The 72089-nt window shown below is 45.0% G+C and overlaps 1 protein-coding gene across 1 annotated transcript; it reads right to left on the reverse strand.

The window, feature by feature from the left end:
- Positions 1 to 35315: 35315 nt before the first annotated feature.
- Positions 35316 to 56539, reverse strand: LOC309553001 (zona pellucida sperm-binding protein 3-like; the record flags this gene model as incomplete). The annotated part of the gene is made up of 8 exons (XM_082253904.1): positions 35316 to 35542; positions 42171 to 42307; positions 45169 to 45260; positions 45550 to 45670; positions 46910 to 47087; positions 48142 to 48245; positions 48344 to 48462; positions 56039 to 56539. 8 exons carry the CDS (start codon positions 56537 to 56539, stop codon positions 35316 to 35318), a joined length of 1479 nt encoding a protein of 492 aa, XP_082110030.1.
- Positions 56540 to 72089: the final 15550 nt, after the last annotated feature.

The following is a 72089-nucleotide window of genomic DNA, read 5'->3' on the forward strand; positions in this document are numbered from 1 at the left end:
TTGATTTGTTACTCCATCATTAAGGATGCTCATAATTAACATCCTATGGGACTCAGAGGAGGGAGTCATACATGGGTGGTGGCGACACCTATGTTAGGAGGTTTTTGTCAGATGGGGGCGGTACCGTCACAGTTTGTGCCCAATCGGGGTGATGGTCCGTCTACCATATAATGTATTCCTATCCCTTCTATGACCCAAATCTTAGAAGAACTCACTTTATATGTTTCCAGTTTATACTTTTATAATGGTTTGTGCATGTCTATATTATTGAGTCATCTATATGATCCTTTTCTCTTTTGACTTGTACTATGTTGGCCATACATGTGCACAGTTTAATATCCTCTGCATTTTGTTATTGTTCATGTATACTATTTCCTCAATAAAAATTTATTTTCAAAAAAAAAAAAAAAAAAACATGGCAGTAGGAGCAGTTCTCTCCCAACGACCAACAAATACTTCACCACTCCACCCAGTTGCTTTCTTCTCTAAATCACTAAGCAGCCCAGAGGTGAATTACCCAGTGGGTGAAAAGGAGTTGCTTGCCATAAAACTGGCACTGGAGAATTGGCGACATCTACTTGAAGGTACCCGATTACCAATACCCATATATACAGATCATAAAAACCTTCAATACCTGCAGACTAACAAAACTCTTTCCAACCGGCAGGTACGATGGTCATTATTCTTCCTAAGATTTAACTTCCTAGTGACCTACACGCCTGCAGACAAAAATAAAAAAGCGGATGCGCTATCACGATTAACCGAAGATAACTGCGCCGAAATCCCTTCTATTCCTATAATACCCTATGAACGTATTATTGGTGTTGTTCGCTCCCTGAAGGAAAAGATTTTGCACAGTATAGGATTGGATTCACCTCCACCACAACTAAGTACTGATGCAGAAGGCTTCCTCTATTACAACGACAAACTCTACATACCCCCTACTATGCGCACCAAGATCTTGGAATTATCACATGATGTGCCTATGACAGGACATATGGGTATGACGAAAACCCTTAATTTGCTTACCAGGCAGTTTTGGTGGCCTGATATGAAGACGTCTGTACAAAAATTTGTTTCTTCATGTGACATCTGTGCAAGGTCCAAGATTGACACTACAAAACCATCCGGTCTACTCTGCAGTCTACCAATACCCCAGGTTCCATGGGAAGTTGTGTCCTTAGACTTTATAGTAGAACTACCACCTTCCAAAGGATTTAATACCATTCTAGTGTCAGTGGACCATCTGACAAAGATGGCACATTTCATTTCTATTCGCAGACTACCTTCATCTAAACAAACAGCGGAACTACTAATGAAACATGTGTTCAAGTTAGATGGAATTCCAAAGACTCTTTTATCCGACCGTGGTTCACAGTTCATCTCCAAATTTTGGCAAGCTCTATGTCAAATACTACGGATTGAGCGAAAGCTCACTTCTCCCTACCACCCTCAGACCAACGGACAGACTGAAAGAGTCAACCAGTGTATAGAAAAATATCTGCGTTGCTACACATCATACCTACAGGATGATTGGGTGGACCTCCTCCCTCTGGCGGAATTTGCTTATAACAACGCAACCCACAGTACTACTAAGCAAAGTCCGTTCTACTTGAACTATGAGTTTCATCCCACACTCCTTCCACCACGCATCCTACCATCAAGTAACCCAGTAGCCTCGGATTATCTTACCCAAATAAAAGACTCTCTGGGTTTACTTAATACCACCATTTCACACGCTCATAGTCAGCAAAAAAGGTACTACGACCTTCGTAGAAGACCTTCTCCGCAATATGCTATTGGGGACCTCGTTTGGCTATCGACAAAAATTTTAAGGTTAAAGATCCCTAGCAAAAAGCTTGGACCTTTATTTCTGGGACCTTTCCCAATTAAGAAACTCATTGGAAAAGCTGCAGTGCAACTCACCTTACCGGCAGATCTCAAAATACATCCCATCTTTCATGTGTCGCTACTGAAACCACATGTTCCTAACCAAGGAATAAGGCCTACCATCTTGCCTCCACCTCCAGTACAAGTTGAAGGCGGAGAAGAATATGAGATTAAGGAGATTTTGGATTCTCGTATCCACAGAGGAAGACTCCAATATCTCATAAGATGGAAGAACTATGGACCCCAAGACGACACCTGGTTGGATACTTCTGATGTTCACGCACCTAGGCTTATACGAAGGTTTCACTCGAAATACCCGGAGAAACCAGTGCTATAGGCCTTCCGGAGCCGGCCTTAAGGGGGGGGGGGTACTGTAAGATTCTGGTACCTTTGGTACCCTTATTTGCCATTTTCCTTTTAATATTGCGTCCCACCTTCTTAGTTAGGTGGAACGCATATACCTTTAAGTCGGATGACGTCATCGCTGAGCGCCGCTCAGTGGTTATTTCAATCGCCGGCTTTCTCTCTCACATTGTTCGTTCATTTGTTACCACATGCTCACAAGCCTTGTCTCGCTGCCGGAGCCTCCAGCTATTTGCCTTTACCTGGAACAGACCGGAACCTCGCTACTGATCCCGTATCTCGCTACCGGATCACTCCCTCACTACTGGACCCCTCTACTTACTAACCTTACTAGTGATAAGTACCCCACAGGGGAAACCTCCATAACTAACTTACGCTATCTACTTCTGCACATTAAGGACTGTTACTATCTATGCATACTAATTCTATCATCTGCACTGTTACATAGATTGCTAGCTCTTGAGTCTACTACCATCTATCCTTGCACTGGGTTAGTCTATCCTGTATATGTCATCTGCTGTCCTTACCACCTGTTACCATACATGATTACTAACCTATCTGCATTCTACCTATTACCATCTACTACTCTCCTGAACATTACTATCAAGTGCTTACCATTACTGTCACTGTTCACACCTGTCCCTTCAGCACATCACCTCCATACTGTCATATACATCCCATCACTCCAGGAACATCTTATTGAGTGTGTGTATATCTGTATGCTGAAGCAGACAGGCCCACAGTGATGAGTCTGGAGAGTTGGATCTGGTATTCCAACACATCTCTACATGACTACTGAGTGGAGATTCTGCAGCTGCAAATCCAGCTTACTATAAAAACGCAGGAGCGTTACACAAGTACACCCTGATTGCCCGAACCACATCCAAGGAGTGTAACGCAAACTCCCGAGGATGACTGGGCTTAGGACACAGGGAAGGTAACACAATATCCTCATTCAAGTGAAAGTCAGAAACCATCTTAGGAAAAAAGGACGGATTCGGACGAAGAACCACCTTATCCTTATGAACCACCAGATATGGGGAACGACAGGACAACGCAGCCAGTTCCGACACCCTGCATGCAGAAGTGATAGCCACCAAAAAGGCCACCTTCTGGGATAAGGTAAGCAAGGGAATCTCCCTAATATTTTCAAAGGGAGGTTTCTGGAGAACCGACAACACCAAATTAAGATCCCAGGGCGGCAAGGGCGCGTGCACCGGAGGAACCAGGTGCCGCACCCCCTGGATGAAATTCCGCACCAAAGAATGAGTAGCCAGTGGCCTCTGGAAGAAGATCGCCAATGCTGAAACCTGACCCTTGATAGTGCTCAAGGCCAGATTCCGCTCAACCCCCCGTTGCAGGAAGGCCAATATCCGAGCCACCGAGTAAGAACGTGGAGGAACCCAGAGGGACTCACACCACGCGATATAAGACTTCCATGTGCGATGATAGATCTTTCTGGAAGTCGCTTTCCTCTCTTTAATCAGAGTAGGAATAACTGAAGCAGACAAACCCCTGTCCTTCAGCACCTGGCTCTCAACAGCCAAGCCGTCAAAGCCAGCGATCATAAAGCAGGATGGAAGATCAGTCCCTGAGACAGCAGATCCTCCCTCAGAGGAAGTCGCCAAGGAGCGTCCGTGACCAGCCTGACCAAGTCGGCGTACCAGTCGCGACAAAGCCAGTCCGGAGCCACAAGGATGACTGGAATTCCCTCCGCCTCTATCCTGCGAAGAAGTTTCGGCAGCAACTTGAGAGGAGGAAAGGCATACAGCAGCTGATACTGCCCCCACGGAACAACCAGTGCGTCTGCGGCGTCCGCCAGAGGATCGCAGGAGCGGGCTACAAACCTCGACACCTTCCTGTTGAGCCGAGATGCCAACAGATCAAGGTCCGGGGTGCCCCAACGAAGGCACAGCTGGTGAAACACCTCTGGATGAAGAGACCATTCCCCTTGATCCAAGGTCTGACGGCTGAGAAAGTCCGCATGCCAATTTTCCACGCCCGGAATGTGAACTGCGGAAAGAGCCGGAACAAACCGTTCCGCCCAACGAAGAATGCCGACCACTTCTACAGCCGCCAGAATACTCTTGGTGCCCCCCTGGTGATTGACATAAGCCACGGCCGTGGCATTGTCCGACTGAATCCGAACCGGGCAGCCCCAAAGATGCTCAGTCCAGTGAACCAGGCAAAACCTGATCGCTCTCAGTTCCAACACATTTATTGGCAACCTGGATTCTTCCAGGGACCAGAGCCCCTGAGCAGACAGCCCCAGAGACTCCCTGGTCCGCTCGCTCAGCCGGATCCGATTGTCCAGGGAATCGGGATTCCGGTTCCATTTGAGAAGAATCTCCTTTTGGAGAGTCCGCGTATGAAACTGAGCAAAAGGTACTGCCTCGAAAGACGCCACCATCAGCCCCAGAACCCTCATGCAAGTCCGAAGAGACGGCCAGTTGGCGGACAGTAACAACTGAGTCGTCGACCGAATCTTCTGGAGTTTCTCCGCAGGGAGAAACACTTTGGCCAAGGAGGCATCCAAAGTCAAGCCTAGATAGTCCAGCCTCCTGGAGGGAACCAGGGATGACTTCTGCAGGTTCACCAGCCACCCGAACTCTTCCAAAGAGGTCATGGTGATCTCCAAGTTTGACAACAGAGCCTGCGAAGACTCCGCACGGAGGAAGAGGTCGTCCAGGTAGCCCAGAACCGATATGCCCCGCTGCCGCAACAGCGCCAGAACAGGGGCCAAAACCAAGACCCAGGGAGCAGAGGCGAGACCAAAGGGTAACGCCACAAACTGATAATGGTCCTCTCCCACAGCAAAGCGCAGAAACCGCTGGTGTCCTGCGTAAATGGAAACGTGAAGATAGGCATCCTTGATATCTATGGACGCCAGAAAATCCCCCTGATGCAGGGAGGCCACCACTGTGCGAACGGACTCCATCTTGAATTTTTGCACCCGGACAAAACAATTGAGCGCCTTTAAGTCCAGAATTGGACGCACCTTGCCCTCTTTCCTGGGCACTGTGAACAGGTTTGAGTAAAAACCCTGAAAATGTTCCGCACAGGGAACCGGAACCACCACTCCTTGTTGCATCAAGTCCCGCACTGCCCCCAACAGAGCCTTTAGTTGCTCCAGGGACAGTCGCATATTGGAAGGGAAGAATCGCACCGGTGGAAGCAATTCGAAACTCGATCTTGTATCCCGACCGTATGACCTTGTGAACCCTGGAATCCTGGAGAGCCACGGGTCCGGGACCCGGCGAAGACGCCCCCCACCCCTGATATGGGTGGGGGTGCACCTTCAGGCTGAAGTGGTCTTATCCTCAGGTCTGGAAGGACCGGATTTTTGCTTACCAGACCAGGGTCTCTTGAAACCCCCTGGGGGGCCTTTGGAGGGCTTCACCTTGTCACCCGCCCCGGAAGAGTGAAAAAACTTCTTGTGAGCTGAAAAGGAAGGTCCCCGTCGGCGATGAGGTTCCTTACCCTTAGTAGCCTGTGGTAGAAAGGTGCTCTTGCCCCCAGTGAAACCATTGATAATCTCATCCAAGGTAGCACCAAACAGGCGATCGCCCTGAAAAGGGAGATCAGTCAAGGCTTTCTTGGAGGCCTGATCTGCCGACCAGCACTTCAACCAGAGCATGTGCCGGAGGACCACCGCCGAGATCGACACACGCCCCAGTAATGGAGCAGCGTCCAGCGCGGCGTCACAAACAAACTGTAGCCCCTGCACCATCTGCTCCAGCAAATCTGCCACGGCAGGGGGGAGACTTCTCCCCTCCAGGTCATGGCATAACAGCTTGGCCCATTCCGTCAACGTCTGCGAAACCAGAGCAATGGTAAACACTGGCCTCAAGGCCGACCCTGCCAGGGAGAATATGGAACGGGACACAGATTCCGCCCTGCGATCAACCGGATCCCGGAAGGACGGGGAATCCTCCAACGGGATAACAGTAGCTTTATTTAGTCTGGAAACCGGCGGATCCACCGAAGGTGGCACCGTCCATTTCTTAAGGAGGGACTCTTCAAACGGGTAGGGCCTAGCAATCCGTTTGGGCATCCCAGATGTTCGTTTTGGACGGACCCACTCCTTTTTAATGATATCATCAAAGCATTTGGGAAAGGGAAACACCTTTGCCACCCTGGAGGGCTTGCGAGTGCCAAAGGCAACTTCCGTATCAGCTGCATCCGCAGGTGCAACCTCCAGTTTTAGGGTGAGCGAGACAGCAGCCCCAGAGGAGGAGCCTGCAGCAGCAGCGACTGGCTCAGAATCAGAATCTGAGGCATCAGATGAGACAGGGGTACGCGGGGGTCGTTTTTTAGCCCCCCGTCCCTGACAGGCCACCTCCACCCGGGACACAAATGACTCCAGGACCGCCGAAAGTGCATCAATGGTGAGCGGAGAATTGGAGGGCCCTGCGGCCACCTCGAGGGGATCAGGTGGGGACAAATGTGCAGCAGGGTCCATGGCAAAACCAGGGTAACCCGTCCGCAAAATATGACAAAATTGAAAAAAAAATTTTTTTTGCAAAATTTCACCCAGCGCTACAATGCCCCTTAGTGGTCGGACAGCGTGCCTCGAGACCCCCGCAGAGAGATAAGAGAGACCCCCAAAAGGCTCACCACTCGATGCACCAGAGTTCAAAAGGACTGCTCTCAGCGCTGTCTACATGACAAGGAAGTCCTGTGGAGTGATCTACCCGGGTCTAGGGAGGGTCTCCGCCCCCTCACACGCCCTCAGTAACTCCCACAGCTGCCCAGCTCTGCAAACAAATGAGCTGGGTGTACCAAGATGGCCGCCGCCATGAGCCACACGAGGGCCTACAAGAAAATGGCGGCCCCGCGCGCTGCGGCGGAAAGGGGGGTCCCCACATCACTAACAGACGATCGATCGGCAGGTAGGCCCTGGGAAGCCAGGGAGGAAGCCCCCCACACAACAGCCGTCTGCCACGAACAGCCAGCCACCCCACACACACACACACAAACCCCCCCCCCAGGGGGGGGTGTCGGCCAAAGGAGACGCTGCGACTCGGCCATCGACCGGTCGTATGCGACTCGGCAGGACGTTTAACCCGCGGGCCAGTCCCAGTCCAGCGGGACTATGTCGCGGCCAACCCAGCGCGGAGCTGGGCCTGCACGAGCTCGTAGGCCGGCTGGGGTGGCCACTGGATCTCAGCATCCAGCCCGTCGCCCCAGATCTGGCATAATTGCTTGAAGATCTCACAGGAACAACTGGAGAAAAAGCTAACTAAAAAAAGATTTATCTAAAAAAACTTGCCAGGACCAGAGATCCCAGCAAGGAACTTAGGTCCTTACTCCTGACTAGGCAGAAAAAAACTGACATCCTATAGCAGGGATAGCGGGTATACCCCCTGGGACTGCCCATGGGTGTGGCCAGAACTTTTTTTCTGCCTAGTGTCCTACTCCTGTAGGGGGCAGTATAACCCTATGGATATCAAGATATGGATTCTGCGTCTGTCAATGAGCGACATAGAAAACACGATTTAGTACTTAGTGGCAAAACTCTTGTTGGCAATCACAGAGGTCAGACGGTTCTTGTAGTTGGCCACCAGGTTTGCACACATCTCAGGAGGTATTTTGTCCCACTCCTCTTTGCAGATCCTCTCCAAGTCATTAAGGTTTCAAGGCTGATGTTTGGTAACTCGAACCATTAGCCCCCTCCACATATTTTCTATGGGATTAAGGTCTGGAAAGTCTCCAGGACCGTAATGTGTTTCTTCTTGAGCCACTCCTTTGTTGCCTTGGCCATGTGTTTTGGGTCATTGGGTCATTGTCATGCTGGAATACCCATTTTCAATGCTCTGGCTGCAGGAACGAGGTTCTCATCCAAGATTTGACAGTAAATGGCCCTGTCCATTGTCCCTTTGATGCGGTGAAGTTGTCCTGCCCCTTTAACAGAAAAACACCCCCACAGCATAATGTTTCTAACCCCATTTTTGACAGTGGGGTGGTGTTCTTGGGGTCATAGACAGCAATTAATGGAGGTAAGGACCAATGCGCTACCTAAGGTAAGTGATGAAAAAAATAGTGAAGTGTATGTAAATGAAAAGGGTACCACAAAAGGAAAAGCAGCCAATTCTAATCGGTGTCTCCACCGTATAAGAGTATGTGAAAAAGAACAAAATTGGCGCAGATTCTGGGTACAGATCGATAAATAGTAAATAAATGTGGGTGAGTGAAAGAATATCCAATCAAATAAGCATATATATTGATCAGTGTCCTCCCCGTGTGATGAAGAAAAATGAAGATAAAGATACAGTGATAATGTAAGGTACAGATGGATAAATGCACAAGAATAAATCCAATGATATTCTTATAAAAATGCAATAATATTCATTACACTGGTGAAGTGAAAAAGTAAATGACATTTGGAAAAAATGAAATGGCTATAAAGACGTGCACATAATATTACCAAAGTGGCTAAGTGCAAGAGTGGAAGTGACGATGATTATACAGTGAATCATCCAATTGCTGATATGAGCTCAGTGATGAAGACAAAAGTAAATATAACCAAAAAACAATCCACAAAATGAATTAGTCCATAAGGTGAGCAATGTGGATGGTGATGACTCCAAATGAATAGTGACTTGCAAAAGTGAATACAAATCAATATATAACAAGTGACTTAAGCCCCATACACACGTACCGATCGTCGGCCGTTCCGAGGGCTGTCTTGTCTGTTGAAAAGTGCAAAAGACTGCACACGAATTTTGTCGGCCAACAACAGCCGACTGCAGAAGTGATGTCATGTGATGGTTAACTTTCCTTGTCTTTTTTCTTTTCTGAGCATGCCCAGTCTTGCAAATCTGCTGTCTGTCGGCCGAAATCTGTACTGACTGGCGAACAATCGGCCGTTCTGGTGTCGGCATACAAAAATTTTAATGCTTGCACGACAGATTCTGTTCGGCCGAAAGTGCTCTGTCGGCTGTCGGAAGCATCATACTAACAAGCCGAAAATCGGCCGATCGTTCGGCGGCCGAACAGTTTCGGCCGACAATCGGTACGTGTGTACGGGGCTTTAATGTGAGTGATAAAACACGTGTTGTCTGAAGAAGTAGCGTGTCACTCCAGTGAGCTAAATAAACCAATAGGTGCAATGGCCGCTCACCTCCATGCACACTCAAAAGAGCGTGTTGTGATGTAAATTACTCAAACTGGTGGCAGCCTCTCTTTCTGGGATGGATGGATGGATCCAGTTAGCAGGGAGCCTCTATCTTCTTACATCAATTTTGAAGTGAAAAAGTAAAAGACATCCAGAAAAAATGAAATGGCTATAAAGACGTGCACATAATATTACCAAAGTGGCTAAGTGCAAAAGTGGAAGTGTCTCAAGGGAAAGTCACGTGTTTAGTGACGCAACGCGTCGGAAGAAGCCGGGTGACGTCACTTCCGGTTCACGGCCGTAACCCGAAGTATCGGAGAGTACCGCATCGGCAGTGTATGCAATTTTATCTTCTTAACTGTAAGTGCTTGCTACTATTTGAATAAATATATTTTGGCATACTGCACCATGAGATACTGTCTGTGATTGCCCCTCCATCTGTGTGAGGATTACCCCGGATGGGCCAGAAATACCGGTGACATACCCTGATGCATACCATTTCCTGTGTGTGAATATCCCCCAATATTGATGTAAGAAGATAGAGACTCCCTGCTAACTGGATCCATCCATCCATCCCAGAAAGAGAGGCTGCCACAATTTTGAGTGATTTACATCACAACACGCTCTTTTGAGTGTGCATGGAGGTGAGCGGCCATTGCACCTATTGGTTTATTTAGCTCACTGGAGTGACACGCTACTTCTTCAGACAACACGTGTTTTATCACTCACATTAAGTCACTTGTTATATATTGATTTGTATTCACTTTTGCAAGTCACTATTCATTTGGAGTCATCACCATCCACATTGCTCACCTTATGGACTAATTCATTTTGTGGATTGTTTTTTGGTTATATTTACTTTGTCCATGTGTCTTCATCACTGAGCTCATATCAGCAATTGGCTGATTCACTGTATAATCATTGTCACTTCCACTCTTGCACTTAGCCACTTTGGTAATATTATGTGCACGTCTTTATAGCCATTTCATTTTTTCTGAATGTCATTTACTTTTTCACTTCACCAGTGTAATGAATATTATTGCATTTTTATAAGAATATCATTGGATTTATTCTTGTGCATTTATCCATCTGTACCTTACATTATCACTGTATCTTTATCTTCATTTTTTTTCATCACACGGGGAGGACACTGATCAATATATATGCTTATTTGATTGGATATTCTGTCACTCACGCATATTTATTTACTATTTATCCATCTGTACCCGGAATCTGCGCCGATTTTGTTCTTTTTCACATAGACAGCAATTCTCCTGAAAACATGGCAAGTTGAGTTGATGCCATAGAGCTTGATTTTGGTCTCATCTGACCACAACACTTTCACCCAGTTCTCCTCTGAATCATTCAGACGTTCATTAGCAAACTTCAGACGGGCCTGTACATGTGCTTTCTTAAGCAGGGGAACCCTGAGGGCGCTGAAGGTTTTCACCCTTCACGGCATAGCATGTTACCAATTGTTTTCTTGGTGACTATGGTCCCAGCTGCCTTGAGGTCATTGACAAGATTCTCCAGTGTAGTTCTGGGCCGATTCCCTACTGTTCTCATGATCATTGAAACTCCATGAGGTGAGATCTTGCATGGAGCCCCAGACAGAGGGAGATTGACAGTTATTTTGTGTTTCTTCCATTTGCGAAAAATCATACCAACTGTTGTCACCCTCTCGCAAAGCTGCTTGGCGATGGTCTTGTAGCCCATTCCAGCCTTGTGTAGGTCTACAATCTTGTCACTGACATCCTTAGACATGGCTCTTTGGTCTTGGCCATGGTGGAGAGATTAGAATCCGATTGACTGATTGCTTCTGTGGACAGGTGTCTTTTATACAGGTAACAAGCTGAGATTAGGAGCACTCCCTTTCTCTCATCTTGTTACCTGTATAGAAGACACCTGAGAGCCAGAAATCTTGCTGATCGATAGGGGTTAAAATACCTATTTCACGTAATTTAAAATGCAAATCAATTTATAACCTTTTTTGGAATGTGTTTTTCTGGATATTTTTGTTGTTATTCTGTCTCTCACTGGTAAAATAAACCTACCATTCAAATTATAGACTGATCATTTCTTTGTCAGTGGGCAAGCGTACAAAATCAGCAAGGGATCAAATACTTTTTTCCCTCACTGTAGTAGACAAGTGGAATAGAGGAAACTGGGACGTTTCTCTCAAAAGATGCCAATAGGACAACCTTGGTTCATTTTGGACATATAACTTTGAAAGAAAGGTTCCAATTCCTTTCATTCTTGTAAACTGCACTTTTTGCATCTGGCTGTAACTGCAACATGTACACCAGTGGTCGGCAACCTACGACCTGCTGCCGCTAATGTCCGGCCTGTTAGTGCACGTGGTGAATTCACGTGCACTCGGCCCACGGACATTTTAAAGGGGTTGTTAAGCCACTTTGTTATGTTTACACAAACATCCCTGTTTGCTAATGACAAGTGTCCCAGTCCCTGTGCTTTATTAAAAAAAAATTCCGGTATACACCTGATTTTCGAGTGGCGCCCGGCACTCACCTGACCAGCCAGATTTCCTCTCTCCCAATCTGACAGCTAGAGTGGGAGGGGCTGAGAGTCCCCCGCTGATGTCAGCAGGGAGGGGAGGAGGAGAGGCAGCCGGGTACGGGAGCGCTGAGCAGCCCTCACAAATCAGGTATATAGCAGCATTTTATTAATAAAGCACAGGCACTGAGACTCTTGTCATTAGCAAACAAGCCACTTTGTTATGTTTACATAAATTTCCCTAAGTAGTAGCTTAAGTAGCTGTGGGGGGGGCTGTGTAATATGCAGGGGGTGTGTGTAGGGGGGCTGCGTAATATGCAGGGGGGGCTGGGTAGAGGGGAGATGTGTAATGTGAAGGGGTCCAGAGGTACGGGGGCTGTGTAATGTAAAGGGATCCAGAGGTGCAGGGGGCTGTGTAATGCAAAGGGGTCCAGAGGTGCAGGGGGCTGTGTAATGCAAAGGGGTCCAGAGGTGCAGGGGGCTGTGTAATGTAAAGGGATCCAGAGGTGCAGGGTCTGTGTAATGTAAAGGGGTCCAGAGGTGCAGGGGCTTTGTAATGTAAAGGGCTCCAGAGGTGCAGGGGGCTGTGTAATGTAAAGGGGGGCCAGAGGTGCGGAGGCTGTGTAATGCTATCTTCATTTATTAGCAGGTGAATGTGGCCCTCCATGCATTCACATACATTGAATCTGGCCCTTAAGTAGAAAAAGGTTGCTGACCCCTGATTTGCACTTCTATGGACAATTACTATTGACTGTGGATTGAGCACCCGTGACCTCTACTAATGGTGGATTGACATGGGTAGTAGCACTGAACTCTTTACGTACAATATTAGTATGCACTTTTAGACAGTTGTCACTGGAACAGGAGAGTCAAGTGTCAGAACTTGACTGCCTTCCATGGAAATGGAAGATTCCCATTCATTTATGTTCCAGTGTCAACTGTAAAACGTTGGGTTTCACCAACTTACTTTAAAAGAGTTGACCAAAATACTGGCACTCTCATACCATTCATCCAGCAGTAGCAAATACCAGAAATCTGGACACAATTTTTTTTTACCTCCTGGCATTGCACATCTGCCATATTAAACAATGTATACCCTTCTATATCTAAAATCTGTAGTGTAAAACCTTTAGACATTTTAGGCGTGAGGACTCTTCATAACATCTGTGTGACGAAACACATTTTGACCGTACCGAAAGTGACTCCATCACGCAGAGTACACCTGGAAGTGACGCCTAGTACACCTGGAGGGCACGAGGAACAGGAGATTGAGAGTGGTATGGTTACTGCACAGTCAGGACTTGGGGGCATAGTGGATGCCCAACTCATAGCACAATGGCAGCATACTGGCGAGTGGACACGCTGGATGCCTTTGCTGTCATGAGCTGGGCGTTCACTATGCCCCCAAGTGCCTTTAAGGAGGGCTGGGTTACCTCCAGGCTCACCTGCCCCCTATCTATCCATTAGAGTGCATATGCTTCCACTGTGGAGACTCTCATAAATTTACAGGAGTTAGGAGTGCGGGTAATACAGGGTGCCGTGAAGTGGCCCTGCAGCTTACACCTGCATTTGCAAAGGTGTGCTAACTAAACCCCTGATTTTAACGCATACTGTTAGACAGATTAATTTGGTTGGTAAGCAAACTGGTTGGTGAATTGAGCTGGGAATTTTTTCTGTTTTTCGTCTTATGATCATGTGACCACAGTGATTGGCGGTCACATAATCAGAAAGCTTGGAAGCTTTCCGTTAGCCACCAGTAACTATGTGGGGAGCACGCACGCTTTGAACAGCTGTGTTTGCCATGTGGTATGCAAATATGTGGCCATTCGGCCCAAAAGGTCCACCTGCCGAGAGGCTGCCGGTGTCAAAGAGGCTAACCTTGCCCTATCACCTCCCTTTATACAGGAGTTATGTGAGTACCCCCATCTGGCCTGCTCCCCTCTTCCACAATAACACTCTCACTTTTACGAACTGGAGAGGGGGTTTCCACTCCCCTGGAAAAGGTTTGGGGACACAGAGTGGCACAATAATGGCCGGAGTAATGGGCAGCACCAGCTGGTGTTTGCAGGATGCAGATGACCATAAATCACCAGGCAGAAACGAGGAACTGGAATATGGTGACACTTGACCGGCAGACAGGAATGTAGCCAGGACATAAGCTAACCCACCTTGTTCATATTATATTAATCTCTTCCCTTGCGTTCTATTCTACTTTCCCTATTCCTCTCCTCCCAGTTCAATTCCTGGTTCCCTCTCCTTGCAATATAAACTAGAAATACGGTGTCGGACAATGCTGCAATCCATTTCATTCCACCCTGGGTAACTATTTCACTCTAAAATATATATTTACATGTTGCTCATACTGGACACTAAATAACAGAGAATCTTCACATATTTATCTGTGATTTACCACTTGCAGATTGTTATAACAGAGATTCTTATAATATCTTACGGTAATATTACATTGCAACTATGGCGGATAGTGATTTAATAAAAATAAAAATAAGGAGCATAAAAAAAAAGTTGGATTTCACATCACTTTGTCTCAGAGACCATGATTACTAGGACAAGTATTGACGGGGATTCTCCCTGGTGGGGACATGGATGGCTATGAAAAAGGAGACTTTAACCCTGCACTCAATCCAAATCTAAACAAAAAACTGTAGGGGTGAACATATATTTTAAATCATTATGAGAATTGATAAAATAAATATATTGCAAATATTCTATTTTTTGTTTTTACCTTTAATGTGCAACCTTTTATTTATCAATAACTTATTATTCATCAGATAAATATAAATTATTGAATATACAGTAAACTATTTATATTTTTAAAAATGCAGACAGAAAATTCTTTGTTGAAAAAAGTATGCTATTTACACAGGTCAATAGCTCAAGCTGAATTTTATATGCGCAAATGAGGTCTGTGTAAAACAAGTTTTAAAGACATCAAATTCAAATATCAATACAATAGACGTTAAAACGTAATAGGAAGCCTGCCATGAGGGAAACATGGAAGCTGCAATTGTAGACATTTTTCTGAAAATTCAGGTTGTCTGGTTCCCATGATGACCTACTTTTCGGTTTACCGACCTTAAACAATTATGCAGATAAGGCGTGGCGCAATCAAAGCGCTACACCCTGATATACAGTATGTCTAGCAGGATTTGCATTATAAATAGGGATTCTTTATCCAGTTACGGACCGCCCACCATGTATTTACATCGGTACTTTGACGTTAAATACCAGGGTTATAGCAGCAGATAGCTAAAAGATTTTTTTTTAAATAGCGGGCGGTCCACTTTATTATAAGGGTGGTCCCAGCGGCAGAGTCGCCACAGGATCACCTTTATGGGCGGCGGGAGAGGTCCCCCCCGCCGTTTCCCGATGGTTTTGCACGCTTACCGAACCCATCAGTAGCGGGGAAAACTATCCGGTCCACTCTCCTCTTAGGCAGGAAGTCGAGTTAGGGCAAGATGGCCCCCATTCAACTCTATGGCCTTGGAGGACTGGAGCAACGTCATACGTCTTTTCCTAGCTACGGATTTAAAGAGCCCTTTTTTTCCATCATGAAAAAAAAAATATGACTTTTGTTGTTCTTTTTTAGTGTAGATGTGAGGTTTTTTTTTTTTTGACCCCCCCCCAGATCTCACATTAAAGAGGACCTGTCATGCTTATTTCTATTACAAGGGATGTTACATTCCTTGTAATAGTAATGAAAGTGATCATTTTTTTTTTTAATAACAGTGTAAAAATAAGAAATAAATGATAAAATAAATAAGAAAAAAAAAAATTAAACTGCTCCGTCCCCATTAGCTTGCGCACAGAAGCGAATGCATACGCAAGTCGCGACCCACATATGTTAACAGTGTTCAAACCACACATGGGAGGTATCGCCGCGATCATTAGAGTGGGAGCATGGGAGCTCATCGAACTCTTAAACTGGTAACCTGTAGAAATTTTTAAAACGTCACCTATGGGGATTCGCAGCACGGCGATAGTGGGTGAGGCTCGTCCCTCGGACTGAGCCCAACCCCGATCAAGGTAAACAGCCAATGAAATTGGCTGTTTACCACGTGATCGGCTGTGTCCAATCACAGCCGGTCACAAATGTCAACAGAGAACACAGTAACTAGCTGTCACCGTGTTCTCCTCCTCACATACTGATCCTGTATGAGGAGGAGATTGTGGTAACAGCTAGTTACCAAATACAGTGCACCCCAAACACACTGCCCCCCCAATAAAGAGCACCTGATCACAACTGATCACATGAGGGGCTCCAGCGCGAGCCACTCGTTCCCTCCTCAATGCGCCCCCCCCCCCCCCCGGGAGCTCATCGAACTCTTAAACTGGTAACCTGTAGAAATTTTTAAAGCGTCACCTATGGGGATTCGCAGCACGGCGATAGTGGGTGAGGCTCGTCCCTCGGACAGAGCCGATCCCCGATCTAGGTAAAGAGCCAAAGAAATTGGCTTTTTACCACGTGACTGGCTGTGTCCAATCACAGCCGGTCACAAATGTCAACAGAGAACACAGTAACTAGCTGTCACCGTGTTCTCCTCCTCACATACTGATCCTGTATGAGGAGGAGATTGTGGTAACAGCTAGTTACCAAATACAGTGCACCCCAAACACACTGCCCCCCCAATAAAGAGCACCTGTCACTAGCCCATCATAGTACCTGTCACTAGCCCATCAAAGTACCTGTCACTAGCCCATCAAAGCACCTGTCACTAGCCCATCAAAGTACCCGAGTACCTGTCACCAGCCCATCAGGTACTCTGATGACAGGTACTAGGGTACTCTGATGACAGGTACTCGGGTACTCTTATGATGGGTAATCGGGTACTCTGATGACGGGTACTCGGGTACTCTGAGTACCTGTCACCGGAGTACCCGAGTACCCGTCATCGGAGTACCCGAGTACCTGTCACCTTTCCATCAGAGTACCCGAGTACCTGTCACCTACCCATCAGAGTACCTGAGTACCTGTCACCTACCCATCAGAGTACCCGAGTACCTTCCACCTGCTCATCAGAGTACTTGACAGTACTGATCATTCGTACCCATCAGTACAGTATCAGTATCACCTATCAGTATCAGTACTACTCATCAGTACCCATCAGTACCTATCACCTGCCCATCATAGTACTGGAGTACCTGTCACCTGCCTATCGGAGTACTCGAGTACCTGCCACCTGCTCATCAGTACCAGAGTACCTGTCACCTGCCTGTCACCTGCCCAGCAAAGTACCCTAGTACCTGTCACCCTTCATACAGCCACCATGTCCAAGTCCAAAAAGGTTTATATACATCCTCCGTTTAAACCTAAATACCAGTGTTCTGGCAGCAGATAGCTGCCATAACCCTGGTATCTTTTTAAACGGTGGACGGTTGGCTTTCCGATAAGGGTGGTCCCAGCGGCAGATTCGATGCGTGATCACCCTTCCGGGATGGCAGAAGAGGTGCCGCCGCTTTCCTGTCCTTTTGCCCGCTTACCAGACCCAGATCTGTACTTGTGATATCTGAGGACTCTTTGACCCCAGATCTTTAAAAAAACAGAGGTCCTGTTGCGCCTTTTTCTATTACAAGGAATGTTTACATTCCTTATAATAGAAATAAAAATGATCAATTTTTTTTTTTTTTAAACGGTGTAAAAAGAAAAAATAATAAATAAAATAAATAGTAAAAAAAAAAATTAAAGAGCCCTGTCCCCGTTAGCTCGCGCGCAGAAGCAAACGCATATGGAAACCCCGTCCACATATGTAAACGGCGTTCAAACCACATATGTGAGGTATCGCCGCAATCGTTACAGCAAGAGCAATAATTTGAGCCCTAGACCTCCTCTGTAACTCTAAGATGGCAACCTGTAGAAAAGTGTCGCCTATGGGGATTTTTAAGTACCAAAGTTTGTCGCCATTCTATGAGCGTGCGCAATTTTGAAGCATGACATGTTGGGTATCTATTTACTCGGCGTAACATTATCTTTCACATTATGGGAAAAAATTGGGCTAACTTTACTGGTTTATTATTTTCTAATTAAAAAAAGTGAATTTATTTCAAAAAATTTGTGTTTGGAAGACCGCTGCGCAAATGCGGTGTAATAAAAAATATTGCAATAATCTCCATTTTATTCTCTAGGGTCTCTGCTAAAAAAAATATATAATGTTTGGGGGTTCTAAGTAGTTTTCTAGCAAAAACAACTGATTTTAGCTTGTAAACACCAAATGTCAAAAATAGTCCTAGGCAAGTGGCTAGGATGCATGATGGTGCTCCTTGGATGTTGGGCCCCTCTATATGGCTAGGCTGTGAAAAAGTCTCACACATGTGGCATTGCCATACTCAGGAGGAGTGGCAGAATGTATTTTGGGGTGTCATTTTTGCTATGTACATGCTATGTGTTAGGAATATCCTATAAATTGTCAACTTTGTGTAAAAAATTTTCCCACATTTTCCAAAAACTTGTGGAAAAAAACGACATGTTCAAACGACCCTCCATGCCTCATAGAATATACGTTGGAGTGTTTGGTTTCCAAAATGGGGTCATTTTGTGGACTTTTCCATTGTATTGGTGCTCTATGGCCTTGAAAAGTGTGATAGGTAGTAAGAAAGTTTTAGGTGTATTTATGCTCCTAGAACGCCTGAAGGTGCTACTTGGATGTGGAGTCTCTTTTTGTGGCCAGGCTGTGTAAAAGTCTCACACATGTGGTATCACCATACTCAGAAGGAGTAGCAGGATGTATTTTGGGGTGTCATGTTTGCTGTGTACATGCTATGTGTTAGAAATAGCTTATAAATTGACAACTTTGTGGGAAAAAAAAAGAAAAGAAAAATTTTCTTCATTTTCCCAAGAATTGTGGGAAAAAACTATAACTATTTTTTTATAATTATAAAAACTCACCATGCCTCTTACTAAATACCTTGGACTGTCTACTTTACAAAAAGGGGTCATTTGGGGGGTATTTGTACTGTCCTGACATTTCAGGGCCTCAAGATAGGCCATCAGTACATCTGGTGTGATCAATTTTCAGTAAATGGTACCATAGCTTCTAGACTCAATAACTTTCACACAGACTAAATAATATACACTAATTTGGGTTATTTTTACCAGAGATATGTAGCAGTATAAATTTTGGCCCAAATCTATGAAGAAAAATTAATTTTTTGCACAATTTTATAATAGAAACTAAAAAAAAAGTGTTTTTTTTTTTTTGCTTACATCACAAAAAAAAAAAAAACAGTTGTGATCAAATTCCACCAAAAGAAAGCTCTACTTGTGTGAAAAAAAAATATAAAAATTTTGTTTGGTTACAGTGTAGCATGACTGAGCAATTGTCATTCAAAGTGCGAGAGTGCTGAAAGCTGAAAATTGGTCTGGGCAGGAAGGGGGTCTAACTGCTCTGTATGGAAGCGGTTAAGCGTGACGTGTTGGGTATCTATTTACTCAGTGTAACATTATCTTTCCCATTATAGAAAAAAAGTTGGGCTAACTTTACCGCTTTCCTATTTTTTTAATTTAAAAAAGTGTCTTTTTTTCCAAAAAAATTGTGTTTGTAAGAACGCTGTGCAAATACGGTGTGACATAAAAAATATTGCAACAATCTCCATTTTATTCTCTAGGTTCTATGCACAAAAAAAAAATATATATATATATATATATATATATATATATATATATATATATATCTAAAATGGTTGGGGGTTCTAAGTAATTTTCTAGCAAAAAAAAAAAAACAGATTTTAAACTTGTAAACAACAAGAGTCCAAAAAAGGCCTGGTCCAGAAGTAGTTATCTACATATATTGCAGAATACACTCTGTTCATGCTGACCGTGTCAAGGTTTGCTAAAAATGTATTAGAGTGTGTATCATCCCACATGCCAAATTTTCACAGTGAGTAACAGTGAGGACAGGAAATATGTTACTGGCAGGATCCCACTGTTAAAATAAGGTAAAATTAAAAAAATAAAAAAAAAAAAAAATTTTTTGTTTTGGGTACAGATATGCTTTAAAAATATTGACTCAAAATATTAAAGATACATGGTATATTACTATGTTTAATATTTTTTTTATTAATTTATTTTTTTATTTAAGGTTTGGAAAAAAAAAAAAAAAAAAGAAACACCACAACATGTATTGATTGCAGAAAATACAGAATAGGGGTACCTTTACATTTTGTAGTTGAGAGATCATCTTTAAAGATTTTAATCTCTTTGCATATATAAAATCTGTTCAGTAAAAAATAAACTGCAGCTCATGCCCATGCCTCCAAATATTACAAAAAGGGAGGATCAGTCAAGAGCCATCTTTATACATACTCAGAACACCAAGAGAACAGTAATTGGTAGACTATAGGGACTTTGCTATGGTTCCAGAAACATTATTAGTGAGAAAAACAAAAAAATATTGTTTACATTAAAAAAATACCTCTTTTCTAGTAAAGTTCAGTAGGAATTTCAGTTCAATTCCGAAGGAAAAGAGCACATTAGCAAGCAAGGTGCTGAAATTTGCCCCCGGGAAGGAGTGAAAGGGAAGATTAGTAACAGTATAAAAGGAATGGCCTGCAGTACATTCTTGAGCATGTAGGCAGGTTGCCTACAGCTGTATCAGTTACTGGCTTGCCCAGACTGTTTTTTTTTTTTTTTTGATCCAGCCTACTCACCAGTAATATAAATATGGGAGAAGGCTGGGTTCGGGGCTCATTCTCGCTTGTTCACTGGCCTTGCATCAACCCTTGGGAAAGACATGCTGTGCATCATGTAAAGAAGGCACAGATGTTCCAAGGAACACCCAAGCAAGGGAAACGCCAGTATGGACTACTACCTTGTAGAGGTATGCCTGGGCAGTCATTCAGTTGTAGTTAGGGTCAGGATATGGACTGTTCACAGAAGTGTATTGCTGGAAACTATTCAAGTAAAGTTGCATTAACTGTTCTGGACCTGGTTTGAAGTTATTCAAAGAGGTGCATGTTCGTTCTGGTGAATAAAAAGAACCAGGGTGTAATGTACCTGGTGGTGGAGCCTGACATATGAAGGTTCACCTCTGGCTCAGGAACCCTGGTAAAGTGACAGGAGTAGGGATGGGCCGAACGACCCCCTGTTCGGTTCGCACTAGAACTTTCGAACATCACAAAAGTTCGGAACAAATGAATGAACCCCATTGAAGTCTATGGAACCCAAACTGGAAAAATCAAAAGTGCCTATTTTGAAGGCATGTATGCAGGTAATTGGTCATATAATGGTTATCAGGTTTCGGGTACTGCCCTGGGGGACACATATCAATGAAAAAAAGTTTGTACAAAAATGTCATTTTTAAATGATTTACTGATGCTTCTAGTGAAAGCTTAAAAATGAGAATAAAAATGAAACATTTTCAATATAGTGCCTGGGGGGGTCCCCTTAGTTTACCTGTAAGGTGGCGCATCTGTACTGTGTATAGAAGCTGCTGCAGCAATAATTGCATTTATAAAGCCAAAAAAAATTACATTTTCCATGGAAGCTTTCTTTATTTTGTAAACAACGGTTTGGGGAGCCAGTCTGATTGAAGAGGCCACAGTGTAGTGCACTGGGAACAAGAGTAGAGATTCTTTGGATACATCCTGGTGTCTCTTCCAAACTTTGGATAGAAGTAACAGGTGTGGAAAATTTGGCCTTTGGGTGTTGGTGGACTGTGGTGCCTTCACACTGTAACCCTACAGAGGTACTCTTGATGAAAGCAAGAATTGGCCTTGCTGTCAAAAATTGGAATGATATGCACCTGTCAAACAGGTGCGGAAAAATTGGACTTTGGGTGTCCATGGTGTCTTCACACCGTAACCCTATAGGAGGTACAAACGTGGACTGCGTTAAATGTGCAGTAACGCACAGAAATACACTGGGTTAAATGGCACGCAAAAGCACAGAAATATACAGTAATGCACTGAAATATACTGCAGTAAACCTGCCCTGACAAAATAAACTGACACTAATGTAAAAATGAATCACTAGATTCATAGTTACATAGTAGGTGAGGTTGAATAAAGACAATAGTCCATCCAGTTCAACCTGTGTAGGTGTGTGTGGCCGTAATCATCTCTCATACCCCTGAATGTTCTGATCCTTGAGATGTACGTCTAAGAGTCTTTTGAAAGCCACCATACTTCCCGCAGAAACCACCTCTTGTGGTAGAGAATTCCACAATCTTGTAGCCCTAACAGTAAAGAACCCCCCACGTTGCCTGAGGTTAAAATGCTTCTCCTCTAATCGCATTGTATGCCCTCAAGTCCTCATGCAATCCCTTCGACTGAATAGCTTTTTTTCTATGCCGAGATCACCATTGAGATATTTATAAATTGCTATCATGTCCCCTCTCAGGCGTCTCTTCTCCAGGGAGAATAAATCAAGCAATTGCAGACGCTCTTCATAATTAAGGTCCTCCAATCCCCTAATTAGTTTAGTTGCCCTTCTCTGAACTCTCTCCAGCTCCAACACATCCCTCCTGAGGACTGGCAACCAGAACTGGACAGAATACTCCAGATGTGGTCGTACCAGAGTTTTATAAAGTGGAAGGATTATAGTCTTATCTCTGGAATACATCAATTTCTTTATGCATGCTAATAATCTGCTGGCTTTGGCAGCTGCCGCTTGACATTGCATGCTATTGCCTAGTCTATCATCTGCCAAGACTCCCAGATCTTTCTCCATTTTTGATTCCCCCAAGGGTTCCCCTCCTAACGTGTATTGTGCTTTTATGTTTTTAGTCCCCAAGTGCAAAACCTTACACTTCTCCACGTTAAACCTCATTTGCCATGTCGTTGCCCACTTATTTTGTCCAGGTCATTCTGTAGGATATCTGCTTCATGCTGTGCAGTTATTGCCCTGCCCAATTTTGTGTCATCTGCAAAAACTGATATCGAACTACTGATCCCGTCCTCAATGCTGTTTATGAATAAATTGAACAAGGTTGGTCCCAGGACTGAGCCCTGGGGCACCCCGCTTACCACCTCAGACCAGTCTGAGTATGCGCTGTTTATTAACACCCTTTGGACACGCCCTTTTAGCCAGTTCCGTATCCAAGAGCAAACCCTGCTGTCGATACCTGCAGACCTTATTTTATAAATTAAGCGCTTGTGGGGAACTGTATCAAACGCCTTAGCGAAATCCAGGTACACCACATCCACTGGTCTGCCCCCATCTAGCTCCCAGCTCACCTCCTCGTAGAATGTTAAGAGATTGGTTTGACAAGAACGCCCATTTGTAAACCTGTGCTGATTACTGCTGATTATGTTGTTGTCTTTAGCAAACTCTACGATAATAGTCCCTTATCATCCGCTCCAGAAGTTTACATACTATTGATGTCAAACCGACAGGCCTATAATTTCCCGGGATATGCCTCTGCCCCTTTTTGAATATCGGTATCACGTTAGCTTTCCTCCATTCCCCTGGTACATTTCCTGTCATAATACTGTCAGCAAAGATCAGGAACAGTGGTCAAGATATAACCTTACTGAGTTCCTTGAGTACTCTCGGATGTATGCCATCCGGGCCTGGTGATTTGTTTGTGTTAATTTTATCCAGCCTTTCACTGATTTCACCCTCTGTTAGCCATAGTGGCAAGTCCTGTGTATTACTACTAACCATATAGTCGTGGTCAGTGTACCCCTCCGTTTCCTGTGTAAAGACTGACGAGAAAAAAGCATTCAGCACGGTTGCTTTTTCAGTGTCCTCTGTAACCATCCCCCCATCTTCGTTAATTATGTGTGCAATATGCTCTGCCCTAGCTTTTTTGCTGTTGATATATTTAAAGAATTTCTTTGGGTTCTTTTTACTATCCTCTGCTATTTGTCTCTCAAAGTTTTGATTTCGTATTTACTTCTCTTATTTGCCTCCTTGTATTGCTCGAAAGCCGATAGTGTGCCCTCTGATTTATATTTCTTGAAGGCCATTTTTTTCCCCTTATAAGTTTAACGTTATGGTTTAGCCAGCCAGGTTTGGTTTTGTCTCTCCTAAATTTATTTACCATAGGAATGCATTGCAAGATGCATTTGTTTAATATGTTCCTAAAGCATTCCCATTTTTCCTCAGTGGTCAGTGATCCCAGGGTTTGGCCCCAGTTTACCCTTTCCATCAATGAGTACAATTTTGGAAAGTTTGCCCTTCTGAAGTTTAGGGTTCTTATGTTCCCTACTTGCCTTGTTATATTGTTATTTACGCTAAATGTGATCATCCTGTGATCGCTAGAGCTCAGATTGTCCTGGACTCCTACCTCCGAGATTAGGTCTGGGTCATTAATGATCAATAGATCCAGGACTGCATTTTCTCTAGTAGGAGAATCCACCAACTGTGACATGTAGTTGTCCTGTAAGGTTTCTGTGAATAGACGGGCCTTCTGTGAGTGTGCAGTCCCCTCTTCCCAGTCAATGTCGGGATAATTGAAGTCCCCCAATATGATGACTGATCCTAGTTTTGCCACTTTATCCAACAGTGATATAAATTCCAGCTCTACCTCCTCCCTTTGGTTGGGTGGCCTATAGCAAACCCCCACAATTACTTTTCCCTTTTATTCCTCCCTATGGAGTTCTACCCATACGGATTCTAACTCCATACTCATCCCTTCCGTAATATCACTCCTCTCAATCACCCTTACATCGTTCTTGACATAGAGACATACCCCTCCCCCTCTTTTTCCTACCCTGTCCTTCCGGTACACCGAATACCCTTGGATATTGGCCAGCCAGTCATGTGAGGGGTCGAACCAAGTTTCCGTTATTCCCACAAGGTCTATGTCTTCCTCAAGTACTAACATTTCCAACTCATCCATTTTATTAGCTAGGCTCCTGGCATTAGCATATACCCCTATTAGTTTTGTGGAAGTTGATCGTGAATGGTGCTTATTTTTATTCCTGTTTGGTCTGAGGTTTTCCCGCACAGACCCCCCAATTGACGTTATGGAACTACTGTCGCTGCTGACTCTACTACCGCCTTCTGTCCTTTGCTCCCTCCTGACTGACTCTACTTCTGAGCCCCCCCCCATCTCCTAATTTAAAAGCCCCTCCAATTTGGTGGCCATCTTTCTCCCCAAAAGAGCTGTACCGTCCCCATTAAGGTGCAGCCCATCCTTACTAAAGAGCCGGTAGCCGACTGAGAAGTCAGCCCAGTTCTCCAGGAACCCAAACCCCTCCTTCCTACACCAATTCCTCAGCCACTTGTTAAGTTCCCTAAGCTCCTTCTGCCTCTCCTGTGTGGCTCGAGGTACAGGCAGTATTTCAGAGAAAACCACCTTGGAGGTCCTATTCCTCAATTACCTAAGTCCTTGAAATCATTCTTTAGGATCCTCCACCTTCCTTTTATTGGTCATTAGTGCCCACATGCACCATGACCGCTGGGTCATCCCCAGCCCCGCCCAATAATCTGTCTACCCAATCCGCGATGTGCTGAACTCGAGCGCCCGGTAAACAACATACTGTCCGGCTACCGCAATCTTTTTCGACAGATTGCCCTCTCTATCCTCTTGATGATTGAGTCCCCAACTACCACAACCTGTCTAACCTTTCCTGAATCTCGGCCCCCCTTCTTCCTGGAGCCGCCACTCCCCTGGCAGCTGGGGGAGGGCACCTGCTACAGCACTACCACCCCTGAGCTGATATCCCCCTCAACCTGCAACTTGGCAAATTTGTTAGGGTGTACCAACTCAGGACTGACATCCCTGACCCTCATCCTTCTACCCTTCCTAAAGGTCACCCAGCTGCCTACCTCTGATGCCTGCGTCTCCTCTACTCCTCCCTCCTCTATGCCAGCCCCTGCCAGCGCCTGATGGGTAATGTCCAAGCTCCTTTCCAGGTTGTTGATGCTACGCAGTGTTGCCACCATATTTTCTAGATCCAGGATCTGGGCTTCCAGAGCAACAAATCGCACACATCTTGCACAGCAGTATTCGTCCTCGATTGGTTCATCAAGGAACGCATACATGGAGCAAGAAGTGCACTGAGTGGCATCCGCAATCCTGTCGGACATTATTACCCACTACTCTATGGGGATAATGGTAACGACCTGCTATTCCTTACCTACACTACCTCTATCTCCCCTGGTACTAAACCTGGGGTACTCACCAGTCGCTAAGATACTCACCAGTCTTCCCAGGTACTCAGTCGCAGAGCACACTCAGTCATTCGCAGGGCACCATCAGTCACGGTCGGTCGCAGGGCACAGTCAGTCACAGGGCACCGTCAGTCACGGTCGGTCGCGGGGCACAGTCAGTGACAGGGCACAGTCAGTCGCAAGGCACAGTCAGTCGAGGTCGGTCGCGGAGCACCGTCAGTTGCGGGGCACTGTCAGTCGCGGGGCATAGATCGCTATCAGACGCAGAGCACGGTCAGTCACAGATCGCTATCAGTCACAGAGCACGGTCAGTCACAGGTCGCTATCAGTTGCAGAGCACAGTCAGTCACAGGTCGCTGTCGGTCGCAGAGCACGGTCGGTCAGTCACAGATCGCTATCAGTCGCAGAGCATGGTCAGTCACAGATCACTGTTGGTCGCAGAGCACGGTTGGTCAGTCACAGATCGCCATCAGTCTCAGAGCACGGTCAGTCAGTCACAGATTGCTATCAGTCACAGAGCACGGTCAGTCACAGATCGCTATATGGTCAGTCAGTCCCAGGTCACTAGCGGTCGCAGAGCACAGTCACACAGCTATCGGTCACAGAGCACAGTCACACAGCTATCAGTCGCATAGCACAGTCACACAGCTATCAGTCGCAGAGCACAGTTACACAGCTATCAGTCGCAGAGCACAGTTACACAGCTATCAGTCGCAGAGAACAGTTACACAGCTATCAGTCGCAGACAACAGTCACGCAGCTATTGGTTCACAGAGCACAGTCACACAGCTATTGGTTCACAGAGCACAGTCACACAGTTTTCTCCCTCGCCTTGCTTGCAGCTGCTGCCTCACACACTGCAAACGGGATGGTCTCCTCCTCCTCTTCCCCTGCGTCCGGGAACGCTCTCCTCCTATCCTCAGTACCGTGTGGTGTCCGTCCTCCACCACCGCTACTGCCGATCTCTGTCCCGGTCCCTGGGGTCCTCCGCACCCGGTTTCCGGTATCCTAGTGCGGCTCCCCCCCCACCACATGTCACCCGCGGCTCTTCCTCCATAGCTCCCTCGCTGCTCTGCCCACTCTGCTTCCTGCAAACCATGTGCTGGTGAAATTCACACTAAACGGATATTCTACACTGACAATAGAATCATAATAGCACTCTAACTCTCTAGTAGCACTGAACAGAGCCCTGTTCCATCTCTCTCCACACCAATATCACTCTGAAAATGGCTGCTTTAGAAAAAATACATTTATAATGTGGAGTGTGACTAAGAGCAATGAACCATGGTTGGACAGAGTCATCATGGCAGCATCGAATCATGGCTCTGACAGTGCTACGTGCCCTGGATGGACAAAGCTTTTATTGCTTCAGCCAATCAGTGTGCATTGTGGTCATTTGGCAGGCTGAACAAACAGCCGAATGCCCTGATAATTCTGGTGTGCACTGAATGGGCAAACAGCCAATGTTCAGCTCGAAATCTTGCTCGGGCCGAACCGTTCACCCATCCCTAGACAGGAGCATCTGAGCACAGAGTGAGCATGAGTGCCTGACTGGTCTTCCTTTGCAGGAGGTTGAAGAGCTGTGCATGTGTTGCTGACGTGCTGGACTGCGAGTTGCTGAAGAGCAGGCTGCACTGGAAGGAAGACCAAAACAGGAGATAGGCACAGATCAGCAGCAGATTTAGATGCAGGTAAACATGGTCAGGCAGTCCGGGTCAGCAACAGAAAGGCAGACCAAGTACAAACAGCTGGCAGAAGAGTAATCAAAGTCAGGCCAGGGACCAGGGTTGGTAATGGCAGGAAGATAGGTGGATAAGGAGAAGAAGCAGAGACGAAATCCAAAGACAAGCCAGTGGTCGGTAAAGGTAGTGTTCAGGCAGGAGCAGATCAAGCCAGTAACAGGGAGTCAACACAGGAAAAGTTAGTGGGTATTCAGGAAAAGTAGTAGACCAAATGGCAAGGACCCAAGGCCCTAGTGCAGATTAAATAGCCGCCTGGCATTTGTGTCTGCGTGCACCTGTGAATTGACCATGGACTTTTGTGCACAGGAATGCACCTTTCCTGACACATGGTCTATAAAACACTTGTGGGGTATCAAGTTTAGCTACAAAGGTCTACTCAGTAAATAAGGCAGCAACAGTGATGCAGATGCTATAGAAAACCAAGCACTAGTTCCAGACACAAAGCAGCCAGTTGTTAGGTGTGGTATCGGGTAAACTGACATGTGCTCTGATAGCGAGGGGGTGGATCTCCTGGCTCCTTCTTTAGCAGTCGGTTTTTAAGTAGCAACCGGAGCCACACTCGCATTACGGAGATCCATGGCCTGGTCACATGGGTACAGGAGTTAACAAGTGCATGCATGAGGTAAGCACTAAATGCATGGTAGGACCCCATTCTGTTACCAGCAGTGAAGCAACATAGCTATGCTGGACTGGTGGAGAGGGCGCTGGCTCAGCAAAATCCATCTTAATTACAGTTGAGCGAACACCTGGATGTTCGGGTTTGGTGGAACTTGAAAAAATAGTCCGGGTTCGTGAACCGGACCTAACCCGAACTTTACCCCGATCCCAAACCCCATTGAAGTCAATGGAGACCCGAACTTTTGAGCACTAAAATGGCTCTAAAACAAACATGGAAAGGGCTAGAGGGTTGCAAATTGCAGCAAACTCATCTTAAGAGCATGGCAAGTGCTCTGCAAACAAATGTGGATAGGGAAATAACTTAAAATGACAGAAAGAAAATGAAAAATAAAAAATAATCATCTTGAATGATGTAGGTCGTAGGAGGAGGACGAGGCCCATATGGAGTAGGAGGTTGAGGTGGCGGAGGATATGGCGGTGTAGGTGGAAGCAGCGGCGGCAGTGGAGGAGGACGAGGTAGCCAACACTGATTTTGGTTTTTAATAAAAAACAAAATTTAATTCGGGTACACCCCAAAAAGAGTAAGAAAGATCAAATCCAACAATGGCTGGGTAAGGCCGGTATACATGTCTATTCTGCACAAGGTACGGACAAGTCCTGTGGGATCCATGTCTGGTTCATTTTAATGAACGTGAGCTTGTCCACTTGGCTCTGGACAGGCGGCTGCGCTTGTCTGTGATAACGCCCCCAGCCGTGCTAAATACACGTTCAGATAATACACTGGCTGCAGGGCATGCCAGCACCTCCATGGCGTAAAGGGCAAGCTCAGGCCTTTGTGCCAAACTTGGAGACCCAGAAGTTGAAGAGGGCAGACCCGTCATTCAGTACGTCTAGGCGTGTGCACGCATACTGCTCCACCATGTTAGTGAAATGCTGCCTCCTGCTAAGACGTTCCATATCAGTTGGCGGTGCTGCTGCTTGTTGTGGCGTGCTGACAAAGCTTTTCCACATTTCGGCCATGCTAACCCTGCCTTCTGAGGTACTGGCGGTGCCCTGTCAGCATTGACAACCTCTTCCTCCTCCTCCCCTGCCTTGGCCTTGTGCTTCCACTGTGCCCCCGCTGTCAGGTGGGAATGCTACCATCAGCGCGTCTACCAGCGTGCGCTTGTACTCGCGCATCTTCCGATCACGATCCAGTGAGGGAATTAAGGACAGTACTTGTCATGGGGATCCAGCAGGGTGGCCACCCAGTAATCAGCACAAGTTACTATGTGGGAAACGCGGCGGTCGTTGCGGAGACACTGCAGCATGTAATTGCTAATGTGTGCCAGGCTGCCCAGAGGCAACAAAAAGCTGTCCTCTACGGGAGGTGTATCCTCTGTGTCCTCCATATCCCCCCAGCCATGCACCAGTGATGGCCATGAGCTGGCCTGGGTACCACCCTGCTGTGAACATGGTTCCATATCCTCCTCCATCTCCTCTTCCTCATCCTCCAGAAGTGTGCCCCTGCTGAACAATTGTGTCCCTGGTATTTGTGTGTGCAGGAACCCACCCTCGGAGCCTCTTGCGAATGACTGCCATGAAAGCCTTGGAAATGTTACCTCTTCATCCTCCTCATCCTCTTCCATCATCGCCCAAAGTGTTTTTTCAAGAAGGCATAGAAATGGGATAGTTAACCTTCCTAGCGGTATTCCCGAGCGTGACTCGGGGTTAGATTTTAGAGCCAAAAGCGGTAACCCCGAGCCACACTCGGGGTAGCGCTAGGAAGATCGTTGGATCCTGGTAGAGGTTTTACTTACCTTTTCTCCAGGATCCAGGGAAGTATGCGGGCGGTATGTATATATAATAAATGTATACAGTTGGTTTGGGCTGCTCATTCACAAGAATTACATGCAAAATAATGGTACCGCTTTCAGCACCTAAAATCCAAAAGAATCATACCGCCAGGGAGGTTAAGCTGAGAATGGCATCATCGGCACTGGCCATGTTGGTGAAGTACTCGAAACAGCGCAACAAGGCACACAGGTCTCGCATGGAGGCCCAGTTACTGGTGGTGAAGTGGTGCTGTTCTGCAGAGCACCTCACGCGTGCGTGCTTCAGCTGAAACTCCATTATGGCCTGCTGCTGCTCGCACAGTCTTTCCAGCATGTGCAAGGTGGAGTTCCACCTTGTGGGCACGTCACATATGAGGCAGTGAGCAGGAAGGCCGAAGTTACGCTGCAGCGCTGACAGGCGAGCAGCAGCAGGGTGAGAATGCCGAAAGGGAGCACAGACGGCCCGCACTTTCTGCAGCAGCTCTGACATATCGGGGTACTTTTTAAGGAACTTCCTAGTTTGCGAGATCTGTTAGTGTGCTTAGGACAAAGCACAGGGTTGGCTGCTTTTTGGAATGAATCAGCCTCCAACACAGACAGCTGGAACATATACAAAGAGTCAATAATAGAATAACCTTTCAAAGATGGAATTCTTTTGAATCTCTGGAGCCTCTCGTGTGCAAATCATTTTTGGAATTAGCACAAGTACTGTTTAATTAATGTTTACAGCAAGCTTTTAAAAGTACCATTCAGCTCCAGTTTGTAAACGTTAAACACGGATGCTGACGGGAGTGCTGATTACTACTTTAAAGTGGTTGTAAAGTCAGAGAAGGAATACTCCAGGCAGGGTTTTTTTTTTCCCCTTAGAGCAGGGGTGGGGAACCTAAGGCCCGGGGGCTGTATGCGGCCAGCAAAGTCATTTGGTCCGGCCCCCCGTGCAGCTGAGTCTCTCAGCTGATCTGTCAAAAAGAAGCCGATGCTTCCTGTATAATTCTGGCTCTGTTCTGACAGTCTGAGTGAGTCACAGGCGGAGTGATATCAAATGAACTCTGCCTGTGACCAATACAGGAAACATCGCCTCTTCCTCCAGCGTGGTGCCGCTGCTAACCAGCATTTCCCGCCAGCAGCACACACAGCAGTACCAGCCTGAACCAGCAGTACATACAGCACAGTTCCAGCAGTACCCACAGCAGTACCAGCCTGCAGTACCCACAGCCTGAGCCAGCTGTACCCTCCAGCAGTTCTTTAAAAAACTTACCACCACAAAAGAGTCGAGTGCGCTCCAGACTGACCGACACAAACCTGGAAAACCAGTTGCGAGTAGCATCATCATCAATACCAGCTAACATCACACACCTCACCAAAGAGAAGCAGTTGCAGCCATCACATTAGGGATAAGTTAATTAAATGTTTGACCAAATATAACAGGCACATTTTTAAGTTGATAATTTTATACAGCCCCCAAATTATTTTATAAATACCCAAATGGCCCTTAGCAGAAAAAAAGGTTCCTCACCCCTGCCTTAGAGAATAGGTGCAGGTACTCCCCACTTACAAGACACCCATTGGCTCCACCTCCTATCCCCCTCCAAGCACCATCTCTGGGTTCCACCCCCTATCTCTCAGTACTGTCCCTTTTAGAAAATACATACCCAAATATAATTTTGTGTATGGAATTTATTAATGATAAAATGAAAAGCAATAAAATAGATTTCCTGCAGCCAGCCAACAGAGTCCCCCTTCCCAACAACAGTAGATCTTCCATGCAGTGATAGGCCTTCCAGCAGACATCAATAGATCCCTACCTCAACAGTAGACCCCTCCCAGCAACAACTGACCCCCAATAACAAGACATCCCCACCGGTCACCAAAGACCTCCACCGCATCAATGGATCCCTCCCTAACAGTAGATCCCCCAGGACACCCCAGAACCCCTTGCTAATAAATACATTCAGTGCTGGAACTGCATTCCCCATGTTCTGTTATACCAAGGTATATTATACATTGTAAAACGTTTAAAGCAGTGCCGATAAATACCTTATTTCAGATTGCCTCTGTGTGGTTTACGTGACCTTCCGCTGCCCTCCTTCCCTGATCTAAGGGCTACAGTGGGAGGGGCTAATATCCCCCTCTATCAGCTGGGAAGTCACATGACCTCTGTGCTGTCCCCTCAGCCCCTCCTACTGTAGCCCTTAGATAAGGAGAGGAGAGCAGCGGGAGGTCATGTGACCACACAAAAGCAATCTGAAAGAAGGTATTTAATGGCATCATTTTAAACATTTACACTATGTAGTATACCTTGTTATAACGGAGGGACTGGCAGTAATCCTACTCTCTGACTTTACTGCCAGCTACTAATAGCAGCAGGAGGGGAGGGGCAAGGAGAAGATCGGTCACACAAAGGAGTTGGCATGCAGGGAGGAAAGGAGCCATGCAAATTTACCACGGTATCATGGATCAACAGCCATGATTGCCATGGTCAGCTTACATAGGTGGACAGACAGGATCAACCAGGGTTTTTATAGCATAGAAAAAAAAAAAAAAAAACACACAGATTGGGCAGTCCAAGCACGTCGCTGTTTATACTGCTTCAAAACCAGGCACTTCTCCCTCTTCCTGCCTAGACCAATTTTCAGCGCTGTCACACTTTTAATGACAATTTTGCAGTCATGCCACGCTGTACCCAAATTATATTTTTTTCTTACACATATAGCTTTCTTTGGGTGGTATTTAATCACTGTTTTTTTCTTTTTTTACTAAGCAAATTAAAAAAAAAAGTCTTTGTTTCTGTTATAAAATGTTGTTTTCTCCTTTGCGGATAGGCACAGACAGGCATTACTGATGAGCACCTCTGATGGGGGCTGCACTGATCATCAGTGCAGACCCCCCCGGCAGGAGAGCCATAGATTGGCTCTCCTTTGCCAGCGTGAACTGAGGAGAGCCAATTACTGGTGCATCCTGGTTACCGCTGTGATTACTCACAGCCGATCACCTGGTAAAGAGCCAAGATTGGAGATGCGGTGCGTCAGAGCAACATGGCGTGCACATGCAGCTTATCCTGCTTGATGTCATTCCGCAATAGGCCAGTAGGGAAGTAATTAAAAGGAACAGGATTCTCCCCCCCCCCCCCCCTATTCAGGGTTGCAACCTCTTTAACCACTTCAATACATTGCACTTTCACCCCCTTACTGCTCTGGCCAATTTTCAGCGCTGTCACTCTTTGAATGACAAATGCACAGTCATGCTACACTGTACCCATGTGAAACTTTTTTTTTCCACACAAATAGAGCTTTCTTTTGGCGGTATTTAATCACTGCTGGATTTTGAAAAAAATAAAATTTTCTCCTTCACTGATGTGCTCCACTGCCAGACGGAACTGACGGGCAGCACAGATTAGTAGGCACTGTTTAACTTTCTGTAATCAGGGGCACTGATGATCAGGGCCCTGATTACTGAGAGTCCCCTTTGAGGAGGAGCTGAGCGGCTCTCCTCACCACACACTGACAGTGTGAGGTGAGCCTATGGACAGCACTTCCTCATTTACATGTGACCGGCTGTGATTGGAGTATAGAGCCAGGTATTGGCTCCTTACCAAGATCGGGGGGGCGCCATGTCCTAGCAACATGGCGCGGCCACGATCGCAGCACTGCGGGCACGAGAGGCCGTTCTGGGGCGCCGTCGTCCCAAAACAAGAGCCGCACCGCTACACCGTCATTGACAGTGGGCGGTAAATAGTTAAGCAAGCCTTCAAGAAGTGCTAAAGCCTGCTTGCTTATAGTAGCAGTCAGCACTCCATTTAGGATTTGTGTTTAACATTTACAAACTGAATGGTACTTTAAGAGCCTTAAAGCGTGCTGAAATTTCTGCAAATGCTTTGTCAAAGCTTGCTGTTCACACTGCACTTAGGCTCGATTCACACCTATGCATGTTGCTTTTCGCTCTGAAAAAGAAAAGAAAAGAAAAGAAAAGAAAAGAAAAGAAAAGAAAAAGAAAAAGAAAAAGAAAAAGAAAGAGCCATGTGCCCTTGAGGCCAACTGCTGCGGTTTTGCTTTTTTTCACTTGATCTGACCAGTAAGACTTTTCCCAACTTAATGGACCAAGCCGTCCAGCAAAAGTGGCAGTTAGGGGGTCAAGACAAAACCATTTAACACAGACAGAGGGTGCTTAAAATGGTTAGCTTTTATTCATTTATGTAAAACCTTTACTGCAAAAGGACGAAAAAGTGCCCAAAAAGTTGTGGCCAAGCCTGTGTAGGACTCAATTTGGGTGGGTGGCAAAAGCAAGGCTTGACCACCTGTCCTCAACACCCATCTGAAAGACCACAAAGCTTTTTTTTTTTTTTTTAAGGCAGCCTTGATATGAGTAAATGTGGACAAGTTATTTCACCAATGTAACACACACACACACACACACACACACACACACACCCCCCCCCCCCCCCCATAGAACTTATTTACAACATTAACATAAAAACAAAGAAATTGAAATCATTTTTGGTCTTTTGTTTAGTAAAAAAGAAAAACCCAGAGGTGATCAAATACAACAAAAGAAAGCCATGGGGGGGGGGGGGGCAAAATTGTTTAAGTACAGTGTTGCATGACCGCGCAATCATTCAAAATGTGACAGCGCTAAAAGCTGAAAATTGGCCTGGGCAGGAAGGGGGTGAAAGTGCCCGGTATTGAAGTGGTTTCAAAGTGTCTGGACATAATAAAACCCTTCATGCATTACTTCCCTATGTTTACACTAAACACTGCAGGTACAGAATTTTGGCTGATCCTTCCAGAAATGCACTTGGTTTCTGACTTGTGGTGAACCCACAACACTGCCTCTGATATACTAATTTCAAACCAAGTTTTAGCCTTGGCCAGGCTCTGCTTGGGCTACGGAACAACTTCCAGTTTGGCAATCCAGCGGGCAAGAACCCAGACTGGGCCGACAAAGGGCTTACTGCAGTTTAACACAATAGAATATTTTGTTGAATCTTACATCTTTCCTGTTAATGCAATATTTTACCCAGGTTGTATCCCTCAAATGCTTCTAGTTAAGTGTACAGATTTTTTTCTTCTTCAATTCAACACTTTGCTAGATTGTGCAAAAAAGTATAAATTGCAATGGATGAATGAATTCTTCTCTAGGTCAGTTAAATGGAGAGTCAAACCTCAAGTACAACTACAAAATGTATTTTATTGCATTGGAGACAGAGACAACAGGTTTTTCTTAGGCTTGATTCTCCAAACCAATATACATGCCATTAAGCCAACAAGCCACAGTGAGCAGACTCCTGCCACCATCCAGATTTCCATGATCAATGAGGAAGATTCATCCAGCTTTACGGCTTTGTTACTATCGGAACCCACAACATACAGAGGTCCAAGCGTTGCAAACCATTCTTCATCTTGTAGTCCAATATCTTGAACAAGAGGGGGGAAAAAAAAAAATTAAAAATAAAAACAAAAACCCACACAAACATCTACAGTATAGAAATAATTTAAAAAATGGATTTTTGTAAGATCTTACCGTAAAATCCTTTTCTCTTAAGCTCATTGACAGACGTAGTCTTCTTGATTCTCAAGAGCTGGGTTATGTTGTCTCCGCAGGAGTAGGACTAGGCAGAAAGACAAAACGTTCTGGCTCCACCTTAGGGGCAGTCCCTGAGGGTATATCCTCCCTCTCTCTGCTACAGGGAATCAGTTCTGTTCTAAAGCAGAAACAGAGAATTTAACCCAACCCAACTCAATGATAGAGGGGCGGGTACTACGTCTGTCAATGAGCTTAAGAGAAAAGGATTTTACGGTAAGATCTTACAAAAATCCATTTTTCTCTATCGCTCATTGACAGACGTAGTCTTCTTGATTCTCAAGAGCTGGGACATCCAGAAGCAGTGCCACAAAATGAGGGGTGGGATTGACAGAATCAAAATCCAATCTAGAAGGCCCAACTGGAGCCAACCGGAAGTATCAAAGGACTCATCTAGAAAACAGATGAGACCTACCCCACAAATCCTCGAGGTAGACCAACAGTCTCCTCAAACAGTGGCCTGCAGGAACCTTGCGGCCAGAAGAGGCATCTGACGATGCCATCACATAAACCTTATACAATATTGTAAAGGTATGAACCGACTACTAAACAGTCGCCTTGAAAACCTGAACCACTGACGCCTGATGGCGGAAGGTCCAGGAAACTCTAAGCGCCCGAGTAGAATGCGCCTTAACAGGGAACGGGGGATCCCGACCCTTATATAAAATAAGCCTATACCACCGTCTGTCTGATCCATCTAAAGATGGTCGCAGCAGAACAGGCAACCCCTTCTTAGGGCCATCCGTGATCACAAACAGTGAATCCGTCTTACAAATTGAATCCGTAGTATTCAAGTATATCCTGATCGCCCAAACTACATCCACGGAATGCCATGCAAATTCTCGAGGATGATTGGGCTAAGGACATAGGAAGGACAATACACTGTCCTTATTCAATGAAACTTTGAAACCACCTTAGAAGGAAGGATGGATTCGGATGAAGAACAACCTTATCCCTATGAACCACCAGATCTGGGGAACAACAGGATAATGCAGCCAGTTCTGACACCCTGCGTGCAGAAGTGATAGCCACCAAGAAGACCACCTTCTGGGATAAAGTAAGCAAGGGAATCTCCCTGATATTTTCAAAGGGAGGTGTCTGAAGAACCGACAGCACCAAATTAAGATCCCAGGATGGTAACGGCGCGTGCAATGGCAGACCCAGGTGTCGCACCCCCTGGATGAAATTCCGCTCCAAGGAATGAGTAGACAAAAGCTTCTGAAAGAAGATAGCAAATGCTGAAACCAGACCCTTGATAACACTCAAGGCCAGCTTCTGCTCAACTCCCTGTTGCAGAAAGCCAATATTCGGACTACCGAATAAAGATGTAGATGGAACCCAAGGGATTCACACCACACAATATAAGACTTCCATGTACGATGATAATCTTTCTGGAAGTCGCTTTCCTTGTTTTAACTAGAGTAGGAATAACTGAAGCTGACAATCCCTTGTCCTTCAGCACCTGGGTCTCAATAACCAGGCCGTTTAAAACCAGCGATCGTAAAGCAGGATGGAAGATCGGTCCCTGAGACAGTAGATCCTCCCTGAGAGGAAGTCTCCACGGGACGTCCGCCATCAGTCTGACCAAGTCGGCGTAACAAGCTCGACGAGGCCAGTCCGGAGCTGCCAGGATTACTGGAATTCCTTCCTCCTCTATCCTGCGAAGAAGTCTTGGCAGTAACCCAAGAGGAGGGAAGGCATACATTAGCTGGTATTGCCCCCACGGGGCGATCAGTGCGTCTGCGGTTTCTGCTAGAGGATCGCGGGAGCGAACCACGAATCTCTGAACTTTCCTGTTGAATCGAGATGCCAACAGATCCATATCCGGGGTGCCCCATCGTAGGCACAACTGGTGGAAAACGTCTGGATGGAGGGACCATTCCCCCTGATCCAGAGTCTGACGGCTGAGATAATCTGCCTGCCAATTCTCCACCCCCGGAATGAACACCGCAGAGATTGCTGGAACAAATCGTTCTGCCCAGCGAAGAATGCAAGCCACTTCTTTGGCCGCTCGGACACTCTTGGTGCCCCCCTGGTGATTGACATAAGCCACGGCCGTGGCGTTGTCCGACTGGATCCGAACCGGGCTGCCCTGGAGCTGCTCGGTCCAGTGAATCAGACAAAGTCTGATCGCTCTCAGTTCCAATACATTTATCGGTAACCTGGATTCTTCCGGGGACCAAAGTCCCTGGACAGATAACTGACCGAGAATTCCTCCCCATCCGGATAGACTGGCATCCGTGGTCACTGTCGTCCAATATATTGGCAGAAATGACTTTCCCTGGCTGAGCATCGGAGACCGAAGCCACCAGACCAGAGACTCTCTGGTCTGTTTGCTCAATCGGATCTGATTGTCCAGGGATTCCGGATTCCGATTCCATCTGAGAGGAATCTCTTGCTGAAGAATTCGGGTATGGGACTGGGCAAATGGGACTGCTTCGAAGGAAGCCACCATCAACCCCAGAACCCTCATGCAAGTCCGAAGGGAAGACCAGCTGTTGGATAGTAACAACTGGACTGCTGATTGAATCTTTCGGAGTTTCCCTACCGGAAGAAAAAAACTCTTGTTCTGACTGTGTCTAGAATTAGACCCAGATATTCGAGCCTCTGGGTGGGAACCAGAAATGACTTTTGCTGGTTCACCAGCCACCCGAATTCCTGTAAAGAAATCATAGTAATTTCTATGTTTTGTAGCAAGGTCTGAGGAGACTCTGCATGAAGCAGAAGATCGTCTAGGTAACCTAGAATCGATATGCCTCTTTGGCGCAGAAGTGCCAACATTGGGGCCAACACCTTCGTGAAGACCCGCGGAGCCGTGGCGAGACCGAAAGGTAACGCCACAAACTGATAGTGGTTCTCTTCTACGGAAAAGCGTAGAAACCGCTGATGTCCTGCGAAAAATGGGAATGTGAAGATATGCGTCCTAGATGTCTATGGACGCTAGGACATCCCCTGGATGCAGAAAGGCTGCTACTGTGCGAATGGACTCCATTCTGAATCTTCTTATGTAGACAAAAGAATTGAGTGCCCTTAAGTCCAGAATTGGACGCACTTTGCCCTCTTTCCTGGGTATTGTAAATAGGTTTGAATAAAACCCCTGAAAGCGTTCAGTCCAAGGAACGTGGACTACCACTCCTTGTTGTAGTAAATCTGTGACTGCTCTCCGCAGATCGTCTAAACGATCCGGGGATAGTCGGCTATTGGAAGGGAAGAATCGCGCCGGTGGGAGAGATCGAAACTCGATCTTGTACCCTGACCTTATGACTTCGCAAACCCATCTGTCCGGGATTCTGGAAAGCCATGGATCCGGGAACCGGCGAAGACGTCCCCCCACCCCAGTTATGGGTGGGGGCGCACCTTCAGGCTTTGGACGGTTTATCTTCAGGTTAGGAGGACTTAATTTTTTCACCCGCGGGACGAAAAAACCTCTTGTGAGCAGAAAAAGAAGGCCCTCGTCTTTGACGAGTTCCTTTACCTTTAAAATTTTGCGGTAAAAAGGTGCTCTTTCCACCCGTGAGATCCTTAATGATCTCATCTAAGTTGGCTCCAAATAGACGCTCTCCTAAAAAGGGGAAATTAGCCAATGCTTTTTTGGAACCTTGGTCGGCTAACCAACCTTTTAGCCACAGTGTACGCCTGAGAACCACCGCTGAGACAGATGCTCGCGCCAATAATGAAGTGGCGTCTAACGCCGCATCACACACAAACTGTAACCCCTGTATCATCTGTTCCAACAAATCTGATACCGCCTGAGTGACCTCTTCTAGGTCCCGGCGTAACCACTTGGTCCATACAGTTACAGCCTGCGAAACCAGACCAATAGCAATTATTGGTCTGAAAGCTGATCCAATCAAGGTAAACATGGTGCGAGACATAGCTTCTATCTTGCGATCCACTGGATCTTTAAAAGACGGAGTGTCTTCTAGAGGAATAACCGTGGCTTTATTCAATCTAGCAACTGGTGAATCCACCACAGGTGGTTCTGTCCATTTCTTAATGAGGGTTTCCTCAAACGGATAACGCCTGTTAATGCGTTTAGAAATAGTAGAAATGCGTTTTGGCAGACTCCATTCTTCTTTGATTGGATTGCCAAAACATTTGGGCAATGGAAAAACCTTCGCCACTTTGATGCGTTTTTTAGTCCCAAAAGGGATTACAGTTTCAGCTATTTCTGACGGAATACCCTGTAATCTTAAGGTCTCTTGAACAGATACAATGAGTGCGTTTACCAACGCTTCCTCTCTGGCTATGGCTGATGCCGAAACATCCTCCTCACTGTCTGAAAAGACAGTACACGAGACACCAATACCAGATGAAGTACCTGCAACTGCAGAAATAGGCTCAGAGTCTGAATCCGAGGTTTCAGATAATAAGGGGTTAGGCGGGGGTCGCTTACTTGCGCCCTGTCCCTGACAAGCCACTTCCACCCGGGACACAAAAGTTTCCACAATAGCGGACAATGATTCAATCGTCTGTGGGGTGCTGGAGGATCCCGCAGACCCCTCGAGGGGATCCGGAGGAGATACATGAGTGGCAGGGTCCATGTTAATTCAGGACACCTTTGCCAGAAAACGCAAAAAACTTTTTTTTTTTTTTTTAAATAAAAAATACCTCTTTTTTTTTTTTTTTTAATTTTTTTTTTTTTTTTTTTATGTGTCTCCCCCTAGCGCAATAGCGCCCCTCAGAGTACCTGCTTCTCGATCCCACAGAGAGAGATCTCTAAACGCGTAGGAATTTAAATACTCTCTCAAACAAAGATCCAACGCCAACCATAGACGTTTGGACCACAAGAGAGAGACTAATGTCACATTTCCACTATGTCACTTTTTTCATACTATTCTCCTTCACTCTCACCTATGGGTTCTTAGCCCATACATCACATGTAACATATGTTCTGCTAAACCAGAAATGTATGATAATTTCTTTTATGTTATTTTGAAATAAATATTATATTTATACTTAGAATACCTTTGTGTATATTAGCCCCTTTAAAGTCCCACAAACCTTGACTTGAGGCACCAAACCTCTTTCTTCAAAAAAAAACTACCTAAAAAATGTCTTTTTCTAAAGAAAAAAGTCTTGCCAGGACCAAAAGATCCCAGCAAGGAGCTTAGGTCCTTACTCCTGACTAGACAGAAAAAAACTGATTCCCTGTAGCAGAGAGAGGGAGGATATACCCTCAGGGACTGCCCCTAAGGTGGAGCCAGAACGTTTTGTCTTTCTGCCTAGTCCTACTCCTGCGGAGACAACATAACCCAGCTCTTGAGAATCAAGAAGACTACGTCTGTCAATGAGCGATAGAGAAACCTAGATTAAAGCGGGTCTTCACCCGAGGAAGATCCCCACCTCTCCTCCCCCTTTTGTTTATGTACGATTTTTAATTGCAAGTTCACCCCGGCTCTCCATGCAGGTGACTCGCAATAGGCAAATTACACACACACACACTAGCCTTTCATTGAACAAGAGGAGGGGGCAGGCCTGTCGTAATCAAGAGGCCTGCTGGCTGAACCTGGAAGAGACAGCAGGCCTCTTGATGACGTCAGAGCTGTGGCCAGGCAAGAGATGATCTCAGCAGGTCAACAGTGGATGAGAGTATTTAAAATGTGCACCCAAACTCTCAAAACACACATGTAGCCTCAGTTGGGAAGTGTTCTGTGCTGAAGGGCTTCCTGTTCAATCACAAACAAACCTAGTAAACAGTTCAATATGCTTGAACTATGATGAACACAGTGAGTGCTTGGCATCGATCATTAAGATAAGGAAGGGGGGGGGGGGGGTCTTCATATTAACTGGCCCCTTCCCCTGCTCTTCATCCTGAAAAATCCCCTTTGTTCTGACAGGAAGCCAGTAGCTCTGTGGGGGGGGGGGGGGGGGAAACCTACAGCTCACAGGGTGATTAGGGTGTGTCCAGGCACATCCAACACACTCCTATAGTTGGGTTTTACCATGAGGATCAGATTGGATGCACTAGATCAGTGATGGCGAACCTTGGCACCCCAGATGTTTTGGAACTACATTTCCCATGATGCTTAAGCACTCTGCAGTGTAGCTGAGCATCATGGGAAATGTAGTTCCAAAACATCTGGGGTGCCAAGGTTAGCCATCACTGCACTAGATACTATTTATGCCTTACTCCATAGTCTTGCAGCAGCTGACATTTCATTCTTATGCTCCCAGAGCCATGCTGGTAGGCACCTGTATACAATGCAGGACCAGCTAAATTGTATTGGTTGATAAGCGCAGTTGTATGGCCCTAAGGAGATTATACTGTCTGTAAAAGGCAACTAATACCATGGAGTAAAGTTGATTTGCAGTCAACCTTGGGGGTGGGGATCCCATTTTACCACGGCGAGATTAATGAGGGACTGCTCAAGTCAACCCCAGCTATATGCACTTATAAACCAGCCTCTACCAATTTGTGTGGTTTCCTCCAAAGCTCACTCAGTACTATCAGCACCTACCAAAAGTAGCTTCTCTCTTCCGGTGAGGTCTTGACCCTCCACTCAGACTAAGCCTTCTGGATCCAGATGTGGTCTGGTCACATTTTTCCAGTTCACAGCAGCTGCAGATACTGCTAGGACCCTCAACAGCAAACCAGCTGCAACATTAAAGTTAAACATTCAGTCACATTAAAGGTTTTCCAGCCATGTGTTCCTGCATTGCTTGAATTAAAATAGCAAGGCTGGGTAAGGGGACCACTGGGTATTGTACAAATTTACAAGCACCAAAACAAAATCATGAGACAAGTTGTCAAAACCAACCCGATTTCTTTAGGAGGTGGTAAGTAAAACCTTGGACAGAGGGGTGGCTGTGGATGTAGTATACTAGGATTTTGCAAAAGCGTTTGACACAGTTCCCTACACACGGCTAATGTGAAAGGTAAAGTCTACAGGCTTGGAAAGATCAGTTTATAAATGGATAGAAAATTGCCTAAGAGATAGAATTTCAGAGTTTCAGAGAGTAGTGGTTAAGATTCTAACTCTGAATGGTCTAAGGTTATCAGTGGTGTACCCCAATGTTCAGTGTTGGGACCCTTGCTTTTTAATAGGTTTATTTATGATATTGGGTCAGGGATTACAAGTACCATTTCAGCCTTTGCAGATGACACCAAGCTATGCAGTGGAATAACTTCCTTACAGGATGTCTCCAACTTAAAAGCCGACCTCTATGCACTGTTTCATTGGGCAACTATGTGGCAAATAGGTTTAATGTTGATAAATATAAAGTTATGCACTTGAGGCCAAGAATATGCATGCATCATACATACTAGGTGGATTACAACTAGGGTAATCCATAGAGGAGAAGGATCTGAGTGTTCTGGTAGAGCCTAAGCATTTTGCCCCTGTACAAATTAGTAAGGCCTCATCTGGAATATGCAGTTCAGTTTTGGGCACCAGTTCTTAAAAAAGGATATCAGGGAACTGGAGAAAGTGCAGAGAAGGGCAACCAAACTGATAAGAGGCATGGAGGAGCACAGCTATGAGAAAAGATTAGAGGAACTGAATGTATTCTCTTGAGAAGAGGAGATTAATGGGGGGGGGGGAGGAATATGATTAACATGGATAAATACATAAGGGGTCCACATAGTGAACTTGGTTGGGTTATTCACTTTATAAGGTCAACACCAAGGATAAGGGGGCACTCCAAGTCTAGAGGAAAACAGAGATTTAGTCTCCAAATACAGAAAGGTTTATTCACTGTAAGAGCTGTGAAAATGTGGAATAGACTACCTCCAGAGGTGGTTCTGGCCAGCTCGGAAGATTTTTAAAAACAAAGGCCTGGATTCTTTCCTAGGTGTACATAATATAAATAGGTACTAATATTTATAGGACAAGTTGATCCAGGGAATATCCAATTGCCTCTCAGGGGATCAGGAAGGAATGTTTTTCCCCCTGCTGTAGCAAATTGGATCATGCTTTGCTGGGGTTTTTCACCTTCCTCTGGATCAACTGCGGGTATAGGATTGTATGGTTGGGTTTTCTTTACTTTTTTTTTTTTATTGGTTGAGCCAGATGGACTGGTCTGTCTTTTTTCAACCTAACTAAATTAATCCTAGAAGAAAAGCCCTGGGGGGGTAGACATTCTTCCCACAGGAGCCCCTGCTGTCCCAAGAGACACATTTTGTAAAAGCATGGCCCAGGACACTTGAATGCTGTCTTAGGGGAACCCAAAGTTATGATTTCCATGCTTTGGCCTTTAGGTACCATAGGCCATTCATTTGGCTAAGATTGGCATTTTTTTCTTTAGGAGAAATTTTAACACTCTTGTTAAGGATCCCGATAAGAATGCTGACTGGTACATCCCAGAGGCTACATACATTATTGGACATGTCCACCAAGAACTGCAGGGTGAATCAAGTGTCAACTGGAGAGCAAGTTATAGTTTGAGTCAGGCATACTGTATATTGAGTGACCTCAAATCTTGCCTACTAAAATTTAGCTCATTCCATTTGAAGAACTCCTTCAGCTCAATAAAAGTGTTGTGGCTTTCGAAACAGTGGTTAAACTAATCAGAATCTACTTTTTTTGTGCTGCACATGACATGTTTTCAAGTTAATAGCAATATTTTTTCTGAGTCAGAGCTTTTGATACCAGTAGCATAATCTGTACATTATTGGGGCTCCAAACCCCATTGTGAAGGAAGGATTGTAGGTGGCTATGCAATGCTGCAAGACATTTGGAACCCAGACCATTAGCACTGGGTCCACAGGTTCCTCCACCATGCAAGAGCGCAAACATGTAAACTGTGTTCCTTTTAGCCTTCTTAGGTTCTTAGGCAGCTTATTATTCATATGTAGATAGTTCTCATACAGTAGGGAAGAACTGAGCATCCGTTTAGGGCATTCAATGTGTAATAATACAACCACTTCCACCTTTTAAGGAATCAGTGGGTGCCTGCACCTTCTGCATCTCTACAAAACTACTGATGTCACTCAACCCATTCACTTACATGACTGGGGATTCCTAGCCATGTAACAAAGGACAGGGATAAGGGTGACAGCCTACATAACTAGGTTATGGTTTAGATTTAATACAAAAATATCAAAATGGTTTTTGTTGGGGGTTCTTTGTACTGTACAGAAGCAGGGCCTGTATCTGGATGTCCCCTTAATGTTATGGGGATCCAGGTTCTAATAACCCATCTGTAGACCTACCGAGGCAGCCGTTGTCCTTTTCAACATGTTAAGGACATTTGGCCTGGTTCAGAAAAAGGGGGGGGGGGGGGTAAATATGCCCCTCCCCTTCTTGACCCATACCAAGCCATATGCTCTCAATGCGTGCACGTTTGGGGAGTACCATGCCTGAAAGGAAAGGGGGGGGTGGGGTTAGTAACTCTAAAAAGACCTTGTCCCCAATGCCAAGAACTTCTTCCCACAACCCTAAATTTGGAATCTAGAAGCCCCCTTAAGAAATCAAGCTAATCACCACTTCTATTAGCCATCAATGCATGGTTACCCACCTGTTGCTTGTTTTACTGTATGAGCAGGCCTTGTTTAGGACATCAGGTGACGTGTCATCTGCTACAGCCCTCAAAAAACAAGTAATAAAGATCTAAAGAAAAAAAAAAAATATATATATATATATATATATATATATATATATATATATATATATATATATATATATATATATATATATATATATATATATATATATATATATATATATATATATATATATATATATATATATATATATATATATATATATATATATATATATATATATATATATATATATATATAAAATGCAATTCTACTATTTTTTTAGTTTCAGATTCCTCATTCACCACAATAAATCAACACCAATCCCCAAAGGAGAAAAATGGTAAAATTCTTACCACAGGCGAATCTACATTAACAAACTTAAAAGCATCAATTGAAAATTGAAGCTTATTAGGGTAGGACCTTGGAGTTCTGAAGGCAGAGCTTGAATCTTCTTGCTTCCCATCAACCATACACCTTAATAAAAAAAATTAAAAAAAAAGGTAAACTTTTAAGTCCCATCTAAACCCTTTAATTTCTACCCCCGTCCACCTTTCTCCAAGTAAGATTCCAACATTTTCAAGAGGAGGTGGGCATGTTAAAGGTCAGTCCAATGTACGACTTAATGGCGAGTACAGCCGAGATGAGATTTCTCCTGCACCCCAGTGCTGGAGGTGGGTGAGAGGACTGAGCAGGACTATCAAGGTCCAGGTCCTGCTTCTAGAGCAGAGTGCTGTCAATCTAAAAGTATAGTGGATATACACTATACAATTCCCTTTAGAGTTACCAAAACCATATACATATGAGGTCAAACCTAAAACACTTTTTCAATTTTGGCACTTTTCCACTGCAAGTACTGGCTCGGCTCTACTCGGCCCGGTTTGCTTTTCCACTGCTAGTACCGCATGGTACGGTATGGTTTGCTTTTCCACTAAAGTAGTACTAAAGTTAAGTGGGTGGGATAACAACAAGTCTCTGACCAATCAGAGGCTAGTAGTGACTGCATGCAAAGGATTGTGGGATATGGTACCTCTTGGAACCACAATCGAGGTGGTACTGTTTTTGAGAGCCGTACCGTTTGGTTCCATGCAGTGGAAAAGCGCCATTTGTATGCATAAGGCAGGCCCTCACTACATAGTTAAAGTAAATTGAACAGAAAAAAAGTTGTATAGTGTGTATCAGCTTTAATGGACAGCATCTAAGCAAATACAGAAACAAGGGTGACCATGTTGTAATTACATTTTATGACAAAAGCGCATTCTCACCCGAAAAAAAAAAAAAAAAAACTGAAGTACTTTTCTGGTTCTGCCGCCAAACTCAAATTTTTATCTAATTATAGAAAAATCACCAAAGCCCGTTGTATTCTTATATGTATCTTTTTTTATGACTGTTGTAAACCTCCATATACCGGTCAATAAAAAAAAAAAAAAAAAAAAAAAAAAAAAGAAAAACCACCACCAAAGCCAAATGGGTTACGTAGCATTATGTAAAATGTTTATTGGTCGCAAATCCTTCCAAAAAAGTAGAATTGGTCATCAAATTAGGTTACACAGTACATAGTCTAAGCCATGTTAGGGCTAGAAAGGTGCATTTTAGTCATTCTTTACAGGGTCTAAAGGCTCCAGTAATGAAAATCCAATCATACCATCTTCACGGTCCAAGCACCCATGAAATCAGTGTTACCGTTTAATCTAGAACAGATTTCATAGAACTTACCCGCTGAAAGCAATGATTTCATAAGAAAGTCCTTGTGTGGTATCTTGATTCAGTGTGGCCACACATCGGTCTACAAGTATTCTCAAAGGAACATGAAAGTCCGTGTCCACAGCAGCTTCTATATTCAAAGGTTCCCCAAGCTCAAAGATAATGGAAGGACTGGGACCACTCCAGTCATCTGTAAAACAAAAACATTGACTGACCTTAAGGCCCCATGCACACTGGACGCTTTTGCAGCTGCTTTTTTGGCTTAAGGCATTTTCTGCAACTAGTAAACTCCCCAGCAGGTTATCATGTGTCCATGCACACATAGGCTGTTACCAGTGTTTTGGCAGGGGTGTTTTCTGGCTGCAAAACTCAATTCTACAGCTAACCAATTCTTTAAGTGGGCCGGTATGCACTGGTACCACCTTCCAAATATGGCTCTTGAGCATACCGCCACCTCTCCATGCACCTTACCGTACCAGTACGCTCATTTTGGACATCTGCACCCTCAATTGCCCCCCCCCCCCCCCCCAAGAATATTTCCCACTCCAGAGCCAGACCAGTCACCACCAGTGAGCCCCCCTGCTCCGGAGTCCCAGGCCAGGAGGGCTGCTCTGTGGGGACGATAACATTTATAGTTACATAGTAGGTGAGGTTGAATAAAGACAATAGGCTATAGTAGGAGTAGGAGTAACGGCACCTCTTTTGGGCCACAAAGCACTGCAGCTAACCCTACAGATTTGTTTATAACATCCAGTGTGCAAGAGGCCCAATAGCCAAACACTCCACAAAAAGCCAGTTGGCTTTGGTCCTAAAAAGGATCATCAGGACCATAGGGGGGGTGGATGCAACTCCAGTTGTGCTCCATTGTCCACATACTACAATTTGATAGATTTGTCCATCTTTACTTCTGGACCAAGCTAATAAAAAAGGATATTGTATGTCTATGTTGTATTTGATTACATCTGAACAAGCAGGAGCAGATTTGGGTTATTTTATGTAGCCTTCGTACTGTTGTGCCAGTCTTACTTGTCATCTCAAGAGATAATGTGCAAGCTGAGATGTTGAACATTCTGCTTTTTCAACTGTACAGACCACGTGCACTCAATCTTCCCCCTACAGTGCTCTTCAAATTTATCAACACATTATATAAAAAGTAGCAAAGGGAAAGTTATGGTTGATGGTAGACCCAAGCACTGGTCCAAGAGTCAGAATCTTATATAAAAGGAAAAAGTTGAAAGACCCACCATTCATCAGACGCAGCGAGAAGTTCAGCTTCTCCTCATATGTTGCTGTGTAGCTGAAGGGAACCCATGTTGGATGTATGGCTTTACTACTTACATTGTCATGCCTAGGAAAAAGACAAGTCAGACTCTGCTTAGCAGTTTCTAAGTTTTCGCTTTTCAGCTAGAGATACTATGCCCCAATATCAGGAACAAGACGACTTACCTGGGGTAATAGCACTTGATGGGTATAACAGCAGAGCTGCTCCTTGTGATAGGCAGATTTGTGGCAGAAGACGGTTTGTAGGTCAGAAAAGTGCTGTACATCAACAAGTCTGCAGTCATCTACAAGACAAGTGCCACAACTAAATGTCTCAAATTTGGAGTTTAAAATTAAACAGAAAAAAAAAAAAAAAAACCCACACACAAAATAGTAGAAAAAAAAAAAAAAAAAAAAAAAATCCATCCCACCATTACTGGAGAGCATGTAACAAAAGGAGTGGCTGTAAAAGTCAGCCAGAAAAATGCTATGCAGCCATCTATAAAATTAATGAAGCCAGAATGGGGCGGCAAAGAGGATGTAGGAGGCCAACAGCACTGAGAAGCAATAAAGGAAGTCTATTTAGAAAATTGTATAGAATATGCCAGCTAATGTTATTCAGTTACATATACAAAATATAATCATACATACACAGAATATTAAAATTGTGGTCGGCTAATTAATGATGATTAGAACCTGCAGGTATGGATAAGTCGGTGTGGTGTGCCGGAACCGACGTAGGGGGTAGGCCTGTAAATAAAAGAGGGCCCACCCGAGGGATAGAGTATTAAAAAAGGGTGAAGGTGGGTGGGGTGACAGCGTGTGACGCGGCAGGCGGGGAGGAGAGGAGCAGCGTCTTAAAGGCACGCTAGCTCCTCCCACAAATATAGGCCTGCGGCCTAACACTTGTGGTCGGCTAATTAATGATGATTAGAACCTGCAGGTATGGATAAGTCGGTGTGGTGTGCCGGAACCGACGTAGGGGGTAGGCCTGTAAATAAAAGAGGGCAAAAAGTAAGCGGTAAACACACTAATACTTGTCACAACTCACGATACAAGATTCTTGAAGGCTAACCTTACCTCTTTCCCCGGGTGAGGGGTGTATGCGTGGAAAATAGCTGATTCCCATCGCCCTGGTTATAATTATGTGCCCTGGTGTATTGGCACTAGAAGCAGCTGAAGCCGCCCCTGTTCTGAATGAATGTCCGGAATGCGAAGAGGGGTCCCAGCCTAATTCAATGCACAACGAGCGAATGTAAAACATGAATTAGGTAGTGGTTAGGGGACTACCTGTCAGGGAGAATAGTGGAGAGCGGCTGGGAGAGCCCCGAGCTGGAAGATTCTCAGGATTCCAATTAGGCACCAGTTAACCTCGGTCGGGTAGACGGGGATGCCAACGGATGGTATGTCTGCCCGGCCTTTGAACGTCGGAGTGAAAGGACAGCGGTCCTCTACCTACCTAACCTCTCGAGGAGGCACGATTGCCTAGCCGACCGGGTTGCAAAGGTGAAATCCCGGGACCAAGAGCCCATGGACTAATAAATGGAAGTTGATGACTAGGAAGTACGAGGTTCGAATGGTGACGTGTCCAGTACGCCAGAAGGTCCGGAATTCCCATCTAAGGGCAGCGCTTGATGTCTCGTGATGCTCTCCCTACCAAACCTGCAATACCTTCTTCACTGGACAACCCTGAGGAAAAGGAGAAAGGCTTGGAGCAGATGACAAAGAGTGGATTGTACGCTAGACAAAGTGAGTTTGCCCGTGTTAAAGAGAAGTCTGAGCTAAAAGGTGGCAAAAACAGCGAATGCGACCATGGTGAACTGAACGACCGTGTAAAACAAGTTCAATTGAGAACCTTGGAAGAAGGTCAAGGCTCTGGCGTGAGTCCTCCTGGTGTCCGCAGATACGGCCACCCGGGACAATTGTCACCGTGAGCCAAAAACCGGGCTAGCCCAAGATCAACTTGACGAACTTGGGGAACTTGTGAATATCGCCAAAGAGGAAGAACTGACCGGTGGCTGCCTCCCAGGTCAGCCAGCGAACCAGCCTCATGATGATCAAAGAAGATGAACGGCCCTACTTGATCTCGTCTCGGCTGCCTAGTTGATACTAATACTTCACAGCCATACCTGTCCAGGATTGCCCCAGCGAAGCCGGCGTTACTATCAGGTAAAAAACCCTAATAAGGCCGAAGTCTCACGAGAGGCGGATAAGTCAAGAGACCTAACCGGCCAACAAACACCTAAGGAAAAGTTTATGAGTGCTGCCAACCCGGTAACGGCGGCTGCGTCCGGCCAGACGTAGAGGGTTTGCCAAATGTGGAGGATCGGGCGGATCCCAGGTGGGATGAACATGGAGACCCCATGCTGGTGTACCAGGAATACCAATCACATAGCCAGGACTACCCTAGCCGGGGAATCTGAGCGTCCAAGGTACATCTGGAAGGCCCGTTGATAAGCCCAACAGCCTAGAAATAAATGAACTACCTTGGGGAATAATGCGCGTAGCAGAATTCAAGGAACCAACCAGAATGAAGATCCTTACGAATAAGTTCCAACTAGTAGGAACTTAACTACTTCCTAGCGAAACGCCCGAGTTTGACCACGGGGGGACTAGACTGTGTGGCGTGGAACGAGTGTGACGCCTAAGAGGACTAGACTAGTGGTGGGAACAGTAGTCTTGTCTAGTGACAGGGGGACGCCTAAGGTAGTGACGGTGCTACAGTGCCAAGGGATTGACAGGGTTGCAGTCGCTATGTGCGACCAACAGGAAATCATCCGCGTGATGAACATCGTGGGGCATCTAGAGAAAAAGAGGAGGAACCAGCAGGGAGTCTCAGCAAGTGACGAAACTTCCCAGGCTACTCAAGGCCCCAAACGTGAGACTAACAGGAAGGAACATACTACTGCCCTTGACACCATGAACAAGGAAGGACGAATGGGTAGCAATTCAAGGCGTAGGGGTGACGGACTAACTGAGCCATGCGGCCCTACCTGCCTACAAGTTGGCTTGGATGGCATGACCAGGGTGAAACGGTAAGGAGAGAATGAGTAGATAGAATGAGGGGAAAATACAGGCTCGGGTTAGTGGACGAACGAAGAGCAGACAGATAATGACAAGATGTTTATTGGAATATGCGCTGGAGCCTACCCCAATAGAGTTTGGCGGCATAGCAGGCCCATGGATTTGGCATGGGCCCTAAGGCATATGGAACAGATGTGCAGCAGACTGCAGGCACTAAAATTACAGGCACCTCCAAAAGGGTAAAGCACAATTGAGCCAAACAAATGACGGGACGACCAAGCCTGTCCCTTAGGCTACGTAGATCGGGTTTGCTAGCTCCCCCATGAGGAACCAGGAAAGGAGGGATCAGCCTCCGAGGGGCACAGGTCGGCAGTAGGAGAGGTGGAGGAGCAGACTGCCTAAGCCTGCGAAAAAAAAAAAAGCCTGAAAAATAGTTCTGAGCCCAAGAGGCTCCAGTGAGAACGGACGTAAAACTGGGCCAAGCTGCCACTGCTTGCTGATACAGATTGTGGAAGTCGAAGGACAAGAAAACCCCCGTACTGCCGCCTAAGTCAACCAACACAAGAAGTTGAAACCTAATACCTTCCGGCATTGCAACGCACGGAGCACGCAATGTCCCTGTGGATGCCGAAGGCTAGGACAAAAACTGGTATGGAAGCTTGTAGAGTCTTGGGTCTCCGGCCTTCATCATGATGGCCGAATCACCGTAACTGTACACCCAGTTTCCTAGATCAACTAGGGAGGCAGATAGTAAGGAACCAGGTACACGTCCACCCCTCAAAAATGTCCTAGCGGAGTGCTGGGGGGACAATGTGCCGGGGAAAAGATAGGGGAAGCAGAAGGGAAGAAAGGCGAGGCTGGGGGCCTACTCCATCAGTTGTTAGGAGTGAGAGCCTGCAACGGCTTAGAGGGAAGTGGGACCATGTGGGATGGTCAGCGTTTCCAGTTTGGACAGTCTGACACTGTTTGATTGTAGTGAACAGAAGATGGAGTCTAGCGTCCTTTAATGTCCGTCCGAGCCCCCCCCCCCGAGAGCTGGTACCCAGTCCAGGAACCCCAGGATGTGCTGAGAGCTGTACACAGGATACAGCCTCCTTGCCGTAGCTGAAAAGGGGAGCCCGTATGGCTAAAAACAGACGAAGACCTGGGGATGGTCCAGGGTCTTACAAGGGGCCTGGCGTGGAAGGTTCTCGGAATTCCCTGGGGGTACCAGTTCTCACAGGGGTGGTAGGCTTAGCGGGTGTGCCTGGAGGGGATGACCCTTCGCCTACGATGACTGCTTGAGACCTGCTGAAAAGAGAAAATAATACACAAGAAAAATTGGTTAAACAAACACCGTTGAGCTAAAACAGAACTGGCTGGCTAACTAGTGCCGAGGCGAAAGCTGACTACCCCGTGACAGGTGAGGCCCTGCTAGTTGCCGAGCGGCAGATGAGAGGCTCTATCTATGATTTGGGCGTGGGGCACGAGCCACTAGCGTGGTGGCGGGGGGTTGGCCTCTCGGTGACTGGTAAAAGATTAACGTGTGGCCGTGACAGGTGAGGCCCTGACTATGACCCCAAGAGATGGGTGGATGCGAGGCACTAACTATGATTTGGCCCGAGGGCGAAAAATCTCCGTGTTGAGATTGGGGTGTTGGCCTCGCGGGACCAGCTACCAGGGAGACTAAGGCCAGCGCCTAGCCCTAAATAGCCAGTTCTCTAACCCTAAACGGAGGCTTGATGAAAGGGTAGTGCAACATACGAAGTAGTAGTAGTACACACGGAAGTAGCGTACGTAGTGTAGTAGTATAACAGCGGCACCACCTGCGTGCAGGAAGTCAAGTAGTGTAGCAGTGTAACCGTAGCACGGCGGTGGTAACAGCGTAGGTAGTGAAACAATAATGTATAGTAGTCATGTGGTGGGAATAGTATCAATGATGATATAGCGTGGCCGTATGGTAGTGACATGCATGACGGCATGTAAGCAATGGAGCATGAAGGAATGATATTGGCAGCGCCTCTGTAGGTGTAAGCAGTAACGCGTGCGGTGGAAATAGAAAATGTGGCAGTATATACCGTCATGGTGCACACAGTACCGGCATAGCAGTGTATCGGCACGCAGTAGTTGTGGTATTTAACAGTATAGCCGTGTAGCTGAACAGTAGAACACGACATGGGAGTGAAGTGGCACGAATAGCAGTAGACCAAAGATAACAGCAGTAACAGTAGTGACAATACATAGCAGCAGTACCCATGGAAATGGTATTACGGAGTAGTATGCCTAGTACCAATAGAGTAACAATACCCGTGTTGACAATAGTGTAGGAGTAGCAATGCCCAAGGCAAATAGTATAGCAGAGTAGCAGTACCCCTGGTAGCAACAGTATTAAGGTAGCCGTGCCTATAGTAACAACAGTATAAGAGTATCAACCCAAAGCACAAGTATCAGTAGTAGCAGTACCCCTAGTCACGACAGTATTAGAGCGGGCAGTGTCCATAGGCAGGGCAACAGAACCCAAGTAGCAAATAGAAAAATAACAGTAGAAGTACACAGCTAGTACAGTGGTACGGACAGAAAGAGTAGAAAGAAGCAGGGCCGTGGCCTGGTGCAGGCAAGGCAGAAACAAGACCCCCCAGAGACCCTCGTATGAAGTGTAGCCGTGGCCTGGAGCAGGCAAGGCAGAATCAAGCCCCCGCAGGACCCCCCCAGTAACATCCCCCCCCCCCCCAGCAGTACCTGCCGCCCGGCGGCCGGACGGATGGACGGGCCGCCCGAGCGGAAGATGACGGTGCATGAGGCTGGAAGTCAGCTGCAGGCAGGCCGGGAGGAAACAGCGGTGGTGGCGGGGGCGTCAGCGGAGTGGCGGTGTCGGCCGTCAGCGGAGATGGCGGAGATGGCGGAGCCGGCCGTGACAGCGGAGATGGTGGTGACGGCCGTGTCAGCGGAGATGGCGGGGGCAGCGGCGGCTGCTGCCCAACCGGAAGTTCGGCTGTCCGGGGTGACAGCGTGTGACGCGGCAGGCGGGGAGGAGAGGAGCAGCGTCTTAAAGGCACGCTAGCTCCTCCCACAAATATAGGCCTGCGGCCTAACACTTATACATAATATATATATTATATACTATATACACACACACACTACAGGCTTGTCCATTAAGGTTGTATTCAACACTTCCAAGACTGGATCAACCCAGTCATGCAAGCACTTGTTGTACACTTTTTTTTTTGGATTAGCATATACATCTATTGTATTGTAATTGGGAGTCTATGAGGACAAACACAGAAGCTACCCTCGCTAGTTAGAGACTAGTCTTTAGGAGGTGCTGAAAAAGTTTTCCTTGAACCCCCCTTAAGCTGGATACACACTATACCAACTTTTGTTGGTAGACTTCCTTTAGATTAAAGCCTTGTACACATGCACCGATTGTTGGCCGACCGATCGGCCGTCTTTTGTCCAGTGCTGTCGTGTTGGTTGACATGTGCTCTAGACTGCACATGAATTTTCTCGGCCAACAACAACCAACTTCAGAAGTGATGTCATGTGCTGGTTTACTTTCCGTGTGTTTTTTCTTCTCTGAGCATGCCCAGTCTTGCTCATCTGATTTTTGTCTGCCGAAATCTGTACTGACTGATGAAAAATCAGCCGTTGTGGTGACGGCCAACAAAAATTTTATAGCATGCACACCAGATTTTGTTCGGCCGAAAAGTCGCAGTTGGTTGTCGGAATCATCATACTAACAAGCCGACAATCGGCTGATCGGACGTTGGCCGAAAATTCACAGCCAGCAATCGGTACGTGTGTACGAGGCTTTACCTTCAACTATGTAGTACCAGGGCCGGCCTGATTGCATACAAATTGAAAGTGTTTAGGTCTGACCTCATATTATATGGTTTTGGTAAGTCTGAAGGAAAAAAAATGTAAAGAAAATTGCATAGGGTGTATCCAGCTTTACCCACCTGGTGTTCCTGCCAGTAGCACTTAATGTCCTAGAGGACAACCCTTGTTCACTGCATGCTCAAAAACCCATTTATTTCACTGGCCCATGTCCACAGCTGAGCCGGAACATGGGCTATTAAAATTAATGGGGATTTTGCTTGTTGAACATCTTCAAACATGCTCAGGTGGGAATGCAGCAGTAGAAAATGAGTGCGTGTTCTACGTTTTTCAGTACAACACACTGGCATTAAACTGCTCCTATTGAAAAAATATGAGCTGGCATGCGTTAATCAACACATTAGCGCATCTGGGGTGAATAGGCCCTTACAGTTCTGGGATAATCCACAATTTTGGATTTGTTCACTTTCAGTAAGCCCCGGTTCACACTAGGGCGACCTGTGAGGCGACCTGGTCGCCTCACAGGTCACCTCCCATAGGGAAGCTGCGGACCCGTTCTAATAGGAGCGACACAAGTCGCTCCGACCTAGAAAAAGGGTCCGGAGCTTCTTTGGGGCGACCAGGAGGGGACCGCCATAGACTTCAATGTTATGAAGGTCGCGGCGCGCTGCTCGCACCGGGAAGTAGCGTCACGTGTATGTGAACCGGCGCTAAAGCAAAACAGGACAAAGAGGTGAATTTCAATAATAATAATAATAATAATAATAATAATAATAAGATGTTATCCTTAAAGATTATTATTATTATTATTATTATTAAACATCCTATTATTATTATCATTATTGATGATTCTATTATTAAAGAATAATGATACTATCAATAATAATAATAATAATAATAATATCAATTCTAATACTACTAATAAAAGATAATGATCATTATCGTCCATTACAAGTTGCACATTTTTTTCTGTTAACTTCTACCTAGCATAATAAATTAAACACATTACCTAAATATTCCACACAGACACCACATTTTGCTTACCTGAGGGGCGTTTCCACATTCCTGGAGGCCAACATGAAAGACCACAGAAGTATCAGAGCTTGAAGAGTCTGGATTGCAGGGCTGGGATCCCAAACTCAGATCAGATGCCTTCACCAGCTTCCCATTTCCATAAAGATCCCTCTGCACGGTCACCACCATCTTGTCCTCATCACACACCACGCTGACAGGACTGCGGACCACCTGCTGTCTGGGTTGCCCACCCTCTTCAAAGTACATCCTAGATGAGCCCCATTCATACCCTGAGCTATAGTCAGCACCAGGATACCATCCATGTGTGTTCCATCCATGTCCAGGGTCTGAAGATCCCCAGCCTACCCCTCTAGAGGAACCCATTCCAGATACAGGCTGATGAACCCTCCACCAGTGATCAGAGTGGCGCCGCTTTCTGCTCAAGGCATGCCCCCTGTAAGTAGCTTGTACCTGGCCTACAGCCAGAGCTACTAAAAGCAACCAACAGCTATGTTTAACCAAGAAGACCATGATGGCGAAAGATACTCTAACACACACCTTGGACACACCTATATACAACTCACTTCCACCTGCAACAGACAATTAACTAATTACCCTTAGCAGTGGGAACAGAGCTTCAGCTGAGGCATAACTCACAAAGAAGAGCTACACATAACATTTCCAGCCTAACGCAGGCCATAGACGATTCGAATTTCGTTCGAAAATCGTAAATGGCAGTGCTATCGAACGATTATCGTATCATTAGTGTGGTATGTAAAACGTTCGATTTTCGTACGACAGCAAAAATTCACATATCCAACATGTTGGGTTTTTTTGCGAAAATCGGCCGAATTTCGTATCATTAGTGGGGGAGTTGTATGATTTCGCCTAACAAAACACAGAACAGTAGGGAGTGTGTCCGGTAGAGATGTGGTTAAAAGGCACAAAAAATAGTGTTTTGTCGTACGATTTTCGGCTCACATTGATGGTACACTCGATGATGTACACGAGTGCCGCTTTCGTTTATCGAACGATAAATCGTACGAAATTCGAATCGTCTATGGCCTGCTTAAGTTCAGCTTTGCAATCCCTTTAAATAGTTATTTTGGGCCAAGCTGACCCAAAAATCTGTTTAAAGTAAAGCAAAGATGGAGTAAGTCTTTAAAACCTCATGCACACGGGACGTTTTTACAGCGACTTTTTTTTTAGCATCAGATGTTTTTTTCTACAGCCAGTAAACTCCCCAGCATATTCCCCTATGTCTCCCCGGCATGTTCTCCTATGTCTCCCCGGCATGTTCTCCTATGTCTCCCCGGCATGTTCTCCTATGTCCCCACAGCATGTCCTCCTATGTCTCCCCAGCATGTCCTCCTATGTCTCCCCGGCATGTCCTCCTATGTCTCCCCGGCATGTCCTCCTATGTCTCCCCAGCATGTTCTCCTATGTCTCCCCAGCATCTTCTCCTATGTCACCCCAGCATGTACTCCTATGTCACCCCAGCATGTCCTCCTATGTCTCCCCGGCATGTCCTCCTATGTCTCCCCAGCATGTTCTCCTATGTCTCCCCGGCATGTTCTCCTATGTCTCCCCGGCATGTCCTCCTATGTCTCCCCCCAGCATGTTCTCCCATGTCCCCCCAGCATATTCTCCTATGTCTCCCCAGCATGTTCTCCTATGTCTCCCCGGCATGTCCTCCTATGTCTCCCCAGCATGTTCTCCTATGTCTCCCCAGCATGTCCTCCTATGTCTCCCCGGCATGTCCTCCTATGTCTCCCCAGCATGTTCTCCTATGTCTCCCCGGCATGTTCTCCTATGTCTCCCCGGCATGTTCTCCTATGTCTCCCCAGCATGTCCTCCTATGTCTCCCCAGCATGTCCTCCTATGTCTCCCCGGCATGTCCTCCTATGTCTCCCCGGCATGTCCTCCTATGTCTCCCCAGCATGTTCTCCTATGTCTCCCCAGCATCTTCTCCTATGTCACCCCAGCATGTACTCCTATGTCACCCCAGCATGTCCTCCTATGTCTCCCCGGCATGTCCTCCTATGTCTCCCCAGCATGTTCTCCTATGTCTCCCCGGCATGTTCTCCTATGTCTCCCCAGGATGTTCTCCTATGTCTCCCCGGCATGTTCTCCTATGTCTCCCCAGCATGTTCTCCCATGTCCCCCCAGCATGTTCTCCTATGTCTCCCCAGCATGTCCTCCTATGTCTCCATGCACACACAGGCTGTTATCAGCAGTTTTTGGCAGGGGAGCTTTCTGGCTGTAAAAAAAAAAAAAACGAAAACTAGTGGGGTTTTGAGTGACGTTTTTCAGCTGTAAAAACGCTCTAACGTCAATAAACACCAAAAAAAAACCGTAGAAAACCGCTGCTAACTGGCATTTTTTTTACGTTTTTTATTACACTTCTTTTTTTTAAGCCTGGGTTATGTTTGGAGGTGTCATTCATGGAACAAGGCCTGGGGTCAAACTGGGTGCATGCTGAACACCGCATGTGATTTGCACCAAAAATGCACCGCATTCCTGTGCACATCACACGTGATGTCTGTGCGATGCGATTTGACCCATATATTTTGTATGGCTCAAATTGCATCACATTTGCACCAAAATGTTGTAGGACCCTTTTTTTTCTCCACACCTAATCGCATTGCATAGGTGTAAATACCCATGTGATGCAGTTTGCAATCTGTTTCGGGGTATCGTTCATGGAACATGAAGCCCCTGTTGACAGTGTGCCGATTTGGCATGCGATTTGTCATGTCGAATCGCATGTCAAATCGGAGCTTATTGCTGGCGATGGCACCGGTTCACACTGAGGGTGGGTTTGAAATCATTCAGCTGAACGTGCACAATTTTAAATTTGCATGTCAGTGCGACTTCGGGGGCGATTTGACAGACACCTGTACGGGTTCATGCATAGATGTCTACTGAAATTGCTCTAAAGTGGTGCAGAAACTACTTTTGGAAATCGGTACAGTGCCGCAAAGTCAGGGTTGCACCAATTCTGACCGTGACGTTGCCGGCAATAGGCTCTGATTTGGCATGCGATTTGACATGTCAAATCTGCCCGATGTGAATGGGGGGCTTAATGTTCCATGAACGACACCCCAAAACAGATTGCAAAAATGCAGCGAGCTTGACAGAATCGCATCACATGGGTGTTCACACCCATGGGATGCGATTTTGATGCGAGGAAAAAAGGGTCCACATTTGCACCATAATGTTTTAGGACCCTTTTTTCCCTGCACCTAAATCTGTTGCATGGGTGTGAATATCCATGCAATGCAATTCTGGCAAGCATTGCATTGTGGTAAAGTAGAGTTACTAAAATAGAGGTGATTTTTAGCTAAAAATGCCAAAAAACGCTTAAAAACGCCAATGCAAAATAGCTAAAAAACTCACTGCAAAACTACTGGTGTTTTTTATAACGTCCCATGTGCAGGAGACCTGGGTTGTAGTGAGTGAGACAGAATATAAAACAAATGTAATATATAATTGCAGCTTGATGTAGAAATATTTTCCTTTGCTTTTTTCAAACCACTTCTGGACCGGAAGGATTTTCCCCCTTAATGACCGGGCCATTTTTTGTGATTCGGCACTGCGTTACTTTAACGAACAATTGCGTGGTCGTGCAACGCTGTACCCAAATACAATTGATGTCCTTTTTCCCCCACAAATAGAGCTTTCTTTGGTGGTATTTGATCACCTGTGCGATTTTTATTTTTTTGCGCTATAAATAAAAAAAAGAGCGACAATTCTGAAAAAAATAAAAATAAATTTTGCACATTTAAAAATCTAAATTTTTTTAACATTTTAGGCCAATTTGTTTTCTGCTACATATTTTTGGTAAAAAAAAAAAAATCGCAATAAGCCTATTTTGATTGGTTTGTGCAAAAGTTATCGCGTCTGCAAACTACGGGAAAGATTTATGTCATTTTTATTGTTTTTTTTTTACAAGTAATGGCGGCGATCTGCAATTTTTTGCGGGACTGCGACATTGCGGCAGACAGATCGGACCCCTGACTGACATTTTTGACACTTTTAGGGGGACCAGTGACTTTACTATAGTAATCAATTAAAAAAATAAATAAAAATTACAGTTAAAGTTAAAAAAAATTAAAGGTAAAGTTACTGCGGCAGGCTGGCCCTCCTGCGTCAACCGTCGTAGATATGCATTGGTCGTGCGTCTGCAGCTAGTGTCAACTCTTCTCCTTCCCCTCCAGCCGCCAGCACTAACCATGTCACTCCTGGGCCCGCAGATGGGTAAGCGGAGTCCGGAAAGCATGCAGGGGCGCGGCACCGGTACCGGGTGCGGGGTGTGTGAGCAATCGGGCAGCAGCACTGCTACCCCAATGCCTCCATCCTATGGGCAGGAGTCTGCCTGTCAGTTTCACACACAATCCCAGGCTGCAGCCACTGGCTTGTGTGTGCAACCCCCGTGCTGAAAGGTCCATACAGTCTGGCAGCAAAAGGGTTAGAGCAGTAGTAAACCCCTACATTTAAAAAAAAAAAAAAGTAGTACTGACTTATCGTAACCACTTCTGGACCGGAAGGATTTTCCCCCTTAATGACCAGGCCATTATTTGCAATACGGCACTGAAATATTTTAACTGACAATTGCGCAGTCATGCGACGATGTACGGAAATAAAATTGATTTATTTTTTCCCCATGAATAGAGCTTTCTTTTGTTGGTATTTGATCACCTGTGCGATTTTTATTTTTTGAGCTGTAACAAAAAAAAGAGCGACAATTCTGAAAAAAACAATATTTTTCACTTTCTGCTATATAACATTCCCCCAAAAAAAATGTGAAAATATAATTTTTTTCATAATTTTAGGTCAATTTGTATTCTGCTATGCAAAAAGAAGGGGTCCCCCTAATTGGGACTTTGAAGGCACATAGGAATTGGTAAACTAGTATATAATCAATATTTGCTTTATTAGGTACAAAAAATAGAAAACAATAAAATTTAAAAACATTGTACAAGCGTTGGGCAGATAAGGAAAAGCTTATGACGCTAGAACCCAACATGTTTCGAAGACAAATGCTTGCTCCTTCTTCAGGGGTAGTTCATCAGTTGGATCCATTTGTCTGCTGGTTGCTGGCTGGAGAGGACGTGCACATTGATTTACACCACCTCAAGATTGGTGGTATTTATATTGGATGATATACCTATAAGGTGTTGCTCCTGGCTTCCTTCCTATAGGACTTCAGATGGCCATTTATATGTGAGGCATCCACCTGACTCTGCTTCCAATGGCTCTACAAACTTGATGAAATTATAACCTATATCGTCATATATCGCCAGATAAGATCCAGACCAACCAGATGTTTTTAAATTTTTGTACAAGCATATAAAGTTCAGATATGATCAGCTATAGTACCGCTATGAACTACCCCTGAAGAAGGAGCAAGCATTTGTCTTCGAAACATGTCGGGTTTTTATGTTCTAGCGTCATAAGCTTTTTCCTTATCTGCCCAACGCTTGTACAATGTTTTTAAATTTTATTGTTTTCTATTTTTTGTACCTAATAAAGCAAATATTGATTATATACTAGTTTACCAATTCCTATGTGCCTTCAAAGTCCCAATTAGGGGAACCCCTTCTTTTTGCATTGTTTATAAGGATGTGGCACACCTCAACTCAGGTCATTAGCACCCATCTACATTTGTATTCTGCTATGTATCTTTGGTAAAAAAAAAAAAAAAAAACCCTAATAAGCGTATTTTGATTGGTTTGCACAAAAGTTATCACGTCTACAAATTACAGGAAGGATTTATGTCATTTTTATTTATTTATTTATTTTTTCCTAGTAATGGCGATCCAGCGATGCGGCCTCCCGAAGCCTCGGTTCTCTCCCTCTCCTCTCCACGGCGCTGACATCTTAAGTGTGGGCACCCGGCTGTGACAGCTTGCGGCATCAAAGCCAGGTGTGCACTGCGCATGCGTAAGTTGCATTGTGCATCCTGAATAGCTGGGCAATTTTCTGGGACCTGTGACGTGTCCCAGAAGATTTCAGGGAGGGGGAGAGGAGAAGCTAGGTGGCTCGAGTGGAAGTGGGAGCGGGTACCTGTCAAATCTAGGTACCCGCCCCTCCAAAAAAAAAATGATATGCCAAATGTGGCATGTGAGTGGGTCAGGATGGAGCACTTAAAGTAAAAGTTTTGGGTGGAACTCTGTTTTAAGATTTCTGGTCATGAGTCTACACACCTGAATGTAGCCATTATGAGGGATTCCAACCATATCCACCGGATTTTCCTTTTGTGAGCTGGAAAAGGTAAAGATGGGGGCAGGAAATCTGAATACTCCCAAGGTGGACAATAACAGAGCCAGAAAACATGGCTGTGAGACCTCCCTGTTTAACCATCCAAGACACAAAAAAAGCTGGGGGCTGGCTCAGCCCAAAAAACCTACAGTCTATATAAAATATCACTCTTTGGGTGCACTGGACCCTTCAATAATCTTTTATATTGTTTAATAGTGATGAGCCGAACATCCCCCTGTTCGACTCCCACCAGAACATCTCGAAGAGGGGAAATGTTCTAGCGAACATGCAAACTCCATTAAAGTCTAAGGGACACGAACAATGAATCAATGCAAAAAACAATTTTTTTAAAACGATAGTTTTTACAGGATCAGTGATTTGAATAATGCTTAAAGTGCAACAATAACAATGAAAAATTCCTTTACATATCGTGAAATTAAATATACCCCTTAATGTGCCTGTAAAGTGGCGCATTTGTGAAGGAAATTTAGAAATTAACATTTCTAAAGGAAAAAATGTAATTTAAACTTGCTCGCGGCTGTAATGTATCGTCGGCTCCTGGCAATACAGATAAAAAAATGTAAAAAACGGTGTGGGGTCCCCCCAAAGATCCATACCAGATCCCTCGCGTCTGGTATAAGTTTTAAGGGGAACCCCGCACCCAAAAAAAAAACAGCGTGGGGTTCCCCCTAAAATCCATACCAGACCCTTATCCTAGCACCCAACCTGGCTGGCCAGGATGGGAGTGGGGGCAAGCGAGTGCCCCCCCTCCTGAATCATACCAGGCCACATGCCCTCAACATGTGGGGGGTTGGTGCTTTGGGGCAGGGGGGGGGCTCTGCCCCCCCCCACCCCAAAGCACCTTGCCCCATGTTGATGGGAACAGGGGTCTCTTACCGACAACGATGGGCTGTGGTTGTGGGGGTCTGCGGGGGAGGCTTATCGGAATCTGGAAGCCCCCTTTAACAAGGGGGCCCCCAGATCCCAGCCCTCCCTATATGAATAGATATCGGGTACATGGTACCCCTACCCATTCACCAAAAAAGCGTACAAAAAAATAAAGACAAAAGTCAGTTTTTGGAAAAGAGCTTTATTAAAAAATTAAAAGATAGTGTCCGCCGATGATCAGTTGCTCGCCCACCCGAAAAAAAGAAAAAAAAGGAGTTCCTGCTTCTTCGGACGCTTTCGGCGTTCTGAGCTGTTTTGATTTTGACAGCTCTTTTATAGGGATCTGATGTCACAAGCCTCCCCACAATGCACTGCTCAGGTGCAGTGCTTAAATTATGTGATGTCAGTATAGGCTTAACGGTGGTGTAGGTGGCAAAATACCAGGCTTGCAACGAGAGGGCTGTGGGTTAGAATCCCCCGGCCAGCAAGTGATTTATTGGAATTCAGAGGTCCGAGTCCTTGATAATGCGGGAAAGCGAAGTTCCCGCAAAGAAGCTCATTTGTTCGTCATTCAACAAATGACCGAACAGCCAATGTTCGAGTCAAACTCGAAGCTCATCCCTATTGTTTAAGCTTTTAATCCCTTTGAATACCAGGCATGGTATATATATTGTTGGCAGTCAAAGGGTTAAATCAAGCCTCATTTCCAGTTTTGCGAAGGTTTAATGCATGATCTAAAAGAGACCCATCATGAAATATACTGTATATTTGTAAACTTGCATAGATAAACTCCTTCTAAAAAATGCTAGAGTGTCATGCTGACCCAATGGTTTCAATACTCAAGCAGCAATGTTAGCCCTGCCTGCTGGACTACAAAGCTCTGCTTATCTCCACTTCTCCTTGTCCCACTCCATATGCATTCATTTGATTTTTTTTTTCTTAGCAAAGCATTGCTGCTGCCTTGACTCCCCCCCCCCCCCCCCCAAGATCTAAAGTATAGGAAAAGGTATCTTGGAAGATATACTTCCGGGGACATGTCTTCCTTTAATAGGAATGGTCCAGAAGCTACCCCTTGTTAAAAATATTACAAATCTGATAATGGTGGCACAGGGAATAATAAAAGCTGTTTCTTGCTACAGGAACAAGGTAAAAAAGGGTCTATATGGGGAGAGGGAGTCTTGGGACCAATATGGGAAATGCCTGGACATGCATTATGATTAACATAGAAGACCAAGTGGTCGATAGAGTCTGACCCAGTTCTTTCGCTGCCAGGTATGTACGTCATACGGACCTGATAGCGGGGGTTTCACACATAATCTGGTGGCTAAAGCTACCAGGATTATGTGTAAAACTGACAGACAGACTCCTGTCCATCAGTTGAAAGCATTCGGGTGGCTGCGCTGCTGACCGAATGCTCACACACCCCAGGTACTGGCGCCCCCCTCCATTTATTATGGGCTCTGCTTTCCCATCTATGGGCCTGGGATCGACAAATGGAAGCTGGCAGGAGGAGGATAGGGAGAAGAGCAGACACATATCTGCTCCCCTCCCCTTCTTGCTTTGACCCAAAAAGCCACGTCAATGACGTCAATTCTGGGTCACCAGTCACTTTCCCTGGCTAGCATAGCCGAGAATCAATGCTTTGCAATGGGATCTGCATTGCAAAACATTCAGTGGAGCACAGAGGAGACATGCCCAGTTTTTACTCCTTGTACTAGGAGGCAGGGGAGCCCTCTGGACCCGGGGTCCTGGAAACGTGAAGCTTGTTTAATTACTGCCAATACCTCCTCCATTGTAGTTTCTTTCTCTAAAAGCTCTCAGAGAGAGAGTGAGCGAGAAGGAAGAGTGATATGTTTAAGAAAATTGTCCATGGTTTCGGGTGATGAGCCTGCCTCCTCGCTGTACAAGGAATTATAATAGGAGTGAAAAAGGTCAATTATTGTTTGTGAATTCTAAATCAGGGTACTGTTGGCTTTCCTAATCTTAGGGAGAATGGTGCAGTAAAATTGAGGCATTAACGTGCAAAGCAGCATGGTGCCTGGCTTATCCTTCAACACGTAGAAGGATGCCTGGATCCATCTGAGGCTCTTTTTTGCCTTGGTCGTTAGACAGAGATTCAGCTCCAGCCGGACAGAATCTATTTTGTCTCTAAAGTTCAAGTGTTGTTTTTGTTTCTGTTGGGTCAGCAAGTCAGACAACTCTTTCTCCTTTTCTTTTATAAGGTAAAATAATACTTTCTAAGATTAGCTTTACATTTTCCTCCTGCTAGTTTTAGATCATATCCCTGTGTTCTTGATCTTGGCTTCATATTGAAGATACTGACCCCCTCAAACCTCTTTCCCCACCTTGATGCATTTAAAGGTTTCAGTCATGTCTTCCCTTTCCCTTATTTCCTTCAGACCGTGCATAAGCTTCTGAAGTCTCTCTTGATATGTTTTATCCCTTAGACCTTTCACCATTTCTGTTGCCTTTTCCTGGACCCATTTTAGCTTTTCAATATTATTTTGTAAGTGGGGTCTTCAGAACTGGACAAAGTTTTCTAAACAAGATTTAACTAAAGCTCTACATAGAGGAATCAGGACCTCCTTCCTCCGGCTGGTAAACCCTCTAGTGATAACTAAAGATCTGTATAGGGTATTTAGGACCTCCTTCCTCCTGCTGGTGACCCCTCTAGTGATACATCCTAAAATTCCATTCGCTTTTCCCACTGCATGGCCACACTGTTTGCTCATTTCACAGTCATCTGAAATAAGTACTTCCAAATCTTTTTCCTCTGTAGTGCTGGCCTGCACTGTAACCCCAATATTGTACTCGGGACCAAGGGATTATTGTTCCCTAGGTGCATTATTTTACATTTAGAAACATTGAACTTCAATTTCCACTGCTTTGCAGCAATTCCAAATCATGTTCCATGTTCCAGACACCACCAGGGCTATCAACCCTATTGCACACCTATGTGTCATAAGAAAAAAGGTATTCCTTACCCAACAACCTTTTCGATATGTCACTTACATATAGATTACATTGAACAGGAACCAGTATGGAGCCTTGTGGTACATCACTATTGACTGGTCTCTGTTCTGAATGAACCCTATTTACAACCACACTCTGGTATCTATCCCTTAGCCAACTGCAAATCCACTAAATCACCCAAGGTTTAAGTCCTAGGTTATATTGATTACGTCTGTACCTATAGCAACCAATACAAGTAATCTTTGACTATAAAGTGGTAATGTGGGTAACCGCTAATGTCTATACAAGTTGTCAAGGAATTACAAGAACTCTTATTAGCAATGCTTTAATTTCTGTGTGCTACAAATAGTATGAGTAACAACCAGTAGAAAAGTGTATGAAAAAACCCTTTATTGATGCTTCAGGCAGGTGAAATAACTGTTATTTTCTCAGCCCTTGGCCTAGGAGTCCCACAGCCCTCAACTCTCTAGTGCTCTCCTTTTCATCCTAAAGTGATGAACCCCAATAGTGCTCCCCCACCTCTCTGAAATCAATGTTTTATTGTGAGGTTTCCTTGTGCATGAATTGTAATTCACTTTATTTTTTAAGTGTGTATTTATCATCATTTTAATTAAAAGAAGAAAACACATCTTTAATGTGAGTGACAACACTATAGAGTTGCTGTTTGTATCTCCTTGCCTCCGAGTGCTGGTTCACGTAAAAACCAGGTGCTATGCACTTTGACATGCAAGGAGATACAAGCGCATCCAACCAGCTAATGTACTGTATGCTAGTTTAGGTTTGGATTAAATGGTGAGTCTAATTTCAGAGGACTGGGGGAGCACTATTGGGATCATCACTTCAGGCTAATTACAGTGATCACTCACTTTGAATATTGAAACTACTTCTCATAAGCCTATAGCCCACTCATCCAAACATAATTACATACACACATACAAACACACTGTAGTTCACTCATTCAGAGTGGAGGACATGCACACACGTATAAACAAAAGAAATACAACTTTTTAAATAAAATTTATGTTTATTTACCTAATATACTGCCATTTACTTCACAGATATAGAATGATAGGCGTAAATAATTGTGACAATCTGTATGGGAGTGTAAATACATTTTCCCTTCTTGAAATACTTTATAAAAAAAAAAAAAACCTAATTTCTTTGGTCTTCATGACTATACTCTTTGTTGGTTCCCATTCTTCCTATCCAACCGCACCTTCAGTGTCACTTACAATTCTACCTCCTCCTCTCCTCATCTTTTTTTCGTTGGGTCCCCTAAGGTTCTGTTCTTGGACATCTCCTATTCTCAGTTTACACCTCCTCCTTGGGTCAGCTAATGGCTCCCCATAGTTTTCAATACATTTCTAAGTTGATGACACCCAAATCTATCTCTCCACACCTCAACTCATTCAATCAGTCTCCTCATGCATCCCTAATTTATTAACAGACATATCACACTGGATGTCACACCACTTCTTCAAAACTCAATCTATCCAAAACCAAGCTCATAATATTTTCTCCCCCATGTGCCTCTTCCCCTGACTTCTCTGTCAAGATCGATAGCACAACTATCAATCCATCTCCACATGCCAGGGTGCTGGGTGAATTCCTGGACTCTGAATTCTCCTTTCAGCTCCACATCCAATCACTCTCTAAAGCTTGTCGCCTCAACCTAAAAAGCGTCTACTTTACTCTCTGGTTGTCTCTCACCTTGACTATGACTCCCTCCTCATTGGCTTAACTTTACATAGGCTATCCCCTTTTCAGTCCATCATGAATGCTTCTGCCAGGCTCATCCACCTTACCAACCATTCAGTGTCTGCCACCCCTCTCTGCCAATCACTCCACTGGCTTCCACTACAAATTGCATTCAAAATACTATCAACTTACAAAGCCATCCACAACTTGGCCCCCAGCTACATCGCCAACCTAGTCTCAAAATACCAAATTGTTCTCTTTGTTCATCCCAAGAACTCCTGCTCTCTAGCTCCCTTGTGATCTCCACCCATGCGCACCTCCAAGACTTCTTCTGAGCCTCTTTCCTCCTCTATAACTCCCTTCCTCAATCTGTTTGGCTACCTCCTACTCTGTCCACTTTTAGGCAATAACTGAAAACCCTTCTCTTCAGAGAGGCCTATCCTGCCCTCACCAATTAACTGTACTTTTATTTTTTCCACCAACTCACCCCCCACAGTTATTACTTTTTATATCATATGGCCCCTCCCATTTGGATTGTAAGTTCTAATGAGCAGAACCCTCTGATTCCTCCTCAAGGACACCAGGATGCCAATATTAAAAAGATCCTAAGTATTTAAAAAAACATGCAACAGATTTTGTAATGTTTGAAAAATTGTATTTTCAATTGTATGGCTTTTGGTAGCTAATAAAATTGATTACTACTAAATCCATTTTTTATGTGTTTTTTTAATAACATGTTGATGTCATTGTTTGTTTTTTTGGACTTTCACTAGAAGGTATTGGCCTGATTTATTCTGAGGCATTTTGTTTGCTCTGTTTAAGGACGTCTTCCCAAAAATGATGGACAAACCAATATCTGTCCATCCTTGCCAATGCCAAGAGCAGTTGTGATGTACTATGAATTTCAGGTAATGGTGAAGCCAAATGTGTACTCCTTTCAGCCAGTACAGAAAGATTTAGATTTAATGCACAAAGAATCCAAGATGGAAATTGGAACTTTCCTATGTGAAATAATGAAAACTTTTATTGGATGTTCTAATTAAAAAGCACCAAGATAGACCTGATCTCCTTTCCTCACTATTACATCTGGTTGGAAATCAAGGTCAGGTAAAGGAAGATTTTGGCCTCTCATTAAAACAATTTGGTTCAATTCTTGCTTTGTCTCTTTGTGATAAATAACAAGAGTGTGTCCTTGATTTTTTTATTTTTTAAGCTGTATAAGTTGGAACTATCTGATTTTGAATAATAAGCACTTTTGTTGGATGTTCTTTTTGAAAAGCAACAGTATAGATCTGATATACTTTTTTGACCAGATCATTACATCTAGTGGGGATTCAAGGTCAGGTATGGGTAGATTTTGGCCACTCTTTAAAACAAAAACAAAAAAAAGGAAACATTTTGGCTCAAGATTTGCTTTGTCTCTTTATATAAATCAGCAAGTTTGTGTCCTTGATTTCTTTAGTTGGAAAAGTTGGAACTTTCCTATTTGAAATATTGAGAACTTTTGTTGGTGATTCTCATTGAAAAGCACCAGGGTAGACCTGATTGTCTTTCCTTACCAGAGAAATACATCTAATGGGTAATCAGGATGAGGTATGGGTAGATTCTGGCCACCACACTTAAAAAAAAAAAAAAAATGTTGAATCAATTCTTGTTTTGTGGGTCAAGGAAGAGTTGTTTTGTTGGATGTTCTTATTGAAAACCAACAGTATAGACCTGATATACTATTTTCACCAGATCAATACATCTAGTGGGGATTCAAGGTCAGGTATGAGTAGATTTTGGCCACTCCTTAAAATAAAAACAAAAAAGGAAACATTTTGGCTGAAGATTTGCATTGTCTCTTTATATAAATCAGCAAGTTTGTGTCCTTGATTTCTTTATTTTTTAGGCTGTGAAAGTTGGAACTTTCCTATTTGGAATAATGAGAACTTTTGTTGGTGATTCTCATTGAAAAACACCAGCGTAGACCTGATTGTCTTTCCTTACCAGAGCAATACATCTAATGGGTAATCAGGATTAGGGATGATCGAACGGTTCGGGTCGACCATCGGTTCGGTCTGAACATTGGGTGTTCGAGGTTCAGCCGAATTTAGAACTTTTTGCCCAAAAAGTTCGGAATTCGGCAACCAGAACTGACCAAAATGCAATGGTTCAGGAAATGGGCTTTAAAAGCCCGTGATTGGACCAGAACCATTAGCAAAAGCCAATTGAGGGGGCAGGAGAATGCTAGGAATGTGATTGGAGTGACTAGGGGGTCCCTAGACCAATCATTAGTGAATACGCCCCCCAGTATATAAGATAGCCCCCGCCAAATTCCTAGCATTGTTATACAGGACATGGAAGAGAGTGGAATCAGTTCTGCTAATTTTACTTTAAAAGTGTCATTTAGCATTTATTAGTGTGAGGAAAGGGATATCTAGTGTAGTTAGAGTGCTCCTTTACACTTTAGTTAGCTTCAAAAATTTAGTTTCTGTAGGGAAAGTATGAAGTGTCAGGGTGACCGTAATGTAGTGTAGGGTTAACTGACTGCTATGGCAGGGTGACCAAACCCTTCCATATCAGGGTGACCGTAATGTAGTGTAGGGTTAACTGACTGCTATGGCAGGGTGACCGACTGACCAAACCCTTCCATACCAGGGTGACCGTAATGTAGTGTAGGGTGAACTGACACTGACTGCTATGGCAGGGTGACCAAACCCTTCCATAGCAGGGTGACCGCAATAGAGAAAAGCTATTTTCTCTTATAGGTGACTTTCGTTTCTGTAATATGGCTTCGCCGCCGCCAGCATTTTTGGCTGCAGGCGTTGCTAGTGCTTTTTTGAGCACATGTTTGGAGTCAGACATGACATCTGAACATGTGAATAGGGGGTATATATACACACCCATGTCTGTATATATACACCTGCACATATATAGGTGTGAAAGGAGCAGAAAAAACTACTTGCGCTAATGAAATAATTAACACCAATATATTTCTGCTCCTATCACACCTATATATGTCCAGGTGTGTATATACATATAAGTATGTGTGTATATATACCACTATACACAAGTTCAGATGATTTGCCTGCCTCCAAAGAACCCCAAAAAATGCCCAAAAAACGTTAGCGTAAAAAAAAAAAAAAACGCCCAGGTGTGTTGTTGCAGGCATTTTTTGGGGGTCTTTGGAGGCAGGCAAAACATGAACTTGAACGTGTGTATAGTGTAGCTGTGAAGTTTCAGCTCTGTAGCATGTCCAGAACCAGAAAAAAAAGATAATTTTTCATTAGAGCAGAGAACTTGGGACCCCACTTTTACACTTATATGATTTTTTTGGGGGTTCTGGACATGCTACAGAGCTGAAACTTCACAGGTACACCTTTTAAAAAAGTTCTTAAAAATTGTCATTTTTGATAGATTTTTGATAGAGAGCCAATTATTGAAAAAATAAAAAAAATTCTTTGGATTTGATATCTGGGGGGTCTAAAAAGTGTACCTGTGAAGTTTCAGCTCTGTAGCATGTCCAGAACCATAAAAAAGAAGATTGTTTGTATTTGTGCAATTATAGATCTGGAATATAGCTTCTCGCTTTTCACACCTTGCCGGTTTAATAGCAGGCGTTTTTTTTGGGCATTTTTTTGGGTTCTTTTGAGGCAGGAAAAACATCTGAACTTGTGTATAGTGGTATATATACCACTATACACAAGTTCAGATGTTTTGCCTGCCTCCAAAGAACCCAAAAAACTGCCCAAAAAAAACGCTAGCGCCAAAAAAAAAAAAACGCCCAGGTGTGTTGTTGCAAGTATTTTTTGGGGGTTTTTGGAGGCAGGCAAAACATCTGAACTTGTGTATACAGTACCACTATACACAAGTTCAGATGTTTTTCCTGACTCCAAAGAACCCAAAAAAATGCCCCAAAAAAAACGCCTGCTATTAACCCGGCAAGGTGTGAAAAGCGAGAAGCCATATTCCAGATCTATAATTGCACAAATACAAACGATCTTCTTTAGGGTTCTGCTACTTTCACACCTATATGTGTGTATGTGTATATATACATACATGTGTGTGTGTATATATACCCCTACACAGAAGTTCAGATGTCATGCCTGCCTCCAAAGACGTCCACAAATAAGCCCAATAAACACCTGAAACAAAAACGGCCAGGTGTGAAAATAGCGGAGCCCTATGCCTGTTCTACTGCAATTTTAACAATCTTTTTTTTCTGGTTCTGGACATGCTACAGAGCTGAAACTTCACATGTACACTTTTTAGACCC

This window comes from Pelophylax lessonae (genome assembly GCF_965119305.1).
Source record: "Pelophylax lessonae genome assembly, chromosome: 4".
Taxonomy (NCBI): domain Eukaryota; kingdom Metazoa; phylum Chordata; class Amphibia; order Anura; family Ranidae; genus Pelophylax; species Pelophylax lessonae.